The 72089-nt window shown below is 46.6% G+C and overlaps 1 protein-coding gene across 1 annotated transcript; it reads left to right on the plus strand.

Moving 5' to 3' along the window:
* Window positions 1-8223: 8223 nt before the first annotated feature.
* On the plus strand, window positions 8224-51229 carry LOC134984920 (oocyte zinc finger protein XlCOF22-like; the record flags this gene model as incomplete). The annotated part of the gene is made up of 5 exons (XM_063950385.1): window positions 8224-8422; window positions 9274-9352; window positions 9471-9568; window positions 9705-10146; window positions 49812-51229. Coding segments are annotated over exons 2-5 (1992 nt in total), but the record flags the coding sequence as incomplete, so codon positions are not given.
* Between the last annotated feature and the right edge of the window lie 20860 nt (window positions 51230-72089).

A 72089-nucleotide genomic window follows, 5' to 3' on the forward strand; every position in this document is an offset into this window, starting at 1 on the left:
TGCACTCAGCTCAGCCCAGTGTGCTGCACAGTCATCAATGTATAAATTAAAAGCTTATAATTAATTGTGGGGGAGACTGGGGAGCACTGCAGGTTGTTAGCAGGAGCCAGGAGTACAATTATATTAATTAACAGTGCACACTTTTGCTGCAGGAGTGGTGACCAGTGCCTGACCACCAGTATAGTATTGTTGTATACTACTAATATCTCTTTAAATATCAACCAGTCTATATTAGCAGCAGACACAGTACAGTGCGGTAGTTCACGGCTGTGGCTACCTCTGTGTCGGCACACGGCAGGCAGTCCGTCCGACCAGAATTGTATTATTTATTATTATATACCTACCACCTAACCGTGGTTTTTTTTTCATTCTTTATACCGTCATAGTGTCATCCTAATTGTTACGAGTATACTACTATCTCTTTATCAACCAGTGTACAGTGCGGTAGTTCACGGCTGTGGCTACCTCTGTGTCGGCACACGGCAGGCAGTCCGTCCGACCAGAATTGTATTATTTATTATTATATACCTACCACCTAACCGTGGTTTTTTTTTCATTCTTTATACCGTCATAGTGTCATCCTAATTGTTACGAGTATACTACTATCTCTTTATCAACCAGTGTACAGTGCGGTAGTTCACGGCTGTGGCTACCTCTGTGTCGGCACACGGCAGGCAGTCCGTCCGACCAGAATTGTATTATTTATTATTATATACCTACCACCTAACCGTGGTTTTTTTTTCATTCTTTATACCGTCATAGTGTCATCCTAATTGTTACGAGTATACTACTATCTCTTTATCAACCAGTGTACAGTGCGGTAGTTCACGGCTGTGGCTACCTCTGTGTCGGCACACGGCAGGCAGTCCGTCCGACCAGAATTGTATTATTTATTATTATATACCTACCACCTAACCGTGGTTTTTTTTTCATTCTTTATACCGTCATAGTGTCATCCTAATTGTTACGAGTATACTACTATCTCTTTATCAACCAGTGTACAGTGCGGTAGTTCACGGCTGTGGCTACCTCTGTGTCGGCACACGGCAGGCAGTCCGTCCGACCAGAATTGTATTATTTATTATTATATACCTACCACCTAACCGTGGTTTTTTTTTCATTCTTTATACCGTCATAGTGTCATCCTAATTGTTACGAGTATACTACTATCTCTTTATCAACCAGTGTACAGTGCGGTAGTTCACGGCTGTGGCTACCTCTGTGTCGGCACACGGCAGGCAGTCCGTCCGACCAGAATTGTATTATTTATTATTATATACCTACCACCTAACCGTGTTTTTTTTTTCATTCTTTATACCGTCATAGTGTCATCCTAATTGTTACGAGTATACTACTATCTCTTTATCAACCAGTGTACAGTGCGGTAGTTCACGGCTGTGGCTACCTCTGTGTCGGCAGTCGGCAGGCAGTCCGTCCATCCATAATTGTATTATTATTATAATATATACCACCTAACCGTGGTTTTTTTTTCATTCTTTATACCGTCGTCATAGTGTCATACTAGTTGTTACGAGTATACTACTATCTCTTTATCAACCAGTGTACAGTGCGGTAGTTCACGGCTGTGGCTACCTCTGTGTCGGCAGTCGGCAGGCAGTCCGTCCATCCATAATTGTATTATTATTATAATATATACCACCTAACCGTGGTTTTTTTTTCATTCTTTATACCGTCGTCATAGTGTCATACTAGTTGTTACGAGTATACTACTATCTCTTTATCAACCAGTGTACAGTGCGGTAGTTCACGGCTGTGGCTACCTCTGTGTCGGCAGTCGGCAGGCAGTCCGTCCATCCATAATTGTATTATTATTATAATATATACCACCTAACCGTGGTTTTTTTTTCATTCTTTATACCGTCGTCATAGTGTCATACTAGTTGTTACGAGTATACTACTATCTCTTTATCAACCAGTGTACAGTGCGGTAGTTCACGGCTGTGGCTACCTCTGTGTCGGCAGTCGGCAGGCAGTCCGTCCATCCATAATTGTATTATTATTATAATATATACCACCTAACCGTGGTTTTTTTATACCACCTAACCGTGGCAGTCCGTCCATAATTGTATACTAGTATCCAATCCATCCATCTCCATTGTTTACCTGAGGTGCCTTTTAGTTCTGCCTATAAAATATGGAGAACAAAAAAGTTGAGGTTCCAAAATTAGGGAAAGATCAAGATCCACTTCCACCTCGTGCTGAAGCTGCTGCCACTAGTCATGGCCGAGACGATGAAATGCCAGCAACGTCGTCTGCCAAGGCCGATGCCCAATGTCATAGTACAGAGCATGTCAAATCCAAAACACCAAATATCAGAAAAAAAAGGACTCCAAAACCTAAAATAAAATTGTCGGAGGAGAAGCGTAAACTTGCCAATATGCCTTTTACCACACGGAGTGGCAAGGAACGGCTGAGGCCCTGGCCTATGTTCATGGCTAGTGGTTCAGCTTCACATGAGGATGGAAGCACTCAGCCTCTCGCTAGAAAACTGAAAAGACTCAAGCTGGCAAAAGCACCGCAAAGAACTGTGCGTTCTTTGAAATCCCAAATCCACAAGGAGAGTCCAATTGTGTCGTTTGCGATGCCTGACCTTCCCAACACTGGACGTGAAGAGCATGCGCCTTCCACTATTTGCATGCCCCCTGCAAGTGCTGGAAGGAGCACCCGCAGTCCAGTTCCTGATAGTCAGATTGAAGATGTCAGTGTTGAAGTACACCAGGATGAGGAGGATATGGGTGTTGCTGGCGCTGGGGAGGAAATTGACCAGGAGGATTCTGATGGTGAGGTGGTTTGTTTAAGTCAGGCACCCGGGGAGACACCTGTTGTCCGTGGGAGGAATATGGCCGTTGACATGCCAGGTGAAAATACCAAAAAAATCAGCTCTTCGGTGTGGAGGTATTTCACCAGAAATGCGGACAACAGGTGTCAAGCCGTGTGTTCCCTTTGTCAAGCTGTAATAAGTAGGGGTAAGGACGTTAACCACCTCGGAACATCCTCCCTTATACGTCACCTGCAGCGCATTCATAATAAGTCAGTGACAAGTTCAAAAACTTTGGGTGACAGCGGAAGCAGTCCACTGACCAGTAAATCCCTTCCTCTTGTAACCAAGCTCACGCAAACCACCCCACCAACTCCCTCAGTGTCAATTTCCTCCTTCCCCAGGAATGCCAATAGTCCTGCAGGCCATGTCACTGGCAAGTCTGACGAGTCCTCTCCTGCCTGGGATTCCTCCGATGCATCCTTGCGTGTAACGCCTACTGCTGCTGGCGCTGCTGTTGTTGCCGCTGGGAGTCGATGGTCATCCCAGAGGGGAAGTCGTAAGCCCACTTGTACTACTTCCAGTAAGCAATTGACTGTTCAACAGTCCTTTGCGAGGAAGATGAAATATCACAGCAGTCATCCTACTGCAAAGCGGATAACTGAGTCCTTGACAACTATGTTGGTGTTAGACGTGCGTCCGGTATCCGCCGTTAGTTCACAGGGAACTAGACAATTTATTGAGGCAGTGTGCCCCCGTTACCAAATACCATCTAGGTTCCACTTCTCTAGGCAGGCGATACCGAGAATGTACACGGACGTCAGAAAAAGACTCACCAGTGTCCTAAAAAATGCAGTTGTACCCAATGTCCACTTAACCACGGACATGTGGACAAGTGGAGCAGGGCAGGGTCAGGACTATATGACTGTGACAGCCCACTGGGTAGATGTATGGACTCCCGCCGCAAGAACAGCAGCGGCGGCACCAGTAGCAGCATCTCGCAAACGCCAACTCTTTCCTAGGCAGGCTACGCTTTGTATCACCGCTTTCCAGAATACGCACACAGCTGAAAACCTCTTACGGCAACTGAGGAAGATCATCGCGGAATGGCTTACCCCAATTGGACTCTCCTGTGGATTTGTGGCATCGGACAACGCCAGCAATATTGTGTGTGCATTAAATATGGGCAAATTCCAGCACGTCCCATGTTTTGCACATACCTTGAATTTGGTGGTGCAGAATTTTTTAAAAAACGACAGGGGCGTGCAAGAGATGCTGTCGGTGGCCAGAAAAATTGCGGGATACTTTCGGCGTACAGGCACCACGTACAGAAGACTGGAGCACCACCAAAAACTACTGAACCTGCCCTGCCATCATCTGAAGCAAGAAGTGGTAACGAGGTGGAATTCAACCCTCTATATGCTTCAGAGGTTGGAGGAGCAGCAAAAGGCCATTCAAGCCTATACAATTGAGCACGATATAGGAGATGGAATGCACCTGTCTCAAGTGCAGTGGAGAATGATTTCAACGTTGTGCAAGGTTCTGATGCCCTTTGAACTTGCCACACGTGAAGTCAGTTCAGACACTGCCAGCCTGAGTCAGGTCATTCCCCTCATCAGGCTTTTGCAGAAGAAGCTGGAGGCATTGAAGAAGGAGCTAACACGGAGCGATTCCGCTAGGCATGTGGGACTTGTGGATGCAGCCCTTAATTCGCTTAACAAGGATTCACGGGTGGTCAATCTGTTGAAATCAGAGCACTACATTTTGGCCACCGTGCTCGATCCTAGATTTAAAGCCTACCTTGGATCTCTCTTTCCGGCAGACACAGGTCTGCTGGGGTTGAAAGACCTGCTGGTGACAAAATTGTCAAGTCAAGCGGAACGCGACCTGTCAACATCTCCTCCTTCACATTCTCCCGCAACTGGGGGTGCGAGGAAAAGGCTCAGAATTCCGAGCCCACCCGCTGGCGGTGATGCAGGGCAGTCTGGAGCGACTGCTGATGCTGACATCTGGTCCGGACTGAAGGACCTGACAACGATTACGGACATGTCGTCTACTGTCACTGCATATGATTCTCTCAACATTGATAGAATGGTGGAGGATTATATGAGTGACCGCATCCAAGTAGGCACGTCACACAGTCCGTACTTATACTGGCAGGAAAAAGAGGCAATTTGGAGGCCCTTGCACAAACTGGCTTTATTCTACCTAAGTTGCCCTCCCACAAGTGTGTACTCCGAAAGAGTGTTTAGTGCCGCCGCTCACCTTGTCAGCAATCGGCGTACGAGGTTACATCCAGAAAATGTGGAGAAGATGATGTTCATTAAAATGAATTATAATCAATTCCTCCGCGGAGACATTGACCAGCAGCAATTGCCTCCACAAAGTACACAGGGAGCTGAGATGGTGGATTCCAGTGGGGACGAATTGATAATCTGTGAGGAGGGGGATGTACACGGTGATATATCGGAGGGTGAAGATGAGGTGGACATCTTGCCTCTGTAGAGCCAGTTTGTGCAAGGAGAGATTAATTGCTTCTTTTTTGGGGGGGGTCCAAACCAACCCGTCATATCAGTCACAGTCGTGTGGCAGACCCTGTCACTGAAATGATGGGTTGGTTAAAGTGTGCATGTCCTGTTTTGTTTATACAACATAAGGGTGGGTGGGAGGGCCCAAGGATAATTCCATCTTGCACCTCTTTTTTCTTTTCTTTTTCTTTGCATCATGTGCTGATTGGGGAGGGTTTTTTTGGAAGGGACATCCTGCGTGACACTGCAGTGCCACTCCTAGATGGGCCCGGTGTTTGTGTCGGCCACTAGGGTCGCTAATCTTACTCACACAGCTACCTCATTGCGCCTCTTTTTTTCTTTGCGTCATGTGCTGTTTGGGGAGGGTTTTTTGGAAGGGACATCCTGCGTGACACTGCAGTGCCACTCCTAGATGTGCCCGGTGTTTGTGTCGGCCACTAGGGTCGCTAATCTTACTCACACAGTCAGCTACCTCATTGCGCCTCTTTTTTTCTTTGCGTCATGTGCTGTTTGGGGAGGGTTTTTTGGAAGGGCCATCCTGCGTGACACTGCAGTGCCACTCCTAGATGGGCCCGGTGTTTGTGTCGGCCACTAGGGTCGCTTATCTTACTCACACAGCGACCTCGGTGCAAATTTTAGGACTAAAAATAATATTGTGAGGTGTGATGTGTTCAGAATAGGCTGAAAATGAGTGTAAATTATGTTTTTTGAGGTTAATAATACTTTGGGATCAAAATTACCCCCAAATTCTATGATTTAAGCTGTTTTTTAGGGTTTTTTTAAAAAAACACCCGAATCCAAAACACACCCGAATCCGACAAAAAAAATTCGGTGAGGTTTTGCCAAAACGCGGTCGAACCCAAAACACGGCCGCGGAACCGAACCCAAAACCAAAACACAAAACCCGAAAAATTTCCGGCGCTCATCTCTAGTAATAGGGGGAGGAGCCAGTGCACACCACCTGATCCTTAAGCTTTTATTATTGTGCCCTGTCTCCTGCGGAGCCGCTATTCCCCATGGTCCTTACGGAGTCCCAGCATCCCCATGGTCCTTACGGAGTCCCAGCATCCACTACGGACTACGAGAAATAGATTTATCGGTAAGTAAAATCTTATTTTTTAGACAGGGGATCAGCCTGTGGCATCCTGTTGTTGTTGTTGTTGTTGTTGTTGTTGTTGTTGTTGTTGTTGTTGTTGTTGTTGTTGTTATTATTATTATTATACAGGAGGAGCAGCCTATGTTGTCCTATTATTAATATTATAAAGAAGGAGTAGCTAGTGGTGTCCACTTATTATTATTATTATTATTATTATTATTATGCAGGAGCAGCAGCCTGTGGTGTCCTGTCATTATTATTATACAGGGGAAGCAGGCTGTGGTGTCCTGTTGTTGTTATTATTATACAGAAGGTAGTAGCTTGTTGTGTTCTATTATTATTATTTTTTTGCAGAGGGAGCAGCCTGTGGTGTCATTTTATTATAACTATAAATGGAGAGCTGAATGGTGTGTCCTGTTGTTATTATTATAATACGGGGGGAGCAGGTTTTTGTGTATGGTTATTATTATACAGGGACAGCAGTTTGTGGTGTCGTCTTCTTCTTCTTCTTCTTCTTCTTCTTCTTCTTCTTCTTCTTCTTCTTCTTCTTCTTCTTCTTCTTCTTCTTCTTCTTCTTCTTCTTCTTCTTCTTCTTCTTCTTCTTCTTCTTCTGTGATGTCACAGTGATTTCACTTATATCTATAGTAATAATACAGGGACATGACTGGGGAGGTGAGGGGATCTGAGAATGTCACAGTGACATCAATTACATCTATAGTAATAATACAGGGACATGACTGGGGTGAGGGTGATCTGGGAGCATCACATTTACATCACTTTTAACTATAGTGATAATACAGGGATGTGACTGGGGAGGTGAGGGGATCTGGGAGCTTCACAGTGACGCCACTTATATCTATAGTAATAATACAAGGACACGACTGTGGAGGTGAGGAGGTCTGGGAGAGACACAGTGACATCACTTATATCTATAGTGATAATACAGGGACATGAATAATGAGGTGAGGGGGTCTGGGAGCTTCACAGTGACATCACTTATATCTATAGTGATAATACAGGGACATGACTGGGGAGGTGAGGGGGTCTGGGAGCTTCACAGTGATATCACTTATATCTATAGTGATAATACAGGGACATGACTGGGGAGGTGAGGGGGTCTGGGAGCTTCACAGTGATATCACTTATATCTATAGTGATAATACAGGGACATGACTGGGGAGGTGAGGAGATGTGGGAATGTCACAGTGACATCACATATTTATTATAATAATAATAATACAGGGACATGACTGGGAAGGTGAGTACATCTGGGAATGTCACAGTGACATCAATTACATCTATAGTAATACAGGGACATGACTGGGGAGGTGAGGGGATCTGAGAATGTCAGTGTGACATCAATTACATCTATAGTAATAATACAGGGACATGACTGGGGAGGTGAGGGGGATCTGGGAGCATCTCAGTGACATCACTTATATCTATAGTAATAATACAGGGACATGACTGGGAGGTGAGGGGATCTGAGAATGTCACAGTGACATCAATTACATCTATCGTAATAATACAGGGACATGACTGGGGGTGAGGGTGATCTGGGAGCATCACATTTACATCACTTTTAACTATAGTGATAATACAGGGATGTGACTGGGGAGGTGAGGGGATCTGGGAGCTTCACAGGGACGCCACTTATATCTATAGTAATAATACAGGGACATAACTGCGGAGGTGAGGGGATCTGGGAATGTCACTATGACATTACTTATATCTATAATAATAATACAGGGACATGACTGGGGAGGTGAGGAGATCTGGGAGTATTTACAGTGATATTGATGTCTCCCCCATTTAGCAGGATTACACCATAGTGAAGAAGACATTCGGTGAGCATGAGACCCCCAGCAACCATCCTCGTGTTGCAGGTGGACTAAGCAGGACCTAGAGCCCCATCACGGTGCCTCCACCTCACTTACTGACTCACTGATACATAAGAGACACAATGACCAGAAGATCCTGGAACGCACCAACAAGATCATTCAGCTGCTGACTGGAGAGGTGACTGCTGGGTATGGGGCATTATACAGTAACACAAGGGGTTGTGTCTGGGTGATGACTGGAGAGGTGACTGCTGGGAATGGGGCATTATACAGTAACACCAGGGGGACGTGTCTGGGTGATGACTGGAGAGGTGACTGCTGGGAATGGGACATTATACAGTAACACCAGGGGATGTGTCTGGGTGATGATTGGAGAGGTGACTGCTGGGAATGGAGCATTATACAGTAACACCAGGGGATGTGTCTGGGTGATGACTGGAGAGGTGACTGCTGGGAATGGGACATTATACAGTAATACCGGGGGACGTGTCTGGGTGATGACTGGAGAGGTGACTGCTGGGAATGGGGCATTATACAGTAACACCAGGGAATGTGTCTGGGTGATGACTGGAGAGATGACTGCTGGGAATGGGGCTTTATACAGTAACACCAGGGGACGTGTCTGGGTGATGACTGGAGAGGTGACTGCTGGGAATGAGACATTATACAGTAACACCAGGGAATGTGTCTGGGTGATGACCGGAGAGGTGACTGCTGGGAATGGGACATTATACAGTAACACCAGGGGATGTGTCTGGGTGATGACTGGAGAGGTGACTGCTGGGAATGGGGCATTATACAGTAACACCAGGGGATGTGTCTGGGTGATGACTGGAGAGGTGACTGCTGGGAATGGGGCATTATACAGTAACACCAGGGGATGTGTCTGGGTGATGACTGGAGAGGTGACTGCTGGGAATGGGGCATTATACAGTAACACAGGGGGATGTGTCTGGGTGATGACTGTATCACTGTGTGTGTCAGGTTCCTATAAGGTGTCAGGATGCCACTGTCTATGTCTCCATGCAGGAGGGGGAGTATATAGAGGAACACAGGGGTCTGTACAAGGACGTGATGATGGAGAATCACCAGCCCCTCACATCACTGGGTAAGAGGAGACTGTCATGTATTGTACAGGGGAGAGCAGGTATGGGGGCCCCTATATACTCACATCACCTGATAATCACATATATACACTGTACTCAGTCACTGTGTGTCTCCTACAGATGGGCCCAGTAACAGAGATACCCCAGAGAGATGTCCCCGTCCTCTGTATTCCCAGGATTGTACAGAGGAGAATCAAAGGACCCCACAGGAGGATCAGGTAGGTGGGATTTAGGGTCTCACCAATATACCAAAGTCACTGTCACTATATGATCTGTAGTGGAGCTGTGTGTGTCTTATACACTGATATTATACTGTTTCACCTCAGTTTAATCTGTTTGCAAATGTCATTATAGTACATGACTGATATGAAGGCAGAAGATATAGAGGGAGAAGAAGAGACGTATGTGACTGATATGAAGACAGAAGATATAGAGGGAGAAGAAGAGACGTATGTGACTGATATAAAGGCAGAAGATATAAAGGGAGAAGAAGAGACGTATGTGACTGATATGAAGGCAGAAGATACAGAGGGAGAAGAAGAGACGTATGTGACTGATATAAAGGCAGAAGATATAGAGGGAGAAGAAGAGACGTATGTGACTGATATGAAAGCAGAAGATACAGAGGGAGAAGAAGAGACGTATGTGACTGATACAAAGGCAGAAGATACAGAGGGAGAAGAAGAGACGTATGTGACTGATATAAAGGCAGAAGATATAGAGGGAGAAGAAGAGACGTATGTGAGGGGTGATCAGCAGTGTAAGGAGGAGGAGATCCCTACATATATCAGCACAGGTGAGTAATAAACACTTATTACAGAAAAGAGTCACATATTCTCCTTGCTCAGTCACTACAGCAATCTCTTATCCTACAGCCTCCTCTGTCAGTACAAACTAATGAGGAAAATGTATTTTCCCAGTGGTGGAGTCAGGAGGCATCAGCCCCTATTATACTACTGCTCTCCTCTCACATCATGTCACTGTGTGTTACCAGCTCAGAGATCTGACCAGTTTCCTCCCCACACTCTCTGGTGTATCTCGTACATCAGGAGCCATCAGCCCCTATTATACTCCTGCTCTCCCCTCACATCATGTCACTGTGTGTTACCAGCCCAGAGATCTGACCAGTCTCCTCCCCACACTCTCTGGTATATCTCATACATCAGGAGCCATCAGCCCCTATTATACTCCTGCTCTCCCCCTCACATCATGTCACTGTGTGTTACCAGCCCAGAGATCTGACCAGTCTCCTCCCCACACTCTCTGGTGTATCTCATACATCAGGAGCCATCAGCCCCTATTATACTCGTGTTTCCCCTCACATCATGTCACTGTGTGCTACCAGCCCAGATATCTGACCAGTCTCCTCCTCACACTCTCTGGTGTATCTCGTACATTAGGAGCCATCAGCCCCTATTATACTCCTGCTCTCCCCCTCACATCATGTCACTCTGTGTTACCAGCCCAGAGATCTGACCAGTCTCCTCCCCACATTCTTTAGTGTATCTCATACATCAGGAATCATCAGCCTCTATTATACTCCTGCTCTTCCCCTCACATCATGTCACTGTGTGTTACCAGCTCAGAGATCTGACCAGTTTCCTCCCCACACTCTCTGGTGTATCTCGTACATCAGGAGCCATCAGCCCCTATTATACACCTGCTCTCCCCTCACATCATGTCAATTGTGTTACCAGCCCAGAGATCTGACCAGTCTCCTCCCCACACTCTCTGGTGTATCTCATACATCAGGAGCCATCAGCCCCTATTATTCTCCTGCTCTCCCCTCACATCAGGTCACTGTGTGTCACCAGCAGCCATACTGTGTGCTAGCAGTACATCTGTTTATAGTATTACATGCCAGGTATTCAATGAGAGTGTCTCTATTAGCACATGCCGGTCTATATATAAACCACTCCTTTTTCTCTAACATCCATAAGGGATACTGGGGACTTTGTACAATGGGGTATAGATGGTGTCCAAAGGAGCCGGTGCACTTTAAAGTTCTTCCACTGGGTGTGCTGGCTTCTCCCCTCTATGCCCCTTCTACATCCAGTTTAGTAAAATGTGCCCTCAGGAGAGGATGCCACTCTGGAGCTCCAGAGGATTTTTCTTCAGTTTATTTTAAACGTTGTTGTTGTCGGTATACCTGCACTGAGGGAGTTAGTGGGAGACGGTTACTGGTCTCTTCAGACGTCAGAGCCGCTTCCCCGCTGCAGGACCACAGTCCTAAGAGGTTGTTGGTACCGCAGGGCATTGCGCATTAGCAAATGCAATCGCAGCACACCCCTAACAATGCCGGGAGGTGAGAAGAGTGGTGAGTACAAACCGGGGGACCCGCAAGGGGGCGATCGCAGGGGCGGCATACGGACGCTCTATGGAGGGATCCGCTATAGCCCCCCTGTGTACACTGGCAGCAGTGGTGGAAACAGGCATTTATGTTACGTTCTGCACCTGTTATGAGACATTTGCCAGTATAAATGAATGTATAGCTCCGGCGCCATTACAGGGGGTCGGAGCTTCCTTAGAACGGGACCAGCGGCGTTTTGGCGCCTTCCTCTGCTTACAGCTGCTGCAGCAAGTACACACAGCTCCTCCAGACACTCAGGATACACAGGAAACTGGTACAGGGGTGTAAATAAGGAGAAGAACCGCTATTATACACACTATAGTGTCCTAAAAAGGACAAGACTCCGGTGTTATACCGTGATACAGACATCCTGCAGTCTCACTGAGTCTGCTGGGACTGGGTGTGCTGTTCCTCTCTCTATGTCTCCTTCTCACATACAGTCTGGGCAGGCTTGCTATTCAATATACTTGTCTGTGTGTGGGTGTGAATGTTTGTCTACTGTAAACATGGTAAAACACCAGTTATGCAGTGTATGTCACACCAGATTCTCTCCCTCTACGGATGGTTCCCTCTCATTTGAACAATGCAGCCAGTCCTCCCAAGTTAGTGAGGAGACTGGGGGGAGGGTCAGGAGCCATCCTGGCTCAGTGCCATAAAAACAATGATGACAAACATGTCATCCCAGCTCACTGCTAATAAGCAAAAGACACAACAACTGCAGCAGGCTGTAGCAGACCTAGCTGCAAGGGCAGATAATAAACAGCCCCCCCTCCCTAGTTCAGGGCCACATAAGCGTGGGCTGCCTGATTTACTCTCAGAATCTGAGGACGAGGTACAGGAGGAGGGGGAGGAATGGGATCCTATTACAGAGGACTCACCTTCTGCCATACAGCAGTCGTTTTTCTTAGCACAGAAAAAGAAATTAGTGTCACTTTCCCTGATTCTAAGGAACTAGATGACATGTTTAAGTTAACCTGGAAAAATCCTGATAAAAAATACCAGGTGACAAATCGGTTTCTGCACACTTTCCCATTTACTCCAGAAGGCAGGAAACACTGGGAGAGCCCCCGGCAGTAGACGTATCAGTCTCTCGCCTATCAAAGAAAGTGCTATTACCAGTCCCTGGCTCCTCTGCATTAAAGGAAAATAGAGACTACACTAAAGTCTATTTCTCTTACGTCCTAGAGGATGCTGGGGACTCCGTAAGGACCATGGGGTATAGACGGGTCCACTGGGAGCCAAGGGCACTTTAAGAATTTTATAGTGTGGGCTGGCTTTTCCCTCTATGCCCCACCTACCAGACTCAGTTTAGAAAATGTGCTCGGAGGGGAGCTCCTGAGGAGTTTTTCTGTTTGTTATCTTACAGGCAGGCTGGGTGGCACCAGCATGTCTGCTTCGTGGGACTTAGGGGGGAGAACGGCCCAACTTCCTGAAGAGTTAATGGTCCCGTTACTCTGCTGACAGGACACTGAGTCCTTGAGAGTCCTATCCGCAATCCCCACCACGACGAGCGTACAGACACGCAGCACGCCGCCACCCCTAACGAGCCAGAAGTAAGAAGAGTGGTGAGTATATCACTGGAGTCCCAGCTAGTGGGTCGCCAGCGCAGATGGCGGCACATGGGTAGGAGCGCAGCGCTGCAAGGCTGCGGCTCCAGGCTTTCAGTACACACTGAGGTGTGATCGCGCTGCGGGGCGAGCTGATAGTCACAATACCCAGGACACTGGCAGATACAGCCTTACAGGGGTCTTACCCATCGTGTAAGCATAAAAAGTACCTCAGGCCAGTATAAAATGCGGGAAGACCGTGCGCTATTAAGGGGGCGGGGTCTTCACTATGAGCGGATCCAGCAGCTCACCAGCGCCATTTTCTCTCTGCAGCTCACACAGAAAACGCTGCCCCTCCATATCAACTCCAGACTACCTCAGCGGTACCAGGGGGTTATAGAGGGGAGGGGGGGGCAGCAGTTATGTCCTTACTAATACCCTATTAAGGGTATTTAGTCCGCACCTGGTTAAGTTATTTGTTAGCTAATGGGGCGCTGTGTAGAATTGTGCTTACTGCATATTCTCCTGTGTGTGTGTGTGTGTGTGTGTGTGTGCGTGTGTACGTGTGTACGTGTGTGCGTGTGTGTGTGTGTGTGTGTGTGTGTGTGTGTGTGTGTACCTCACATTACAATATCCAAGGAGTGTGTTTCCTGCACAGCAGAATGTTTTTCCTCCGCAGGGGGATCACTACAGTGTACTCAGGATAGTACACATTCTCAGGCTACTGGGTCTGAACCGCCTTGGCTGGACTCCATAAGGGGGATGAATACTAATATTTCTAATAAACTCTCCCATACTGAGAAGGAGACGCAGTATTTGAGAAAGTCTGTGGATGACCTGATGAATAAAGAGTCAGCCCCCACACCTGCACCTCAAACCTCTCCCATTTATCCACAGAAGCGTACACTGGCCCAGATATTGCAGGCTGACACTGATGACGATGCCTCAGATACAGGGGACGGTGAGGTGGATCTGGAGGGGGGGGGGGGTGCAGCTCTTGCTCAAGGGGTGCAGGCTCTGACAGAGGCCATTAGGGATGTATTTCAGCTTTCAGAAAAAGTAACAGTAGAAGAGGAAGAATCTTATTTTTTTTTTTTATATATTCTTTATTTTGGTTTTACAGAGAAAGTTAGGACGTTATCAAGAGTACAACAAGTCGTACAGTATAGAAATACATGGGTTAAAGTAATTGTAAAATATAAAACATCCAACATCTACACATAAAACAAGACAGAGGTTAGAGGGGGGAATGGGAATAGAAACAGGGGAGGGGAATGAGCGAGCTAATCAATCTTACTTAAATATTAGCGCGGGTTCCACATAGCGAGGCGTGTTACACAGATAAGCGGTATCATGTTGAATCTAGTGGGATCTGGTCTTTGTAGGTAGAGGTAAATTTAAACTCTATCCAAGAGAACCACGTGGTAACATAATCGGCATGCGAGTCAAGGACCGAGTGAAAAATATCCTCCATTGATCTATAGAATTCTATACGCTGAAACCATTCCCATATTTGAGGGGGGGCCCGGGACTTCCAATGGACTGGCACTACAGCTCTCGCTGCGTTATTGAGGTGTTTGAGAAGGGAGTGTTTATACTTTGCCAGTGGGATTGTAGTGTGGGAGAGCAGCCAGAAGTCAATTCCAGTAGGCGCCTGAAACCCCAGGATCTTGGAGGATATTTGAATTATTTGGTTCCAAAAGGTAGTAATCAGGGGACAGTCCCACCATATATGAAGAAGGGAGCCGCATTCTTTTCCACATCTCCAGCACAAGGGGGATACTGAGGGATAAAACTTATGGAGAAGGGAAGGGCAGCGATACCATCTTGTGAGCAGTTTATATTGTGTTTCAATAACTTCTAGGCTAGTAGAGCAACAGGACATAGCTTCACAGTGTTTCTGCCAGTTGATGTGTATCCCTCTAGGTATGAGATCTGCATCCCATTTCTCACAGAAAGCGGGGTTACCGGGGTAACGACCATGTAGTAATATCTTATAGATACCTGATATAACATGTGAGGGATCAGAGGATTGGGAGCACATTGCTTCAAAAGGGGTCAGACTACCAGTCAGTGCAGCAGCTGTCCTGTGAGACAAATAAAATGGCGAGTTTGGAGATAGAACCAGAAGTCAGTCGCAGGAATATCAGTTCCCTCTCTAATGTCATTGAAAGCTTTGATCTTCCCTCCAGAGAGCAAATGTGTTATTCTAGTCAAGCCAGCCCTGCTCCACCTAGCGGGCACACCACCACCCATGCCCGATCCAAACAGTGGGTTGTCAAGGAGCGGGAGAAGCAGAGAAGTTGATGAGGAAAGACCCATTTTAAATCTTAGCGTTCTCCATAGAGCCAAGGTGGGCCCAACCGTCAGATGTGAGGAGCAGCCAATGGTTCCAAGCCAGGGTATTGCCTGCAAATGTAAACCTGAAGACCGTTTCTCCAAGTCAACCCACCGCTTAGAGCCGGCATCAGGCCGTGACCAATCCAGGACCCTATTCAAAATTGTAGCTTGATAGTATGCCGTAACCATGGGCAGCTGCTGGCCCCCTTGAGCTTTCCTTAAGAATAGGTAGCAGTGTTTAAACCTGGGTTTTCTGCCGCTCCAAACAAAGTGGCTGATTGCTTTGTGTGCATTTGCCAGAAACTGATGGGGGAGCTTTAAGGGGATAGTTTGGAAAAGGTAAAGTAGCCGTGGCAGGATATTTATTTTTACAATGTTCATACGGCCTAGCCAGGAGAACTTCTGTTGGAGCCACTGCGACATTTCCTTACGCAGTTTTTGCAATAAAGGGATATGGTTCAGAGTGACAGTGGTCGAGAGGGAGGAGGGGATCAGATTGCCTAAGTATTTAATATGGGAGGGGTGCCAGGCAAATGGGAATGCAGTCTTTAGAGACGAAACTAGTTCCGTGGTGAGAGAGATACTAAGAGCCGTTGATTTAGCATAGTTAATTTTGAAATTGGATAATGCTCCAAAGCGTGCAAATTCTTTCATAAGCCCAGACAGGGAAACAGCAGGATTTGTAACGATCGCTAATAGGTCGTCCGCGAATAATGCAAGTTTATGTTCGTTTCCGCCCACCCTCAGGCCAGTGATATCCGGGTTCTGTCTAATGGCTCTAGCCAGAGCTTCCATACAGATAACATATATCAATGGCGACAGCGGGCATCCCTGTCTAGTCCCATTAGAGATGGCTATTGGGTCAGATAGTATTCCGTTTACCCGCACTTGTGCTGAGGGTGTTCGATATAGTGCCAATATTTTTTGCAGGAACACCTCTCCTAAGCCCAGCCGACGCAGCGCGACCTCCATAAAGACCCAGTCAATGCGGTCAAAGGCTTTCTCAGCATCTATGGAGAGAAGCATCATGGGGACCTTAGCGGTGTTCGCATGGGCAATCAAGTCAATCACTCGTATGGTATTGTCCCTCGCTTCTCTGCCACGTACGAAACCAACCTGATCCGGGTGTATTACTGTTGGAAGCAACTGACACAGGCGATTTGCCAAGAGTTTAGCATACAATTTAAGGTCAACGTTAAGGAGGGAGATTGGCCTATAATTAGATGGCAATGAATGGTCCTTTCCGTCTTTAGGGATGACCGTGACATGGGCCTCCAGGGACTGATTTGAGAAGGGGATCTGTGGAGAGACAGTGTTACATGCCTGTAGCAGGAGGGGGAGAAGTTTATCCTGAAATGTTTTGTAATAGGATATGGGAAAGCCGTCAGGACCTGGGCTCTTTCCAGACGGGGAGGACTTCAGAGCGGACAGCAGTTCGTCGGATGTAAAAGGGGCGTCAAGGGCCTCGATTATAGCAGGGGAGAGGGACGGGAATCTAATCTCCTCTAGATACTCCTCTATTGTCTTCCCATGTAATGACTGCTCACATTGGGAACGCTGAGAGGTCAGATTATAGAGTTTCGTATAGCACGTATGAAAAATCTCAGCCATCTTGCCGTCAGAAGCATGGGGGACACCAGAGGAGTCCTTAATCTCTCTGATATAAGTCAGGGATCTTTGGGCGCGGAGGGCACGGGCAAGAAGTTTCCCGGGTTTATTACCCCATCTGTGGAACTTGTGTCGACAGCACCTGAATGCCCTACGAGTGCCTTCGTCTAACAAGCCATTAAGTGAAGATCGAGCGGCTTGCAATTCAGCTAACACGTCTGAAGTTAGTGTGGACTTATGAATGAGTTCCAACCGTTTAATTTTAGCAAGTAGAGCTTCCCGACATTCGTTTTTTTGTTTTTTAAGGAGGGAGCCCAGTTGGATACATTTGCCCCTAATCACACATTTATGGGCTTCCCACAGCGTCACTGGGGAGACTTCATTAGTCGTGTTAAGAGCTATATAGTCCTCAATGGCACTGTCCAGTTGGGCTCGGCAGTCTGGGTCTCTGAGAAAATGCTCGTTAAAGCGCCAACGCCACTGACGCGGGGGAGGGCAGCGCAGGGACAGGGTAACAGTAGTTGGAGCATGGTCAGATCCGACTATTTGACCTATTGTGGCATCTACTAGTAAATCGAGGGAGTTATGGTATACAAATATATAGTCAATACGGGTATAAGAATTATGTGGGTGGGAATAAAACGTGTAGTCCCTATCTTTGGGATGGAGCAGGCGCCAGGTGTCCATTAACTGAAAATCATGCAAAATTGACTTGAAGCATCTAACATCAGTCATAGAGGATCTAAGCGCTCCAGTTGAAGTGTCCAGGAGAGGCTCCAATGTCCAGTTAAGGTCGCCTCCTATCACTAATACCCCTGCTAGAGATTGTTCTATCAACTCCAAAGCCTCCCTCATAAAGCGAATCTGACCCTGATTAGGAAGATAAAGGTTAACAAATGTAAAAATTTGTTCAGCAATGGTAGCCTTCACCATCAGGCCCCTCCCATCTCCGATAGGGATTTCTAACACATCATGTAATCTAATATGTTTGGCAAACAGGATTGTAACTCCCTTAGCCTTAGCCCCAGAGAAATCATTATAATACCCCTGTGGGAAATGACGGGAGTGCAGCTTCGGAGAGGCACCCTTTTTAAAGTGAGTCTCCTGAAGGAACACCACGTCCGCTTTGTCGGTGTGCAGAGAGTGTAGGAGCCGGGATCTCTTCTCAGGGATGTTGAGGCCTTTCACATTAAACGATACCAGCTTTAAGGTAGCCATAGCGATCTAATGATCGTGGGTATCAGCATTGCTAGTTCGCTGTGGTACCCATGTCGCCGTACAAAAAGAGCAGCCGCCCAGATCACCTTATCTGAATAAGGGGAGAGGGGTAGGAAAACACAAGAGGGAGGGAGGGGGGTGACAGAGACTTAAAGAGATAAAAACAACTGCTGTCAATGTGACAGCAATACTCTGCGTCATTAGTCATGGGAAACCAGAATCGGCCCATGATCTACGAATGTATAGCAGAGCAAGGGGGGGGTCTGGGGGGAACCGGGATACACCACCACAGGTAACATTGAGGTATAAACAGTACTGTTCAAAGCTAATCAGTGGATATAACCGTTCTAGTAAGGGAAAAACTAAGTCAGTAAACTACAAGAACTCAGTAGGGCAATAGGTACATGGAGGCAAGACAACGTAACAGAAATCGGTAGTCCAGTATAAAAGTGGCAACCTAGAAACCGGGAAACAAACACAGAAACCAAGGTATATAATGTGGCAGGGGGTATCAGTACGTAGGCATCTATGAGTGGCAATCGAGTACTGGAGTAGTCATCGGAGTAGACTATTCAACCTGTATTGAAAAAACAGCGTAAAAGAGAAAACAATATATCACTACTCAATAAACATGTCTAATAGTCACGGGTCTTTGTGGATCTTAGCCGGGACTCCTGTCCGGTCCTGTCATCCCGTGCCATCTGTGGTACTCGCAGCATCAGGCAAAGGTGGGAGTTCTCCGGACGTGTAATTTCGCCGACGCCTCCGAGGATTACGGACTCTTTGCCATCGCTCCCTTTGGGGTGGAGGAGCCAGTGAAAGTTCAAACGGGTCCAGCCAGTTAGGGAGGCTCGGGGCCGGGATATCTAGAGCTGAGCAGAAGTCCTTGACGCCATCATATTCCTGCAGAACATAAAGGGATCCTTTATAGGTCACTTGGATAGATATTGGAAAACCCCAGCGGAATTTGATGTTACGGCTTTTGAGTTCATCTGTGATGGGGCGAAGTATACGCCTCTGCTGTAAGGTAGACCACGAAATGTCCGGGAAGATTTGTATCCTCTGGCCCTGAAAAGTAATGTCCGGTGCCCGTCTGGCTGCTCTGAGAATCTCGTCCTTCTCTTGATAGTAGTAGAGTCTGCAGATAACGTCTCGGGGTCGTTCCGTCGGCGCTCCTCTAGGGCGTAAAGCCCGATGTGCTCTGTCGAACACCATCTGGTATTCAGAGTCCATCTCCAAAAGTTCATTAAATATTTTGGTTAGGGCAGATTCAAGGTTTTGGGGCGCGACGTCCTCAGATAAACCTCGTATTCTTAGGTTATTCCGGCGACCTCTGTTATCTACGTCATCGAGTCGTCGACCCATGGCTACTAGAGAACACGACTGCCGAGAGATGAGATCGTGGAGGTCTGAAATTTTTGTATCCGTCTTCTCAGCGCAGTCTTCTAGTGTTACTACTCTATCTGCAACTTGCGTGATGTCCGATTGCAAGGAAGAGAGACGGGTCTGGATAGAATCCTGAAGTCGTTGTTCCATGGATTGAAGATCTTGCTGTAGGTCCTGTCGGGTGGGCAGGGACCGCAATGTGGAGAGAATCGTAGATAAGTCTGAGGATTCCACCACAGGAGAAGATGGCGGAGGGAGAGCAGTTTGCTTCCCAACCGTCCTGTCCGCCATGGCTCTAGAGGGCAGGGAGGACGATGACGGGGTGGTTGAAGTTGGAACAGTTATCGGCGGTCGGAATAGCGTCTGAAAGGCCTTGGTTCGGGATGAGTTGGCTGTGGGAGATGATCTTTTCTTGGTTGACCGTCTGCCCGGCATGAGGCACGATACTAGGCGTGATCGGGTGGGGTTATCGTCGAACTGGGTATCCACGTATAGGTATAGGTGTCATATCACGCGTTCCCCCCAGCGTGGCCTGATCAGGTCATTGTAGCTTAAAGTCCAGGTACCATAGTGCGAAGGGTTGTGTATTGTAGTTGGGGAGTGTCAACATATCGTTCATCCATCTTAATGCGTTTCCAGCCTCTCTTCCAGAAATGTGACGTAGTATAAGAAAATCTGAGGAAAGGGGGCGTAATTCCATGGTTCGCCACAAGAGGGAGATCCAGTCCCAGCAATAATATGGAGAGGTGAAGCTGTCTGCTTATCTCACAGCACGTGAGAGTGCTAGGCAATTTTAGTGTGTAGATACAAGGGGGGCTAGGAGATTGGGGTGCTGTACCCACAAATAACCAGTCTCCAGACTATTTTGGTGTGCAGCAGGGTGGTTCAGATGCACCTCAGGGCGTGTAGGGAGCTGAGTGGGCATGCAGCCCATAACAAATATGGCGGCGCCGGCTTCACTTAAGGGGCCTCTGGAATTAACTTATCTTTATTTCCCCTGGATTGATTCACAACATTGGTGGCAGTGTAGGAGCACCCCTCAGATAGCGAGATAGTCAGGAGGCCGAGCGGGCGGCGGGGTCCGGCGCACCGTCATTCGCGATCACGCCAGCTCCTGCGCTCCGCCGTCACCCGGCGCTGATCACTAGGGCCTCACTTCGAGCCGCTCAGTGTAGCAGGAGCACTCCAGTCGGGCCTGCAGTAGAGGCGCGATAAGGATGGGGGAGCCGCCGTTTCACTCCGGTGAGTCTGGCAAAGGAGCACTTCCGGTCCGGGTCAGATAGAAAATCGAGGGCCCGGCTTCAGGTGTGCAGGTAGGCCTCAACCCGCACGGGCGCAGGAGGCACACGCCGGCTCTGCAGACCCCTGCGTCCGGGGGAGAGGAGGGACAGGGGGTATTAAAGGTGAGGGAAGGGGCCCCGGGCTTTCTTATTAGCAACAATATTTGAGCAATTGAGAGCAATTCAGGCAGGAGCTCTGATGGCACACATCTGCCTGAGCCAAGCACCAAGCCACGCCCCCCGGAAGAATCTTATTTTAATGTAAAAAAGATCCTCAGTTACTTTCCCTGCGTCAGAAGAGTTACGTTCTCTTTTTGCAGAAACTTGGGTAAATCCAGAGAAAAAGTTTCAAACCCCTAAAAGATTGCTCACCTCATTTCCTTTCCCTCAAGATGATAGGAAGAAATGGGAAAATCCACAGATAGTGGACGCCTCTGTATCTAGATTGTCACGTAAAATTATTTACCTGTCCCAGGCGCAGCCTCCTTAAAGGATACGACTGACCGCAGAATTGAGACCACACTCAAATCTCTGTACACAGCTGCTGGGGTGGCCCAAAGACCCACTATTGCTTGTGCGTGGATACCTAGGGCCATTGCAAAATGGTCAGGTAACCTAATTGATGATTTAGATTCTCTGCATAGGAGTGAAATTGAATTACTCTTGCATTACATTCAGGACTCTGCAAACTTTATGGTGAAGGCCATGGAGGAAATTGGCCTGCTCAACGCACATGTGTCAGTGTCAGCACGCAGAGGCTTATGGCTACGCTAGTGGACTGCGGTTACGGATTCCAGGAGAAGCATGGAGAGCCTGCCCTTCACAGGTGAGACCTTGTTCGGAGATTAACTGGATACCTGGATATTCAAGGTGACTGCCGTTAAGTCGACATATCTTCCTTCTGCAGCAACCCTGGCTAGAAAATCATATTCTGCCCCTACGTTGCAGTCCTTTCGGGCAGCAAAATTTAAAAACAGATCCAAAGGTTCCTCCACTGCCTTTAGAGGTGGTCGAGGAAAATCCAGAAACCTGCAACTACAGGTTCTCAAGAACAGAGCTCAGGTTCTGCTTCCTGAAAGTCTTCAGCATGACGGTGGACCACACTGCCTGAAGAACAGGCAGGTGGGAGCACGTTTAAAGGATTTCAGTCACGTTTTAAGGTTTTCAGTCATATCTGGGCAACAGCATGCTTAAATCCCTGGGTCAAAGATCTTATTGCCCATGGATACATACTGGAGTTTCAAGAACTCCCACCTCACAGATTATTCAAATCACGCTTACCAGCTTCTCAGGAAGCAAGTACAATCCTGCAACAGGCAATTCAAAAGTTGGTTCATACACAGGTCATTGTCCCAGTTCCACCTCAGCTACAGAACAAGGGTTATTTTTCCAACCTGTTCGTAGTACCGAAGCCGGATTGTTTGGAAGGCCCATCTTGAACCTAAAATCCTGAACCCATACTTATGGATATTCAAATTCAAGATGGAGTCTCTAAAAGCGGTGATCTCAGGTCTGGAGGAAGGGAAATTCCTGGTGTCTCTAAATATCAAGGATGCGTACCTTCATATTCCAATCTGGCCACCTCATCAGGCTTATCTAAGGTTTGCAATACAGGACTGTCACTACCAGTTCCAGGCCCTGCCATCTGGCCTCTCCACAGCACTGAGGGTGTTCACCAAGTCATGGTAGAGATGATGATGCTTCTCCTCTGCAAACAGGAAGTGAACATAATTTCATACCTGGACGATCTACTGATAAAGGCATCCCCCAGGAAGAGGTTATTACAAAGCATTGCCCTCTCAACTCAACTACTCCGGGATCACGTGTGGATTCTAAACCATCCAAATTCACACTTGGAACCGACAAATAGGCTTCCCTTCTTGGGAATGATACTCGATACAGAAGTACAGATGGTGTTCCTTCCACTGGAAAAGGCATTGGTGATCCAGTCAATGGTCCGGGATGTCCTGATGCCAACTTGGATATCGGTACATCAGTGCATTTGCCTACTGTGGAAGATGGTAGCCTCCTACAAGGCACTGCAGTACGGAAGGTTTCACACAAGGCCCTTCCAGCTGGATCTCTTGGACAAGTGGTCCGGATCGCATCTTCACATGCACCAGAAGATACGCCTGTTGCCGAAAGCCAGAATTTCACTCCGGTGGCTACAGACTTCTCATCTGATTGAAGGCCGCAGGTTCGGGATTCAAAATTGGATTCTACTAACCACATATGCAAGCCTCAGAGGTTGGGGAGCAGTCACCTAGAGGGAAAACTTCCAGGGAAAATGGTCAAATCAAAAAGCCATTCTACCAATAAACATTCTGGAACTTAGGGCCATATACAACGCCCTTCAATAAGCGGCACATCTTCTTCAAGATCAAGCCATTCAGGTACAGTCAGACAAATAAACCGGCAGGGTGGAACAAAGAGCAGAGCTGCAATGTTAGAGGTAACAAGAATTCTCCTCTGGGCAGAAAAACACGCTGTGGCGTTGTCGGCAATCTTCATTCTGGGAGTAGACAACTTGGAAGCAGACTTCCTCAGCAGAAGTGACCTCCACCAAGGAGAGTGGGTCCTCCACCCTGAGGTGTTCGGTGACGTGACAAGTCGGTGGGGAGTTCCTCAGATCGACATGATGGCCTCTCGTCTCAGCAAGAAGCTCAGGTGGTATTGTTCCAGGTCGAGAGACCCACAAGCAGTGTCGGTGGACGCGCTGGTGACTCCGTGGGTTTACCAGACAGTGGCTACAGACTTCTCACCTGATTGAAGGCCTCTCCACAGCACTGAGGGTGTTCACCAAGTCATGGTAGAGATGATGATGCTTCTCCTCCGCAAACAGGAAGTGAACATAATTTCATACCTGGACGATCTACTGATAAAGGCATCCCCCTGGAAGAGGTTGTTACAAAGCATTGCCCTCTCAACTCAACTACTCCTGGATCACGTGTGAATTCTGAACCTTCCAAATTCACACTTGGAACCGACAAATAGGCTTCCCTTCACTTCTGCTCTTCCCAAAAATTCTCAAAATAATCAAAAAGACAAGGATTCAGGCAATCCTCATTGATCCAGACTGGCCAAGAAGGGCTTGGTATGCGGATCTACCGGAGTTGCTCCTAGAGGATCCGTGGCCTCTTTGCGAGGACCTTCTGCAACAGGGGCCGTTTATCTATCAAGACTTACCACAGCTACGTTTGACGGCATGGAAGTTGAGTATCAGATTCTATCCCGGAAAAAGGATCCCGTACAAGGTAATTCCAACCCTGATCCAACCCAGGAAGGGATTAATGTCTAAGCATTACCATCATAATTGGAAAAAATGTGTCTTGGATTGAATCCAAGCAGTTTCCTGCGGTGGAGTTTCAACTGAGATGTTTACTTCTCTTTTTGGAAGCAGGTGTGGATGTGGGCCTTTAGATGGGCTCTATAAAAGTCAAGATTTCAGCCTTGTCCATTTTATTCCAGAAACAATTGGCTGCCCTCTCTGACGTTCAGACGTTCTTAAAAGGGGTTCTGCACATCCAACCGCTCTTTGTGCCTCCTACAGCACCTTGGGATCTCAATGTGGTGTTGCAGTTCCTGCAATCAGATTGTTTTGAGCCTTTACAGGCGGTGTTGGCCTTAGTGTCAACAAGACGTGTGTCAGGGTTGGGGGCGTTGTCTCATAATGTGAGGATACAGAGTTCTTCTAATCACTCAGACACAGAGCAGATGAAACCAAAGTGATGGTTTATTTCTCACAGCACACAGGAATAGATAATTCACAGGAAACAGACGTAAATATAGCCCAGAAACAATATACAGGTAGCAGTCCAGATAGTAAGTCCCAGTAGAGGATTTAGGTCCACAGTACTTCCACACAGAAGTTCCAGATAAACAGGTCCACCCAGCAGAACTATCACTGAGCCCCTTAGAATGTAAGCTCTCATGAGTAGGGCCCTCTTCCCTCATGTGCTCACCTTTTTCTTACTTTAATAATTCTCAACTGCCCAAATCACGCAGTTTTTTGGCCACCTGGAACTTATCTCTGTCATTTACTGGTGTAGTTACGCTTGGTTACCCTGTACTTGTCCTAAATTGTTTTCAACTGTAAGTCACTGTTTTCCTGTTTTGATTATGTGCATGTGTACTCTGTAATTGGGTGCTGCGGAACCCTTGTGGCGCCATATAAATAAAGGATAATAATAATAAGAGCCCCTACTTAATATTTCATGAGGATAGAGCTAAACTCAGAACGCGTCAGCAATTTCTTCCTAAGGTTGTATCGGCTTTTCATATCAACCAACCTATTGTCAGTGGCTACTGACACCTCGGCTACTTCAAGGGCCTTGGATGTTGTAAGGGCCTTGTAGGTGTATGTAAAGCGGACAGCTCATCACAGGAAATCGGATGCGCTGTTTGTGCTTTATGATCCCAATAAGATTGGGTGTCTAAGCAGACAATTGCTCGCTGGATCAGGCTTACTATCCAGCATACTTATTCCATGGCAGGATTGCCGGTTCCAAGATCTGTACAGGCCCACTCTACTCGTTCAGTGGGTTCTTCCTGGGCAGCTTCCTGGGGTGTCTTGGCTTTACAACTTTGCCGAGCGGCTACCTGGTCAGGTTCGAACAGGTTTGCCAAGTTCTACAAGTTCGATACTTTGGCCTCTGAGGACCTTCAGTTTGGTCACTGTGTTCTACAGGAACCTCAGCACTCTCCCACCTGGTTTGGGAGCTTTGGTACATCTCCATGGTACTAAATGGACCCCAGTATCCTCTAGGATGTAAGAGAAAATAGGATTTTAATTACCTACCGGTAAATCCTTTTCTCGTAGTCCGTAGAGGATACTAGGCGCCCGCCCAGTGCTTTGTGTTTTCCTGCATATTTACTTGGTTAAGTATTGTTGGTTCAGCTGTTGCTGTTCCTGTTCAAGTTTGCTTAGCATGGCTTTCCTCTTGTTATGTGTGTGCTGGTTCGAATCCCACCACTGTCCTTGTATATCCTTCTCTCGAAGTATGTCCGTCTCCTCAGGCACAGTTTCTAGACTGAGTCTCATTAGAGGGGCATAGAGGGAGGAGCCAGCCCACATTATTCAATTCTTAAAGTGCCCTTGGCTCCTAATGGACCCGTCTTTACCCCATGGTATGAAATGGACCCCAGCATTATCTACAGACTACGAGGAAAGGATTTACCGGTAGGTAATTAAAATCCTATAGCTGGTGTATCACAAAGACCTGTGATAGCGGGTTGCTGGATGACACATGCCATTCACACATGGGAGGGTCAAATTCAAGAGGTCCTTGCAGGAGATATTTCCCTGGTAACTACAGTGACTCTCATAAAGCACAATCAGGACAGTGCACGCGTCTTGTTTGACTCTCTCAAGGAGATAGGTGCTATTAGCGCTAGGACTACTGCCATGGCAGTGTCGACGCGCAGAGCTTTGTGGCTGCATCAGTGGATAGCGGACGCAGATTCCAAGCGCAGAGTGGAGTCTCTTCCTTTTTCAGGGGAGTGGCCAATCGGGGTTGAGTTGGATACGTGAATTTCAAAGGTTACTGCAGGGAAATCCATGTTTCTCCCCTCTGGGGCTCTGCTGGCTAGGCGTTCCTACCCAGGGCCATCTACCCCGTCCTTTCGGACTGCCAGGTTCAGATCAAGAGCCAGATGCACCTGAAACGTGACGAGAGGCTCTGGAGGCAAGACAAAAAAAACAGCTGCCGTAGGTTCTTGGGAACAAAGCACCAGTTCAGTTTCCACTAGGGCCTCAGCATGATGGTGCCCCCCCACCCTGATTGGATCTTGAGGTGGGAGCTCGACTGCGTCACTTCAGCTGCATCTGGGAAAGCTCCTGCCAGGATACCTGGGTACAGGATCTAATTTCTCAGGGCTACAAGCTGGAGTTCAGCAGCGCTCCTCCCCAACAATTTTTCAAGTCAAGCTTACCAGCTTTGGAGGATACACGAGTTACGCTGCAACAGGTCATCCTAAAGTAGGTCCATTCCCAGGTCATTGTTCCAGTGCCAATACAACAACAGGGAAAGGGTTACTACTCCAACCTGTGTATGATACCAAAACCGGACGGTTCGGTAAGGCTAATTCTGAATCTAAAATCCTTGAACCCATACCTAAAGGTTTTCAAGTTCAAGATGGAATCCTTGTGAGCAGTGATTGCAGGTCTGGGAGAACGGGAGTTCATGGATATAGAGGACGCTTATCTCCATATCCCGATTTGGCCGCCTCACCAGGCTTACCTGCAGTTTGCCCTGCTGAACGATCACTACCAGTTCCAGGCGCTACCCTTCAACCTGTCCACAGCTCCGAGGGTCTTCACAAAGGTGATGGCGGAGATGATGTTCCAGCTCCGAGTCTAGGGGATCAGTATTGTCCCTTACCTAGACGAGCTCTTGATGAAGGCTAGATCCAGGGAGCTTCTTTTTCTCAATATAGACTGCACTATTCAGCTTCTGTCACATCATGGATGGATCCTCAATTTACAGAAGTCTCACCTGGAGCCTACTCAGTGGCTCCTGTTCCTGGGAATGTTTCTGGATACAGTGGCTCAAAAAGTGTTCCTCCGAGAGGACAAGGCAAAGACACTCCAGGATGTGGTCCGAGCAGTTCTACGGTCAAATCGGATCTCCATCCATCTTTGCATAAGATTGTTGGTAAAGATCTAAGCCTCATACGAGGCGATCCAGTATGGAAGGTTCCATGCCAGAACATTTTAATTGGATCTCCTGAGCTAGTGGTCCGGTTCACATCTTCAGATACCCCGGATCATACACTACCGTTCAAAAGTTTGGGGTCACTTAGAAATGTCCTTTTTTTTTTAAGGAAAAGCACTGTTTTTTTCAATGTAGATAACATTAAATTAATCAGAAATACACTCTATACATTGTTGATGTGGTAAATGACTGTACTAGCTGCAAACGTCTGGTTTTTAATGGAATATCTACATAGGTGTATAGAGGTCCATTTCCAGCAACCATCACTCCAGTGTTCTAATGGTACATTGTGTTTGCTAATCGTGGTAGAAGACTAATGGATGATTAGAAAACCCTTGTGCAATTATGTTAGCACAGCTGAAAACAGGTTTGCTCTTTAGAGAAGCTATAACACTGGGCTATCTTTGAGTTAGTTGAGTGTCTGGAGCATCACATTTGTGGGTTCGATTATACTCTCAAAATGGCAAGAAAAAGAGAACTTTCATGTGAAACTCGACAGTCTATTCTTGTTCTTAGAAATGAAGGCTATTCCATGCGAGAAATTGCTCAGAAACTGAACATTTCCTACAACGGTGTGTACTACTCCCTTCAGAGAACAGCACAAACAGGCTCTAACCACAGTAGAAATTGATAAAGTCAAATATTTACCTTGAACCCAAGCTATATACTTATTATAGACAATGTACGCAATAGGCGCACGAGGTGCCGTAATGGTACGCACTTAGGCCGTGGTCGAGACGCACGAGCAGCACGTTCGCTCACGGGCTTACGCTTAGTATCGTTCACGCTATAGGCGGCCCGAGTACCGTAATGCTACGCTATTGGCGTAGCGGACGCTGTACCGCGAGAGTGGGATACGAGCTAGCTGTGGACGCTCTGGTAACACCATGGGTGTACCAGTCAGTGTATGTGTTCCCTCCTCTGCCTCTCATACCCAAGGTATTGAGAATCATACGGCAAAGGGGAGTAAGAACGATACTCGTGGCTCCGGATTGGCCAAGAAGGACTTGGTACCCGGAGCTTCAGGAGATGCTCACGGAAGATCCGTGGCCCCTTCCTCTAAGAAGAGACCTGCTACAGCAGGGACCTTGTCTATTCCAAGACTTACCGCGGCTGCGTTTGACGGCATGGCGGTTGAACGCCGGATCCTGAAGGAAAAAGGCATTCCAGAAGAAGTCATCCCTACCCTGATTAAAGCCAGGAAGGAAGTGACCGCACAACATTATCACCGCATTTGGAGAAAATATGTTGCGTGGTGTGAGGCCAGGAGGGCCCCGACGGAGGAATTTCAACTGGGTCGATTCCTACATTTCCTGCAAACAGGATTGTCTATGGGCCTCAAATAAGGTTCAAATTTCGGCTCTGTCGATTTTCTTCCAGAAAGAATTGGCTTCAGTTCCTGAAGTCCAAACTTTTGTTAAAGGAGTACTACATATACAGCCCCCGGTTGTGCCTCCAGTGGCACCGTGGGATCTCAATGTAGTCTTGGGATTTCTCAAATCCCATTGGTTTGAGCCACTCAAATCGGTGGATTTGAAATATCTTACATGGAAAGTAACCATGCTACTGGCCCTGGCTTCGGCCAGGAGAGTGTCAGAATTGGCGGCTTTATCGTACAAAAGCCCATATCTGATTTTCCATTCGGACAGGGCAGAACTGCGGACGCGTCCTCATTTTCTGCCTAAGGTGGTATCAGCGTTTCACCTGAATCAGCCTATTGTGGTGCCTGCGGCTACTAGCGACTTGGAGGACTCCAAGTTGTTGGACGTTGTCAGAGCATTAAAAATATATATTTCAAGGACGGCTGGAGTCAGGAAGTCTGACTCGCTGTTTATACTGTATGCACCCAACAAGCTGGGTGCTCCTGCGTCTAGGCAGACGATTGCTCGTTGGATTTGTAGCACAATTCAACTTGCGCATTCTGTGGCAGGCCTGCCACAGCCTAAATCTGTAAATGCCCACTCCACAAGGAAGGTGGGCTCCTCTTGGGCGGCTGCCCGAGGGGTCTCGGCATTACAACTCTGCCGAGCATCTACGTGGTCAGGGGAGAACACGTTTGTAAAATTTTACAAATTTGATACCCTGGCTAAGGAGGACCTGGAGTTCTCTCATTCGGTGCTGCAGAGTCATCCGCACTCTCCCGCCCGTTTGGGAGCTTTGGTATAATCCCCATGGTCCTGACGGAGTCCCCAGCATCCACTTAGGACGTCAGAGAAAATAAGAATTTACTCACCGGTAATTCTATTTCTCGTAGTCCGTAGTGGATGCTGGGCGCCCATCCCAAGTGCGGATTGTCTGCAATACTTGTACATAGTTATTGTTACAAAAATCGGGTTATTATTGTTGGGAGCCATCGTTTCAGAGGCTCTTTCGGTTTTCATGCTGTTAACTGGGTTCAGATCACAGGTTGTACAGTGTGATTGGTGTGGCTGGTATGAGTCTTACCCGGGATTCAAAATCCTTCCTTATTGTGTACGCTCGTCCGGGCACAGTATCCTAACTGAGGCTTGGAGGAGGGTCATAGGGGGAGGAGCCAGTGCACACCACCTAGTGGTCAAACTTTTAAATTTTGTGCCCTGTCTCCTGCGGAGCCGCTATTCCCCATGGTCCTGACGGAGTCCCCAGCATCCACTACGGACTACGAGAAATAGAATTACCGGTGAGTAAATTCTTATTTTAAACATAACTACACGCAGGAGCGAACAATCTCTTCCTAACCAACACTGAAATGTTACTATTAAAATACTCTTCAGTTAGATACTAAACACCACCGTTCAACCTTTGTCAGACCCTTCGTATCATGCAAAGAGGGATCCCCATGTCCACAAACCACTTACACTAAACATACTTGCTAACATTGTTAAGGGAAATATTATCTACAAAACACACTATTTAAGTTAAATATGTTGCGCTCACAAACTCCGCCGTAAATACACATCTCCATGCGCAGGCGACGTCGTAGCGTCCCTTACGCAACCTGAGGGGATGTGTACGCACGGGGGAGTGGGTGCACGAGCAGCGGGTACGTGCATTCGGGTTAGTACAAGGCATTGTGAATAACAATATTTTCGACTTTGGCAGTCCACCCTTTGGCAGTCACCAATAACTGCCACTTTTTAAACAATACAAGCAGAAAAATATATATGTTATCATGTAAATACCTCATTATGATTGGGAGTAGGGAGGAGAGGAGGAGGTGGGAAATGTATGACCTAGTGAGATAGTAAAAGCATGTGTGTATGAAATCCATGTCTGAGGGGTCATGTATCATCGTGCCGTACGTGTTCTAAATCAAGCTTCGAGGTATTGCGAAGTATACATTGAATCTTTCTCATCCCGTATTAAGGGTCTGTAAATGAACTAACAAACTCTACCGAGCTCTTTTCGGCTTTTAGTTCCAACAAATGGGGTGCACATTAGTTGATGATACATGAAGGGGGAAATATGTGAGTGCTAATATATGTGTCTATACTACCTGTCGACTATGTGTGTCACTACCTGAAGATAGTAGGGATGAAGATAAGAAACAAGCGTTATAAATGCAGTCATATGATTATATATGTGGTCGCCGATTGGAGTCTTGTTGATGTCTTGTCTGGATTGTCGTATATCTTTGCTGTAGCTTTGCTGTATGTGGCAATCAAAGCTCTTCAAGTGTCCATAAAATTACAGTCTCTAAAAGCTCATCAGGTGTTTGTGAAACAGTCTCTAAAAGCTCATCAGGTGTCTGTGACACAGTTCATTAGTGGTCTGTATAAAGAGTCATCAAATTCTTCTTCAGAGTGGAGGTCTTTGTGCCTTGGAGAAAACCAAAGGAGAAACGGGTGAAAGAAACGGACCGTGGAATCACATTTTATCACAACATTGTCTCAATTGACGGGTCATAAATTAAACCAGTTGTTGTTACAATGCCCTCGCTCCTCAAACTCATCAATTTGGTACTACGCTTGCAATTCATTAAAATCCGAACACATCTGAATATCAGACCGATCATTATGACAACTCCTAGGATACACAAGAGAAATTTTCCTACATCCATGATAACTCCTTGAGCCCATTCTCCTAAACCTGAAAACCAATTTCGTGGGTTCAACCATGAAACCCAGCCAGTCAACTCATTACCCACAGCAGCGAGTGTAAGATTGTGCCTCCTTCGAAACTCCCACTTTAATTGCAATATATCGTCCATTTTTCGATCTATGATCTCGATTGGATCCTCAGTGCTGTTAGTGATATATGTACAGCACTTCACACCATACTGAGTTGCTAGGGTGACACAATACCCGCCTGTTACCGCTGTGAGGTCATTGAGAACCATCCTATGCTGGACCAGCTCCGTTTTGTAGGCTTGCAACTCTCTCCCAGTATACCTGAAGGTGTCATCATACATTTCGGTGATATTGTCTATCAGGTTTGCTAGCGCATGAATATACCTAAAATTTATAGCTCCCCTGGCGGTACAGGTGATATCTACCGCGAGACGGAATCGAATCCCGGTGGATTCGTGAATCAAATCAGAGGCCGCATGCTCTGTCCTATCTACAGGGTGTCTTATAACGATGCGTTCGTAATGAGTGTGAGGGTAAGGAGCTTGAGCATTGCGGTGAATGTCTTTCATTTTGTTATGGGTAATGGTCATTACTTCAGGCAACACTTCCAATGTAACACAATCCCTCTGAGTTTGGGGCAAGCCACTTATACGCCTTCCTCCCACATATGAAATATGCGTCATCGGGGAGAACATATGGGACAGAATATGACATCACCATATTACAAACCTTCCAGGGGAAGAATCCTATCCCTAGCTCCCTCATCTGCTTAGTACACGTATCAGGCTGTATGATATGTGCACAGTATCCTGGTGATACTTCTCCAACTCGCATGGTCCTACTTCCTAGAGTGTACCTATACCGGAAATATTTTCCACTGTCGGCTATTTGGCGTATAAGTTCTGAGTCTATGGGCATTCTGTCGGCTCTGTGTGAGAATGTCAATTGTTCCATGACACTTCCCAATGTCCCGGCTTTCGGGGATTGGAAATGTTAAAACATATTAGGGACCTATCTACATGGTATTGGTGGAGCTTCAAACTAGGAGGACTAGAAATATTAAATCTCTTGTCCACCGGTCTCCCACCCCTTAACTCTAGTACCTCATCTATCGTTGAAGGGTATGGCACTAGTCCTGACTTTCTATGACCTTGAGGTACTTGTGAGCACACCCAGCAGTCTGTCTGATTTAACACTTTACCCACTAATGAGTGATAGTCACTCAATGGATGCCGGTCCATGTTGATGTTGAAACTGGACTGACATTTCTTGATGCAACCGTCCTCAACTATATTTTTACAATTTCTACAGATGCAATTCTCCTCAGCTAACAATCCTTCACAATGTCTATTAATGTCATGGCTACTAGATCGTTTTCTGATACTCGCCTTTGCACGGTGATTGCGTTGCTCTTGGAATCCTACGAATCCGTCCTGATCATCAGAACCCATTCCAGATCCCTTCTCGACCTCACTGGTACTCTCACCGAAACAGACTGCTCTGGTCAACAACAGGGTCAACAGGAAAATCCGGAACACAGTCTTTTGGGGCGAGTTCATCTTACAGGAGGGAAAGGAGAAGAATGAGAAGGGGGGAGGAGAAACGGAGGGAGATGGGAAGTGGAGAAAATAATAAAAGGGAAAAAGAAATCTGGCTCGACAACCACCTCCGATCTTATTATTCTCAGTGCTCAGGTGCCGTCTCAACCTTCCTGGAACAGACACTCTAGTGATACAATTTCCTCTACCGTCTGTTCTTTGTCACGAGACCTCTCTGGGTCAGCGACCTTCTTACAGTGGGACGAGTGGACCCAAGTCTCTCTCTCGGCAACCTTCAATGCTGTCGTGCTGGTCAATAAGACTTGGTACGGACCTTCCCACCGGTCAATCAGGCAACCTGAGCGTAGAAAATTGCGAATCATTACATAGTCCCCAGGTTCAATGTCATAACAATTACTGTCCGGCAGATCAGGAACCACCAGCTTTAGATTGCTATTCTGATTCCTCAACTGCTTGCTCATCTTAACCAAATATTTTACGGTTACTTCATTGTTACATTTCAAATCATCCTGGGGTCAATCATAACATGGGGTTGTCGACCAAAAAGAATTTCAAAGGGAGACAGATTAAGAGGGGACCTGGGAGTGGTTCTGATGCTATATAGTACAAGTGGCAAAGCTTCCAGCCACAACAATCCAGTTTCAGCCATCACTTTGCTCAACTTGTTCTTAATAATGCTGTTTACTCTTTCCACTTTCGCACTCGCCTGGGGGCGGTACGGAGTATGCAGCTTACTATTAATTCCCATTAATTTACACATTACCTGAAAGACTTCACCTGTAAAATAGGTACCCCTATCACTTTCAATTATTCTAGGTATACCAAACCTGCACAATCTTCTTTGTGGTAAACGTTGCGGTATTTGTGACAGCGGGGAATGCTTCAACCCAATTTGAAAACGCATCAATACAAACCAATACATACTTTAAATTTCTACAAGGTGGTAATTGTATGAAATCAATTTGTATTACCTGAAAAGGACCATCTGTAGGAGGGATATGGGATGGCTCTGTTGGTATTGTCTTTCCGATATTCTTCCTCAAGCAGGTGAGACATGTCATCGCTCTTTTACCCGCATGGGAAGAAAATCCTGGGGCGCACCAGTAGGCTCTTACCAACTCACACATTCCTTATTTGCCTAGATGAGTCAGCCCATGTGCCGCCTCCACTAAAACTTGGAAGGTATGCTCAGGGTGCCACTGGCTTACCCTGTCCATCTGTCCAGAGTCCTGAGGACTCCTGGCCATATCCTTTTGACCTCCAAACTGCCTTTTCTTGTGGTGAACACAAATTTTGCATTTCATATCATTTCTGTGTGTTTACAGTATTAAATACCATCAGTTGTGTGGTGTCTGTCTGCATGGGGGTGCTGGCTGCTGATTTAGCAGCTTCGTCTGCCCCGGCTGTTACCAAGTGACACTGGGTCTTGGCTGTATGTGTGGGCTTTACACTTGATAACAGCCACTCTGTCAGGTCCCTGTATCGCTGCTAGAAGTCTTTTGATGTGGGTTGCATGCGCCACGGGTGTGCCAGCTGCCATCATGAAATTTCTAAGGTGCCATAGGGCCCCAAAATCATGCACTACTCCAAAGGCATACCTAGAATCCGTGTAGATATTGGCTGACTTGCCTTTAGCCAATTCACACGCTCTGGTTAGGGCAACCAGCTCAGCAACTTGTGCTGAGTGTGGTGGGCCCAGGGGTTCCGCTTCTATGGTACCTTTGTCATCTATGACTGCGTATCCAGTACACAAGTCTCCCAAATCTGTCTGTCTATGGCAACTTCCGTCAGTGTAGAAAGTAAAATCTACACCTTCCAGTGGATTGTCACTGATGTCAGGCCTTGGTGTGAAATTTTGGGTCAAATATTCCATACAATCATGTGTGTCAGTGTCTGTACTAAATCCTCCTTCGCAATCATTCTCATCCCCCACGCTTTGTGCCTGTCCAGGCACACCTGGGAGATACGTTGCTGGATTTAGTGCACTGCATCTCCTTATGGTGATGTTTACACGGGCCATTAGTGCTAATTCCAATCTTGTAAACCGTGCGGATGAGACGTGTCTGGTTTGGGCAGAATTCAGTAAGGCTGACACTGCATGAGGTGTGTGTATGGTCAGGTTGTTTCCTAGCACTACATCTTCGCTTTTACTCACTAGCAATGCTATCACTGCAACACTTCGCAAGCATGTGGGGAGGGATCGCGCTATTGTGTCTAGCTGAGCGCTGTAGTAGGCTACCGGCCTGCTGGCATCACCATGCTTCTGGGTTAAAACACCTGCTGCGCACTCAGCACTTTCCGTACCGTACAGTTCAAAGGGTTTTCCATAATCTGGCATACCTAATGCTGGTGCCTGCGTTAGGCACTGTTTGAGTCTCTCAAATGCCAATTCGTACTCATCTGTGTGCGAAATCTGATCTGGTTTGTAGTATGGAAAATCCTGGGATTCAGTTACGGCAATTCCTAGGAAAGTGCGGATTTGTTGTTGGGTTTGTGGCAGGGTCATGTCGCGAATCGCCTGAATTCTATCAGCGGTGAGGTGTCTCAGTCCTTGTGTCAAACAATGTCCCAAATATTTTACTTTGGTTTGGCATAATTGTAACTTGTCCTTTGAAACCTTGTGTCCTGTATCAGAGAGATGAAACAGAAGCTGTTTTGTGTCTCTCAAGGACGATTCGAGTGAATCCGAACACAGCAGTAAGTCGTCTACATACTGTATTAATACTGATCCGCTCTCAGCCTGCGAGAAAATACTTGGGCTGTCAATGAAACCTTGTGGTAAACGAGTCCAGGTGTACTGTACTCCCCTGTATGTGAATGCAAACAAATATTGGCTGTCAGGGTGCAGAGGTACCGAGAAGAAAGCGGAGCAGAGGTCAATTACAGTGAAAAATTTCGCAGTGGGAGGGATTTGCATAAGGATGACAGCTGGATTTGGCACTACGGGGAATTGGCTCTCAACTATTTTGTTGATCCCCCTTAGATCCTGCACTAGCCTGTAACCCCTCCCCCCACTCTTTTTCACAGAGAAGATGGGACTATTGGCAGTGCTTGTTGTCCTAGCCAGAATGCCCTGTTGTATCAAGCGTTCTATTACTGGGTAAACTCCTAACTCCACCTCTGGCTTCAGAGGATACTGTGGGATTTTTGGAGCTATCCTACCATCTTTTACTTGAACTACTACAGGAGCTACATTTGCCATTAATCCAGTGTCTTGTCCATCCTTGGTCCAAAGTGACTCCGGTATCTGGGAAGTCATTTCTTCTACCTTGGACGGACACCTATCTGTAACAGCAGTATGCGTCATTAACCTTTGTGGGGAATCTAGCATATCCTGCACTTCCTGAGCGTGGTTCTCGGGTATATCCAAGAACACACCTCCAGGAGTACAATATATGACACACCCCATCTTGCACAGTAAATCTCTCCCAAGTAGATTAGTCGGAGCCGATGCAGCTAGCAAAAAGGAGTGCTTGGTCTGCAAAGGCCCTATCGTAATCTCTGCTGGCTTGCTTAAAGGGTAGCGTTATACTACTCCAGTTACTCGCTTGGCTGGAATTGTTCTACCAGTGGTCTTCATACCCACTGTTGAATTTATCACTGACTTGGCCGCCCCCGTATCTACAAGGAAAGGTAGAGATCTACCAGCTACATCAATTGTGACCTCGGGTTCACTGCCAAGGCTCGCAATTAATTTCACTGGTTGCAGACTACAGGTGTGGCCCCACCCCTATTGTGTGTGGTGACCTCCCCGCAGCGCGTTGGCAGCTACAACATGTGGAGGGGGTAACTGGGAATTGTCAGAGACTTGCCAGTCTCTTCTTGGTGGGTACCTTCTTGTTTCCCCTGCATGTGGCTCATAACTCTGTCTCTGCGGTCCCTGATCCCAATTACGTGTGTCTTGTCGTTGTCTAGGGGGTTGATATACTTTATGTGTGTCTTTAAACATACAATTCCATCCAATATGTCCCTCTTTTTGACAATTGTAACATGTTATTACATTTGACTTACCCACAGGGGTCTGGGGCCTTGGCTGAGGTGGCTTTGTGGTAAGGGTTTGTATACTTACTGCCATCAGCTTATCGCCCTGTGACTCCCTGTGTCTCATGATATTCCGATCATGTTCAATATCGGTCTCTCTCAAAGCAGCCATCGACAAACCTCGCCAACTTGGTTGAGTGGTCTGTACCCTTGTTCTCAATACCTTTTTTAAACCATCCATTAACACAGAAACTGCTACTTCCCTTTGATGCACATTAGTCTTAATGTCTTCTAGGTAGAGCACGTTATACATATTGCGCCAGGTACAGCACGTTATACACATTGCACCAGGTATAGCTCATTATACACATTGCACCAGGTAGAGCACATTATACACACAGCGCCAGGTAGAGTGCATTATACACATTGCAGCAGGTAGAGCACGTTATACACATTGCAGCAGGTAGAGCACGTTATACACATTGTGCCAGGTAGAGCACGTTATACCCTTTGTGCCAGGTAGAGCACGTTATACACATTGCAGCAGGTAGAACACGTTATACACATTGCACCAGGTAGAGCACGTTATACACATTGCAGCAGGTAGAGCACGTTATACACATTGCAGCAGGTAGAGCACGTTATACACATTGCTGCAGGTAGAGCACGTTATACACATTGCACCAGGTAGAGCACGTTATACACATTGCAGCAGGTAGAGCACGTTATACACATTGCAGCAGGTAGAGCATGTTATACACATTGCAGCAGGCAGAGCACGTTATACACATTGCAGCAGGTAGAACATGTTATACACATTGCTGCAGGTAGAGCACGTTATACACATTGCAGCAGGTAGAGCACGTTATACACATAGCGCCAGGTAGAGCACGTTATACACATTGCAGCAGGTAGAGCACGTTATACACATTGCAGCAGGTAGATCACGTTATACACATTGCACCAGGTAGAGCACGTTATACATATTGCGCCAGGTACAGCACGTTATACACATTGCACCAGGTATAGCTCATTATACACATTGCACCAGGTAGAGCACATTATACACACAGCGCCAGGTAGAGCACGTTATATACATTGCAGCATGTAGAGCACGTTATACACATTGTGCCAGGTAGAGCACGTTATACCCTTTGTGCCAGGTAGAGCACGTTATACACATTGCACCAGGTAGAACACGTTATACACATTGCACCAGGTAGAGCACGTTATACACATTGCACCAGGTAGAGCACGTTATACACATTGCACCAGGTAGAGCGCGTTATACACATTGCAGCAGGTAGAGCATGTTATACACATTGTGCCAGGTAGAGCACGTTATACACATTGCAGCAGGTAGAGCACGTTATACACATTGCAGCAGGTAGAGCACGTTATACACATTGCAGCAGGCAGAGCACGTTATACACATTGCAGCAGGCAGAGCACGTTATGCACTTTTGCGCCAGGTAAAGCGCGTTATACACATTGCAGCAGGTAGAGCGCGTTATACACATTGCAGCAGGTAGAGCGCGTTATACACATTGCAGCAGGTAGAGCGCGTTATACACATTGCAGGAGGTAGAGCGCGTTATACACATTGCACCAGGTAGAGCACGTTATACACATTGCACCAGGTAGAGCACGTTATACACATTGCACCAGGTAGAGCACGTTATACACATTGCAGCAGGTAGAGCACGTTATACACATTGCACCAGGTAGAGCTCGTTATACACATTGCACCAGGTAGAGCACGTTATACACATTGCACCAGGTAGAGCACGTTATACACATTGCAGCAGGTAGAGCACATTATGCACATTGCAACAGGTAGAGCACGTTATACACATTGCAGCAGGTAGAGCACGTTACACACATTGCAGCAGGTAGAGCTCATTATACACATTGCAGCAGGTAGAGCACGTTATACACATTGTAGCAGGTAGAGCGCGTTATACACATTGCATCAGGCAGAGCACGTTATACACATTGCAGCAGGCAGAGCACGTTATGCACTTTTGCGCCAGGTAGAGCGCGTTATACACATTGCAGCAGGTAGAGCACGTTATACACATTGCACCAGGTAGAGCACGTTATACACATTGCACCAGGTAGAGCACATTATACACATTGCAGCAGGTAGAGCACGTTATACACATTGCAGCAGGTAGAGCACGTTATACACATTGCACCAGGCAGAGCACGTTATACACATTGCACCAGGCAGAGCACGTTATACACATTGCACCAGGCAGAGCACGTTATACACATTGCACCAGGCAGAGCATGTTATACACATTGCACCAGGTAGAGCGCGTTATACACATTGCACCAGGCAGAGCGCGTTATACACATTGCAGCAGGTAGAGCACGTTATACACATTGCACCAGGCAGAGCACGTTATACACATTGCACCAGGTAGAGCACGTTATACACATTGCACCAGGCAGAGCACGTTATACACATTGCACCAGGTAGAGCACGTTACACACACTGCGCCAGGTAGAGCACGTTATACACATTGCAGCAGGTAGAACGCGTTATACACATTGCAGCAGGTAGAGCACATTATACACATTGCACCAGGTAGAGTACGTTATACACATTGCTGCAGGTAGAGCACGTTATACACATTGCAGCAGGTAGAGCACGTTATACACATTGCAGCAGGTAGAGCGCGTTATACACATTGCACCAGGCAGAGCACGTTATACACATTGCAGCAGGCAGAGCACGTTATACACATTGCACCAGGCAGAGCACGTTATACACATTGCACCAGGTAGAGCACGTTATACACATTGCACCAGGCAGAGCACGTTATACACATTGCACCAGGTAGAGCACGTTACACACACTGCGCCAGGTAGAGCACGTTACACACATTGCAGCAGGTAGAGCACGTTATACACATTGCAGCAGGTAGAACGCGTTATACACATTGCAGCAGGTAGAGCACGTTATACACATTGCAGCAGGTAGAGCGCGTTATACACATTGCACCAGGTAGAGCGCGTTATACACATTGCAGCAGGTAGAGCACGTTATACACATTGCAGCAGGTAGAGCACGTTATACACATTGCAGCAGGCAGAGCACGTTATACACATTGCAGCAGGCAGAGCACGTTATACACATTGCAGCAGGTAGAGCACGTTATACACATTGCAGCAGGTAGAGCACGTTATACACATTGCAGCAGGTAGAGCACGTTATAAACATTGCAGCAGGTAGAGCACGTTATACACATTGCAGCAGGTAGAGCACGTTATACACATTGCAGCAGGTAGAGCACGTTATACACATTGCAGCAGGTAGAGCACGTTATACACATTGCAGCAGGTAGAGCACGTTATACACATTGCAGCAGGTAGAACATGTTATACACATTGCAGCAGGTAGAGCGCGTTATACACATTGCGCCAGGTAGAGCGCGTTATACACATTGCAGCAGGTAGAGCGCGTTATACACATTGCAGCAGGTAGAGCGCGTTATACACATTGCAGCAGGTAGAGCACGTTATACACATTGCAGCAGGTAGAACGCGTTATACACATTGCAGCAGGTAGAGAATGTTATACACATTGCAGCAGGTAGAGCACGTTATACACATTGCAGCAGGTAGAGCACGTTATACACATTGCACCAGGTAGAGCACGTTATACACATTGCACCAGGTAGAGCACGTTACACACACTGCGCCAGGTAGAGCACATTACACACATTGCAGCAGGTAGAGCACGTTATACACATTGCAGCAGGTAGAACGCGTTATACACATTGCAGCAGGTAGAGCACGTTATACACATTGCAGCAGGTAGAGCGCGTTATACACATTGCACCAGGTAGAGCACGTTATACACATTGCAGCAGGTAGAGCGCGTTATACACATTGCACCAGGTAGAGCGCGTTATACACATTGCAGCAGGTAGAGCACGTTATACACATTGCAGCAGGTAGAGCACGTTATACACATTGCACCAGGTAGAGCACGTTATACACATTGCAGCAGGTAGAGCACGTTATACACATTGCAGCAGGTAGAGCACGTTATACACATTGCAGCAGGTAGAGCACGTTATACACATTGCAGCAGGTAGAGCACGTTATACACATTGCAGCAGGCAGAGCACGTTATACACATTGCAGCAGGCAGAGCACGTTATACACATTGCAGCAGGTAGAGCACGTTATACACATTGCAGCAGGTAGAGCACGTTATACACATTGCAGCAGGTAGAGCACGTTATGAACATTGCAGCAGGTAGAGCACGTTATACACATTGCAGCAGGTAGAGCACGTTATACACATTGCAGCAGGTAGAGCACGTTATACACATTGCAGCAGGTAGAGCACGTTATACACATTGCAGCAGGTAGAACATGTTATACACATTGCAGCAGGTAGAGCGCGTTATACACATTGCAGCAGGTAGAGCGCGTTATACACATTGCAGCAGGTAGAGCGCGTTATACACATTGCAGCAGGTAGAGCGCGTTATACACATTGCAGCAGGTAGAGCGCGTTATACACATTGCAGCAGGTAGAGCACGTTATACACATTGCAGCAGGTAGAGCACGTTATACACATTGCAGCAGGTAGAGCACGTTATACACATTGCAGCAGGCAGAGCACGTTATACACATTGCACCAGGTAGAGCACGTTACACACACTGCGCCAGGTAGAGCACGTTATACACATTGCAGCAGGTAGAGCGCGTTATACACATTGCAGCAGGTAGAGCGCGTTATACACATTGCAGCAGGTAGAACGCGTTATACACATTGCAGCAGGTAGAGAATGTTATACACATTGCAGCAGGTAGAGCACGTTATACACATTGCAGCAGGTGGAACGCGTTATACACATTGCAGCAGGTAGAGAATGTTATACACATTGCAGCAGGTAGAGCACGTTATACACATTGCAGCAGGTAGAGCACGTTATACACATTGCACCAGGTAGAGCATGTTATACACATTGCAGCAGGTAGAGCACGTTATACACATTGCAGCAGGTAGAGCACGTTATACACATTGCACCAGGTAGAGCACGTTATACACATTGCAGTAGGTAGAGCACGTTACACACATTGCGCCAGGTAGAGCACGTTATACACATTGCACCAGGTAGAGCACGTTATACACATTGCACCAGGTAGAGCACGTTATACACATTACACCAGGTAGAACACGTTATACACATTGCAGCAGGTAGAGCGCGTTATACACATTGCAGCAGGTAGAGCACGTTATACACATTGCAGCAGGTAGAGCACGTTATAAACATTGCAGCAGGTAGAGCACGTTATACACATTGCAGCAGGTAGAGCACGTTATACACATTGCAGCAGGTAGAGCACGTTATACACATTGCAGCAGGTAGAGCACGTTATACACATTGCAGCAGGTAGAACATGTTATACACATTGCAGCAGGTAGAGCGCGTTATACACATTGCGCCAGGTAGAGCGCGTTATACACATTGCAGCAGGTAGAGCGCGTTATACACATTGCAGCAGGTAGAGCGCGTTATACACATTGCAGCAGGTAGAGCACGTTATACACATTGCAGCAGGTAGAGCACGTTATACACATTGCAGCAGGTAGAGCACGTTATACACATTGCACCAGGTAGAGCACGTTACACACACTGCGCCAGGTAGAGCACGTTATACACATTGCAGCATGTAGAGCGCGTTATACACATTGCAGCAGGTAGAGCGCGTTATACACATTGCAGCAGGTAGAACGCGTTATACACATTGCAGCAGGTAGAGAATGTTATACACATTGCAGCAGGTAGAGCACGTTATACACATTGCAGCAGGTAGAGCACGTTATACACATTGCAGCAGGTAGAACGCGTTATACACATTGCAGCAGGTAGAGAATGTTATACACATTGCAGCAGGTAGAGCACGTTATACACATTGCAGCAGGTAGAGCACGTTATACACATTGCAGCAGGTAGAGCACATTATACACATTGCAGCAGGTAGAGCACATTATACACATTGCAGCAGGTAGAGCGCGTTATACACATTGCAGCAGGTAGAGCACATTATACATATTGCACCAGGTAGAGCACGTTATACACATTGCACCAGGTAGAACACGTTATACACATTGCACCAGGTAGAGCACGTTATACACATTGCAGCAGGTAGAGCACATTATACATATTGCACCAGGTAGAGCACGTTATACACATTGCACCAGGTAGAACACGTTATACACATTGCACCAGGTAGAGCACGTTATACACATTGCACCAGGTAGAGCACGTTATACACATTGCAGCAGGTAGAGCACGTTACACACATTGCGCCAGGTAGTGCACGTTATACACATTGCAGCAGGTAGAGCACGTTATACACATTGCAGTAGGTAGAGCACGTTACACACATTGCGCCAGGTACAGCGCGTTATACACATTGCAGCAGGTAGAGCACGTTATACACATTGCACCAGGTAGAGCACGTTATACACATTGCAGCAGGTAGAGCACGTTATACACATTGCAGCAGGTAGAGCACGTTATACACATTGCAGCAGGTAGAGCACGTTATACACATTGCAGCAGGTAGAGCACGTTATACACATTGCAGCAGGTAGAGCACGTTATACACATTGCAGCAGGTAGAGCACGTTATACACATTGCAGCAGGTAGAGCATGTTATACACATTGCAGCAGGTAGAACATTTATATGATTAAAAAACAGGACAATAAATGATTCTAAACACATTAGTACATAATAAATTTTATATATGTAATGGGTTTATGGTGCTGCTATAATAGAAGCCCCAGACTGGATTTACGGGTCATTCCGAGTTGATCGCAACTTGATTGAGTTTTTCACAGCGCAGCAAACAGATTACTACTGTGTATGCACCCCAATGCGCAGGTGGATCGCACGGGTACAAAGCGAATCGTTGCTGAGCGATAGATTTAACGAAGAATCCATTCGCAACGCCGGTCGCAAGGTGAGTGACAGGAAGAGGGCATTTGTGGGTGGCAACTGACCGTTTTCTGGGAGTGTTTGGAAAAAGCAGGCGTGTCCAGGTGTTTCGGCGGCGGGTGTCTGACGTCCATTCCGGCTCCAAAAAGACAGAAATGATCGCAAGGGCTGAGTAAGTCCAGAGCTTCTTAGAAACTGCACAAAATGTTTTGGCAACGCTCCGCCGCACAAGCGATCGCACACTTACACAGCGAATATACACTCCCCTATAGGCGGCGACTATCTGATCGCTGCGCTGCAAAAAATAGCGAGCGATCAACTCGGAATGAGGGCCTTAGATGCTACAAAAGTGTTACGGGGGAGCGAGAGGGTGACAATGCTGCTGGGCTGTTATCATACCGGAGGTATGCATTCAGGATCCCGGCAGCCGCAATACCGACGCAGGAATCCCGACAGCCACCAGAATACCGATGCCGGCATCCCGAGGAGATCAGGATCCCGACTACGATATCTTGACAGTCGGGATCCTGAAGGCAAGTAGGCACTGCCGCCACAGGAGGGGGGTAGGTTTAGGCACACCCAGGGGGAGGTTAGGGTATGGGGTGGGGAGGTTAGGGTTAGGCTGTGGTTAAGGGGGGGGTTAGGTTTAGGCACTGCTGGGGGGATGTTAGGTTTAGGCTGTGGGTAAGGGGGTTAGGTTTAGGCACTGCTGGGGGGAGGTTAGGGTTATGCTGTGGGTAAGGGAGTTAGGTTTTTAGGTTTAGGCACTGCTGAGGAGAGGTTAGGGATAGGCTGTGGGTAAGGGGGCTTAGATTTAGGCACTGCTGGGGGGAGGTTAGGGTTAGGCTGTGGGTAAGGGGGGTTAGGGTTAGGCACTGCTGTGGGGAGGTTAGGGTTAGGCTGTGGGTAAGGGGGGTTAGGTTTAGGAACTGCTGGGGGGAGGTTAGGGTTAGGCTGTGGGTAAGGGGGGTTAGGTTTAGGCACTGCTGGGTGGAGGTTAGGGTTATGCTGTGGGTAAGGGGGTTAGGTTTTTAGGTTTAGGCACTGCTGGGGGGAGGTTAGGGTTAGGCTGTGGGTAAGGGGGGTTAGGTTTAGGCACTGCTGGGGGGAGGTTAGGGTTAGGCTGTGGGTAAGGGGGGTTAGGTTTAGGCACTGCTGGGGGGAGGTTAGGGTTAGGCTGTGGGTAAGGGGGTTAGGTTTTTAGGTTTAGGCACTACTGAGGGGAGGTTAGGGTTAGGCTGTGGGTAAGGGGGGGTTAGGTTTAGGCACTGCTGGGGGGAGGTTAGGGTTAGGCTGTGGGTAAGGGGGGTTAGGTTTAGGCACTGCTGGGGGGAGGTTAGGGTTAGGCTGTGGGTAAGGGGGTTAGGTTTAGGCACTGCTGGGGGGAGGTTAGAGTTAGTCTGTGAGTGGGAGGGTTAGGTGTCGGCAGTGCTGCGATTGGGATGCCGGTGTGGTTTCTCATTTCTAGCCTTATATGATGTAGCCCTGGCTCAGATCACTTGTATAAATGCTTTTGACGGAAGCAGACGTTTTAGGCAGCTTGACAGGATGATCCCAGATGTAGCGGGTGCACCACAGGTAGCAGCAGTGCCTGCACATTAGATTCATGTTATATTCTCATAGATCCTTAGCTTGGTCTAGTTGTGAAAGGCGCTGGGAATATCAGGGAAATTTACTGTAGTGGATGCCATCTCACTCCCAGAAGACACACAAGGCATGCAAGGAAAGCAGCCACCTAAGTTCAGCCACCCGCTCCTAGGCTACTTACCCTACCCCATAGCACTTACGCTGGCACCGACGCTCACCTCCCGCCCGCAGCACAGCGTAGAGCAGCCGTGGAGCCGTCTTCACTCTCTGCCCGGCCCCCGTGTGAATCCGCGGCTGCATGTGACCAGGAGGGGGAGGCACGACCAGAGGACTGGTAGTGGTAAGGATCCACCTCCTCTTTACAGGCAGGAAGTGCAGTCAATTGAGAGCCAGGAATTGGCTGCAGCGGAGCGCGTCCTCGGAGACCCACACGTTTTTGAAAAGTGAGTCCCCGTCCTCTGGTCTGGGTAAAATACGCGCTATAGCACGTATTTGCGTACACTGTGTGTGTATGTATATGCGTGTGTGTGTGTATGTGTTTTTGTATATATATATATATATATATATATATAAAGCAACAATGTGGGTCATTCCGAGTTGTTCGCTGCGCAGCGATCAGGCAAAAAAATCGGCACTTCTGCGCATGCGTATGCGGTGCAATGCGCACGCACGGCGTTCTTTAACAACGATTGATGTAGTTTCACACAAGGTATAGTGACACTTTTCAGTCGCACTGCTGGCCGCAGAGTGATTGACAGGAAGAGGGCATTACTGGGTGTCAACTGACCGTTTTCAGGGAGTGTTCAAAAAAACGCAGCATCCAGGAAAAATGCAGGTGTAGCTGGCCGAACGCAGGGCGTGTTTGTGACATCAAAACAGGAACTGAACAGTCTGAAGTGAGTAGTGTCTGAAGCTACTCTGAAGCTGCACAAAAAATATTGTAGCCGCGCTGCGATCCTTTTCGAACGCACTTCTGCTAAGCTAACATAAACTCCCAGAGAGCGGCGGCTTAGCGTTTGCACGGCTGCTAAAAACAGCTAGCGAATGAACAACTCGGAATGAGGGCCAATGTGTATAGTGTATTTGAATTGTATTTAAGGTGGAATGCACTTGGTTGTGTGTCCCAGGAGGGGGGAATCCATTACTGTGTAGGCCAGGCATGTCCAAACTGCTGCCCTCCAGCTGTTGAGAAACTACACATCCCAGCATGCCCTGACACAGCTTTAGCATTCTCTGACAGCAAAACTGTCAGGGCATGCTGGGATATGTAGTTTCACAACAGCTGGAGGGCCGCAATTTGGACATGCCTGATGTAGGCTGGTGGATTCCCCCAGTACTTTCCCCCAAAATGGAATGCCTTCCTCTCTAGCCTCCCACATGGAAGTATCATGGGGAGAGAGAGGAGCAGCTCAACTTTAAAACAAGCCGAGTGGTTTTCTGGAGCTCCTTAGGGATCACCTTTGGTGGGCAGGAAAACCTGACCTGGGATCTTGGCTGCCCATCTCCGGAGTCCAATTTTAGGCTGGAGATGGTGAGCTGGGTACCTAGGCAGATTCCTGGAAGTAGTTTTGATGGGAAAACCTTCCCCCAGCCTAGACTGAGCGTCACCAGGGTGGATACCAACCCTCCAGGATGGGATGGTCAAAGGAGAGCGACTACTCCCCACCGTCCGTAGAGGACAATGATAGCTGTGCATGTGGCCAAGGCATGCACATCACATGGGTAAACAATGATTGGTTGAGAACAGCACGGTGGACTTACCCCCTGTGGTATGTGTATTGGAGTAAGATAAAAAGAGGAGGCCTGTGAGCCTCCAGAGGTATTATACCATTTTCACTCTGCGGTAAACATCTTGCTGTATTGCTGTTGCCACTAGCAATAGAGAAACAGACTTTTTTAAGACTGGGTGAATAAACATCTGCCTCAAGATGACCGCTTCATGTTGTGATCTGCAGAGCTATGCCAAACATAGTTCCATTTTCCGGCTGTCCAGGGTGCACTCAGCGTCTCCAAGCATCGCCTCCCACCAGCTACCGTGTGGAGGCCTAGTCCAGCGACTAGTGGTTAGACAGCGTGTTGACGCAGACAGAGCAGTACCATGGTTCCAGACTCCATAGCGACAAGGAGTCTGGTGGTGGCAGTGTAGTACCCGCCCACTACGCAGTGGGTGGAGTCAGTAATAGGCGGTTACTGATGGTAATTGGGAATCCCCTAATTGACCAGATCCCGTGTGACCTAAACATCCATTCTGTGACTGGGGCGGGACGCAAGGCAGGGTGAGGGCTTTTGTACAGAACCATCCAGTCACAGAAATTCCTGGCATAGCGGTGGGATAATCTTAGGTGGCTTTTCGGTCACCTGATTGGAGAAGCCGAGTTAGGAGAGGAGCAACTGCAGTGCAGGAGAACGCACAAGATGGCGGTCTTCAGTGGAATGTCAAAGGACGATCTGGAGATCGTGTATCAGGAGAAGGGTGTGGATATCCCTTTCAACATGTCCAGAAGCGTCATGAGGGCGGCAGTCGTGAGCTTGGAGGAGTCCCGCCGGGCGGAGGTAGAGAGTGCTAAGGGCGTTGGCATTGAAGAGGGCAGCCTACCAGTGGACCTTTGTACAGAACCGGTGAGACCCACAAGCCCCACCCTCTCTATTAGCAGCAGCCATGTTTCATACCTAGCAGGGCCGGAGGTCCAACGTCCCAGGTGGGGCCACACGGATACCTTAGCAGATCGGCTAGTGGAATTCGGAGAAAGGGAAACGGAGCAAGAGTGCTTGATCATCACCTCACTTTCCAATATCACTGCCGGGCTCCGGTGACTTTGCGCAGCCCATTCTGCCCCCAGCAGTAGCGGAAGAGCCAGTGCTCCCACCTAAGGTAAAAGTGCCTCCAAGTCAGGTATTCGGAGCGTGCAGGAAAGACTGGGCACACTTAGCTCCAGAATACAGCCCGTGGCTTCAGCTGCGTCACTAGGCTGCAGCCGTGAACGGTGCACGGAATGAGCGGCTTTAGGGCAGGAGAAGTGGGGGACTTAATAGATTGGGTCTTGGTTCCAGTGGTGGCTGACAGCTATCAGGTAGGGTAGATAAGAAGCCATGTAGTAATGAAAGCTCCAGAAAGCATGTCTGGATGGACTCAGGCCCTTCTTATTTATTATTTTATATACTAACAGGGGTGACAGGTGTGGTACAGCCCTGCAAAGGCAGATCCAATCTCTTTCTCATAAGACTCTGCTGTCTTCCCTGCACTCTCACTCAGATGTTCACTGCTGCCAGTAGCACACGTATGAGAAGCGGAAGTATGGCGGCAGCTGTATAGATCCTGATATGTAGTTCTCTATATCGTACTTACCGTACACACATCATCCTTATTACTAGTGAGAGAATAGAGGTAAGACACTGATGATGGGGGTGTAAAAGTGGATTATAACCTAGCAGATGATGATGATTGCAGGGTATTATATGGTGTATTGCATGTAAAGTACCTTGTTCCACACCTACTCTGCTGTAGCAATATACCTTATATAAGTGTGAGTAACACATGTACAGGCTTACCAGCGTATGAGCACACACATAAAGGAATGCTACCTTACCAATGCTTCCAGGAGTAACGTTAGGAGACATTTCTCTGATCCATCAGCTCATTTGACTGATGATATTGTTCATCTAGAATCTCCAATTCATACGATATGTTCCCCATCCATTGTTTTACATTGGTGCTGACATAGGACTTGGCGAGTGACTACATCTCCATTTATACTTCATGGTTAGTTACCAGGGCAAGAGAGAGATATATCTAAGTCTTATTATAATATTACATTTGTTATTGTGTGTTCTCATTTTTGTATTTCCATAATGTATTTTATTTCCAGCAGGTGGACACACAAGCAGGAATATCTCAGAAGGACATCTAATGTTATCCCCGGATTGTGACATAAAAGATAATGACAGTAGACAGAATTCTCCAGGAGATAATCCCATTACCCCAATTATACATCCAGCTCTATCAGCTGGTCCACCTGATCCTGGGAAATGTTCTCCTGATCACTCTGATATTGGTGCATCTGTTACAGCTCTGAGAGTAGATACAGTGTTTCCCTGTTCTATAGATGCCAAATGTTTTACACAGAACACAAAGCCTATTACCCATCAGCCAGCTAAAGCAGCTGAGATGCCATTTCCATGCTCTGAGTGTGGGAAATGTTTTACATACAAATCAGCTGTTGTTATACATCAGAGAAGACACACAGGTGAGAGGCCATTTTCTTGCTCTGTGTGCGGGAAATGTTTTACCCGGAACTCACAACTTGTTACACATCAGCGAAGTCACACAGGTGAGAATCCATTTCCATGTTCTGAGTGCGGGAACTGTTTTACATACAAATCACTTCTAATACATAAGAGAATACATACAAGTGAGAAACCATATTCCTGTTCTGAGTGTTGGAAATGTTTTACATACAAATCAACTCTTGATGCACATAAGAGAAGTCACACAGGTACATCACCATTTCCATGTTCTAAGTGTGGGAAACATTTTGCACAGAAATCACAACTTGCTAGACATCAGAGAAGTCACACAGGTGAGAGGCCATTTCCATGTTCTGACTGTGGAAAATGTTTTATCTGGAAATCACAACTTGTTAGACATCAGCTAAGTCACACAGGTGAGAAGCCATTTCCATGTTCTGAGTGTGGGAAATGTTTTGCCCGGAAATCACAATTTGTTAGACATCAGCTAAGTCACACAGGTGAGAGGCCATTTTCTTGCTCTGAGTGTGGGAAATGTTTTACACAGAAATCATATCTTGTTATACATCACAGAAGTCACACAGGTGAGAAGCCATTTCCATGTTCTGAGTGTGGGAAATGTTTTGCAGACAAAATAGAGCTTGTTAGACATCAGAGAAGTCACACAGGTGAGAAGCCATTTTCTTGCTCTGAGTGTGAGAAATGTTTTTCACGGAAATCACAACTTGTTAGACATCAACTAAGTCACACAGGTGAGAGGCCATTTCCATGTTCTGAGTGTGGGAAATGTTTTGACCGGAAATCAGATCTTGTTAAACATCAGAGAAGTCACACAGGTGAGAAGCCATTTTCTTGCTCTGAGTGTGGGAAATGTTTTACACAGAAATCACATCTTGTTATACATCAGAGAAGTCACACAGGTGAGAAGCCATTTCCATGTTCTGAGTGTGGGAAATGTTTTGCAGACAAACCAGATCTTGTTAGACATCAGAGAAGTCACACAGGTGAGAAGCCATTTTCTTGCTCTGAGTGTGGGAAATGTTTTGCCCGGAAGTCACAACTTGTTAGACATCAGCTAAGTCACACAGGTGAGAAACCATTTCTATGTTCTGAGTGTGGGAAATGTTTTGCACACAAATCAGATCTTGTTATACATCACAGAAGTCACACAGGTGAGAAGCCATTTCCATGTTCTGAGTGTGGGAAATGTTTTAGACAGAAATCACATCTTGTTACACACCAGAGAAGTCATATAGGTGAGAAGCCATTTTAATCTTCTGGAGTATACTTATTATTGCCATGCGTTGTTCTTCAAGGTTCTTATCCTATGTCCTGTGCTTTTTGCAATATACATGCTACCACTGGGTGAAATAATCAGATGTCATGCCCTCATCTACCACTGCTATGCAGATGACCTGTCTTGTTCTGGGTACTGAGAACCCAGTACCAATCATAAATGTCTAGCTGAGCTCCAGGTGTGGGTGATGCCAGTTGGCTGTGACTCAATCCTGGTAAAACATGTCCTTATGATAGAAGCTCACCAACAAAGGGCAGGGCTACAGCTCAACTTTGTTACCAACCAGACTTACGCGTGGGGGTTCAGGTTTACAAAATGCTGATCCTGTGCAGAATCTTGGTGTCCTGGATGGTGGAGTGACACTTAGACATCAGGTATCAGCCACAATCAGATCCTCATCTGAGGAACATAGCCAGACTCCTGCACTTATTTCCCTCAGAAGATCTACCTACAGTCATACATGTACTTGTATCATCACACATAGACTACTGCAATGTCCTCTACCTGGGTCTCCCAGCAATAGAATTGCACCGGTTGTAGCTTGTACAGAATGCAGCAGCCAGGCTGTTACCTAACCAGCCCGTTCCTGCCACATAACACCCATTCTCTGCTCCCTTCACCGGCTCCCTGTAAGATGGTGACTCTGGGCCTAATTCAGGTTGGACTACAGTGTGTGATCCAAATGGAATTATTGAGAAAAAGTTGCGGACGTATGCGCAGCGCCCGTCCTGCGTATGTACCTGCATTCTCTACAGGGGGCTGTAGGAAATGTGATTGCTTCTTATTAATCAGGCAGAGGTGGTCATGGGGTGGGGGGTAAAGCTCCGTTTCCAGTGAGAAGATGGAGCGTTACAAGTGCGGTGTTGCGAGAAAGGGAGATGGATAGACGGGTGTGATCACTGTGGCTGCATGACATCACACGCAGCCATCGCAATCTAGAAGAACGCGGTGGGGATCCTGTAGGCACAGCTAAGCTGGCAGGATGCTTCACTTGTTTCTAAGATGAAGCAGAAATTTTGGAGCGATCGCAATTTCTGCTTCATCAAGGGGGGAGGCGCCAGTCAGCATGTTAGGCGGTCTCGCCCTGCGATGGGCGGCCCCCAGCACGCTAGAAAAAGGATTGCTAATTAGCAACATCTGCTATCCTTACTGACTTACTGTAGGCCCCTATTACATAATCTTACTGACTCTCCCAGCCCTACATGACCAGGGTCCATGTACCAGAAGCAGCTTCTGCCTCCTTACTGACTTACTGTAGGCCCCTATTACATAATCTTACTGACTCTCCCAGCCCTACATGACCAGGGTCCATGTACCAGAAGCAGCTTCTGCCTCCTTACTGACTTACTGTAGGCACCTATTACATAATCTTACTGACTCTCCCAGCCCTACATGACCAGAGTCCATGTACCAGAAGCAGCTTCTGCCTCCTTACTGACTTACTGTAGGCCCCTATTACATAATCTTACTGACTCTCCCAGCCCTACATGTCCAGGGTCCATGTACCAGAAGCAGCATCTGCCTCCTTACTGACTTACTGTAGGCATCCTATTACATAATCTTACTGACTCTCCCAGCCCTACATGACCAGGGTCCATGTACCAGAAGCAGCTTCTGCCTCCTTACTGACTTACTGTAGGAACCCTATTACATAATGTTACTGACTCTCCCAGCCCTACATGACCAGGGTCCATGTACCAGAAGCAGCTTCTGCCTCCTTACTGACTTACTGTAGGCACCTATTACATAATCTTACTGACTCTCCCAGCCCTACATGTCCAGGGTCCATGTACCAGAAGCAGCATCTGCCTCCTTACTGACTTACTGTAGGCATCCTATTACATAATCTTACTGACTCTCCCAGCCCTACATGACCAGGGTCCATGTACCAGAAGCAGCTTCTGCCTCCTTCCTGACTTACTGTAGTCACCTATTACATAATCTTACTGACTCTCCCAGCCCTACATGACCAGGGTCCATGTACCAGAAGCAGCTTCTGCCTTCTTACTGACTTACTGTAGGCCCCTATTACATGATCTTATTGACTCTCCCAGCCCTACATGACCAGGGTCCATGTACCAGAAGCAGCTTCTGCCTCCTTACTGACTTACTGTAGGCCCCTATTACATAATCTTACCGACTCTCCCAGCCCTACATGACCAGGGTCCATGTACCAGAAGCAGCTTCTTCCTCCTTACTGACTTACTGTAGGCCCCTATTACATAATCTTACTGACTCTCCCAGCCCTACATGACCAGGGTCCATGTACCAGAAGCAGCTTCTGCCTCCTTACTGACTTACTGTAGGAACCCTATTACATAATCTTACTGACTCTCCCAGCCCTACATGACCAGGGTCCATGTACCAGAAGCAGCTTCTGCCTCCGTACTGACTTACTGTAGGCCCCTATTACATAATGTTACTGACTCTCCCAGCCCTACATGACCAGGGTCCATGTACCAGAAGCAGCTTCTGCCTCCTTACTGACTTACTGTAGGCACCTATTACATAATCTTACTGACTCTCCCAGCCCTACATGACCAGAGTCCATGTACCAGAAGCAGCTTCTGCCTCCTTACTGACTTACTGTAGGCCCCTATTACATAATCTTACTGACTCTCCCAGCCCTACATGACCAGGGTCCATGTACCAGAAGCAGCTTCTGCCTCCTTCCTGACTTACTGTAGTCACCTATTACATAATCTTACTGACTCTCCCAGCCCTACATGACCAGGGTCCATGTACCAGAAGCAGCTTCTGCCTCCTTACTGACTTACTGTAGGCCCCTATTAAATAATCTTATTGACTCTCCCAGCCCTACATGACCAGGGTCCATGTACCAGAAGCAGCTTCTGCCTCCGTACTGATTTACTGTAGGCCCCTATTACATAATGTTACTGACTCTCCCAGCCCTACATGACCAGGGTCAATGTACCAGAAGCAGCTTCTGCTTCCTTACTGTCCTGGTTACTTCCATCTGTTGATGAACGACTGTTAGTACCATAAATCCCCAACTAGTGCTTGGATGTCAGGGAGACAGGTGGGTGGTAGTGGGGAGAGTCAGGGCGGTGGCAATAGTGAGGAAGAGATGGTGGGTGGCAGTAGTGGAATGCGACTGGGTGGTGGCAGTAGTGTAAGGAGACAGGGTGGGTGGCAGTAGTGGAAGGAGATGGTGGGTGGAAGCAGGGGGGGGCAGGTTGTTGAAGGAGACGGGGTGGGTGGCAGTAGTGGGGGGGTGACAGCACGGTGGCAGTAGTGGGAGGAGACAGAGTGTGTGACAGTAGTGGGGGGAGACAGGCCGAGTGGCAGTAGTGGGAGACAGGGTGGGTGGCAGCAGTGGGGGGGAGACAAGGCAGGTGACAGTAGTGGGGGGAGACAGGGTGTGTGGCAACAATGGAGGGAGATGGGGCAGGTGGCAGTAGGGGAGGAAGACTGGGCAGGTGGTAGTAGTGGAGGGAGACAGGGTGAGTGGCAGTAGGGGGGGAGATGGTGGTGGCAGTAGTGGTTGGAGACGGGGCGGGTGGCAGTTGTGTGGGGAGACAGGGCAGTGGGGGAAGACAGGGCAGATGGCAGTAGTGGGGGGAGACAGGGCGGGTGGCAGTAGTGGGGGGAGACAGGGCGGGTGGCAGTAGTGGGGGGAGACAGGGCAGATGGCAGTAGTGGGGGGAGACAGGGTGGGTGGCAGTAGTGGGGGGAGACAGGGCAGATGGCAGTAGTGGGGGGAGACAGGGCGTTGGCCGTAGTGGGGGAAGACAGGACGTTGGCCGTAGTTAGGGAAGACAGGGCAGATGGCAGTAGTGGGGGGAGACATTGTGGGTGGCAGTAGTGGGGGGAGACAGGGCGGATGGCCACAGTGCAGTACCAGGGGCTGCTGGAGACAGTAAAGAGGTGTATGGGTCCCGCACAGAACCAGTTGATAATTAGACCTAATTATGATTATGCTTCCTTATTTCTAATTAATCCCTTGTATGTGTTACTGTTATTTGCTGTGTCAGCCTTTATGTGTGTTCTGTGTAATAATCCTGAAAGTAGTGCTGCTGCCGATCTCATATCATTTGTAGTAACTTGGAAAAGATGAGATATGAGGTGCACTCTGGAAGCTTATAGGGGGTTAATCAGAGATGAACGCAGATGTGACATCACGCAGCCTCTGGAAAATGGCCCCGGCCCGCCCGCTTTCGCCCCTCAGGGATGCTGCCACAATGTGTGTGTCCACGCGGCCGCTGCACATGTGCATTTTGCCACCACCAGCAAACTGCTGAGTGAAGTATTTTTTAAGTTTCAAATATAGATAGACAAAAATATGTGAATTAAAGATATGAAATAAAGTAGTTTAAAAGCAAAAGATTTCTGGTGTGATTTTGGCTGTGTCCCATCTTGACAAATCATTTGAATAGTGGGATGATATTACGGGAGGGAAGGGGGGGTCTCTTTCTGTGTAAAGAAATAGTTTTATTTGTTAGTTTTAAATAAATGATGTCTGTTCAAATGTTGTTTTTTTACTTGTAGGGGAATTAGAGTTGTTGTATTTGGAAAAATAAACTTACCTGACCCTTGCCTGGAAATGTCCATGTATGAAGGTATGGGAGATACCTGCTGCAGTCCCTTCTACTTACATTTGGGAGGTCCGGTTGTTTTGAGGGAATTAGTAGCAAATATTAAATAATACATTGGCTCCATAACGTCTCGCTGACCCTCTGATTTTTACAAACATGTTACACAAAATTACTTTTGCATTATCAACCATTAATTAAACAAGAAAAACATTTTTTTTTTTACAAAAAACTATATATTAAAAAATATAAGAAAATGTCCAATTCTGGTCTAGACTCATTGACTCTATCACGAGAACAAGAGCCTTTTCAGCAGATAAAGTGCAGATTTCTGAACAGTGCTTTTAGAAGGAACTTAAGTGCATAGATCACAATGATCAGAAGTCCAGGACAATGAGGTCAAGAAACCAACACCGTTGTACTAATGACATATTTACATATTCATCACAGATAACGAAATACATACCAACACGTTCAACAAACCAGTGGACGTCAATAGCTTCATACTAAACTCCAGCTACCACCACCCAAACTGGTTGAACAGTGTCCCAGTAGGCCAATTCAAAAGACTCAGGAGGAACTGCTCCCGAATCAGCGATTTGAGACACAAGCACAAGAACTAAGTTTAAAATTTAGAGAGAAACAGTACGATACAGAAAAGGTACAGACAGCATATACCATGGTTAAGGGAAATGATAGGCCTCCCCTCCTACAATACAAAAAGAGACCACAACAGAAAACAGACAAAGAAGAGATCCTTTTCATAACACTACACAAAACAAGCAAATCAGATTAAAAAGATCATAAACAAACATTGGCCGATACTTCAAGATGACACACTAGCAGATATCATACCTCCAAAACCAAAAGTAGTGTTCCTGAAAGCACCAGACATTAAGAAGAAGCTGGTACACAGCCACGTACCACCAAAAAACAACACAAACTACTATAGATGGAACACATAAGAAGGGACTTCTACCACTATGGGACCTGCATGGACTGCAAGACAACAAAAGCTAGAAGCACCACACCTACCCAAACAGTAATGTCTGTTTCACATTCCCAAAAAAAAGGGGGCAGACTAGATGGGCCAAGTGGTTCTTATCTGCCGACAAATTCTATGTTTCTATGTAACTTACCATGCCACAGCAAGGGCATCATATATATGTTAGAATGTCCCTGCCAGCAACAATAAATAGGAAGGACTATATGACCACTCAAAATGAGAATAAACAAACAGATACAGAATATAAAAAAAGGTTCAGAAGAACATCCACTTTCCTTACATTACAAAGAACATCACGAATCAGATCCCACACTACTCAAGGTCACAGGGCTGAAGGAGGGTAAGAAAACCTGGAGGGAGGTGACTACATACACACCATCAACAGGGAGGAACTGCGTATGATAATCCACATGGTGACCCGAACACCCAAAGGCCTAAACCAGGACAATGAAGTACAATCCATAATTTGTATATGAAGATAATATCTTTACATCCTGGGATCAAACACTCTCTCTAAGCCCAATAGTATCCAAGTAACTATATTTATAACAACTAGGTAACACCTTTCTGATAGGAATAATACATTTATACAGAATACAGGCACAAGATGAGACTATTTTATTCTATTCACACTTATTGGAGAAACATAATATAGTCTTCTGTTACATAGTCACATGCAATGTTCAACCCAGACTGCAAGAACAATGGGAATTTATGTGTAACATGTGACATCTAGTAGCAAACAGTTTAAGCCATTTACTTGTATCAAGAAATGTAACTTTTATCAAGAAATCTGCAACACTAAACTAACTGAACAACCAATCCACAGAAGGACCATTGATTGACATCTAGAAAAACCAATCACAATCCAAGTATGAATAACCAATCCACAGAAGAACCATTGATTGACATCTAGAAAACCCAATCACAATCCAAGTATGAATAACCAATCCACAGAAGAACCATTGATTGACATGTAGAAAAAACAATCACAATCCAAGTGTGAATAACCAATCCACAAAAGAACCATTCATTGACATCTAGAAAAACCAATCACAATCAAAGTATGAATAACCAATCCACTAAAGAACTATTGATTAACATCTAGAAAAACCAATCACAATCTAAGAATGAACTACCGACAGTAAATGCTCCCACACACAAGATTGCTACTTAACCTCACTTATGCCAGAGAACAGTGAATCACACAGACCCCCAAGGAAGGCCAGCAAGCTGAAACATGTTGGAGATACAGACACAAAGTCACCCAGAAGAACAGATATTAAGGACACTGATACTCCTAAGGAGTCCCGGTGCTGGGTGCATAAAAATGGAACCAGGACAGCAAGGATAATTGCAAGCAGAAAGGACAGATGGATGGCATCCAAAGGAGAACAAAAGGTGAGTCTCTGCATTGAGGGGAGGGGGGTGTCCGGCAAAAGGTTCTGCAGAGCCCGAGCCAGCACAATCCCTCCCCATGCAGCAACGAGCCAGGTGCAGACACAAGCTCCCGGGGGAGTCTGGAACAAGACCAACCGAGGATGCGGGCACGGAAGCCAGAGCGGAGTCAGCCCGGAGCCTCTGTGTTCATCCTGAACAATGTCCGAGTCCCACCGTCTGAGACGAATGGCCACAATGGGAGCGCTCAAGGTTACACAGACTTGTAGCCACTGTAGAGATACGGGACGCCGGTCTCTACCACCGATAGTGATCATTGGATATCTCATTCATCTCCGCATTAGATGCTGAGTGCACGGAACTTTCACATGAACTGAATGATTTTTGCACCACGGTACTTTATATATGTGATTCATACAATATTGATTTCTGCATTAATGCACTGTATGTGTATGCCTACTCCATTTCATATAATCATAAGGAAAGGTTCAGAACCGGTTCAGGATATTGCATTTCATTGGCAGATGTCAATCATTACACAACAAAGGCTTTAACAAGCCAGACTACCGGCATCAGACACCGAGGGGCGATAGCACAGCGAGGATAATAAACCAACCTCATCCCAAGTGTTATCTCACACGCCTCAACAAGAGAGTCGTCATTTGTGAATGAGGTAGCATCAAGAACCAGACGCTTGTAGATCTTCTGATCCTCCTTCATCAGTCGCATTTCCGCCATGATGTAATTGCCAAACGATTGCTCCAAGTCTGGGGGCCTATTAAGAACCTCCTCAGTGAGAGTGAAAAACTGTTGTGAGATGGGCGGGGCAGACGTGGGTTTCCGGATGACCTCCACTGTTTCGGGGGTCATGGCTGTGGGGTTGGGTCATCCACTTCAGTTGCATCGCTCATGGAAGGCTCCACTTCCAGCTCCGGTGTAATATCCTGCAGTATAAAACAAAAATGAACTCCATGTAAAAATGTGTGTGTACAATACAATACAATACAAATGTGTGTGTACTTACCAGATCCAGACTCTCCGGTGTCCACAAGAGTGGGAGAATCCAGATCCAGATTACACTGTGACCTTATCCTTGGCTCTTGTTCCAAAGTTATTTTCATGAGGTCATAATATCACAGTGTTGGCTTGTAAACCTCATCCGTCCCGGCTCCTGAACATTGTGATTCCATGTACTTCTTGTGCTCCTACAAAAACACTGTTCGCTGTTCCGGGCTCTACTGTATCTGATCAGCTGGTCATATGCCCGATTCTTCTGTGTCCTGTTGGCATAGTCCACACTTATTACACACCACAGGCACTCGTTCTCGTGATACAATTCAATGAATCCAGACCAGAATTTGTGATTTTCCTCTGCTGACACATCTGTGGGAAAAATATTATACACAATTTAACTACAAAGTACAAGTGTAATGTACACACCTATGTCATACAACCTGTATAGTAACATACAAACAGCAACTTCATTTATGAGCACCCAGCTGAAAATTAAAACAAATCTGCAGGGCCGTTACACATTATTACACACCGTTATGCTCATTACACATAATTACACACCATAATGCCCGTTACACATTATTACATATCCGTAATGCCCATTCTACATTATTACACACTGTAATTCCCATTATACATTATTACACACCGTAATGCCCATTACACATTATTACACACTGTTATGCCCATTACACATTATTACACACGTTATGCCCATTACACATTATTACACACCGCAATGCCCATTACACATTATTATTAGATATGAGCGGGTTGGGTTTCCTGAGAACTGAACCCCCAGAACTTCACGCTCTGAGTCCTGATCTGAGTCTGGCTCGGGACTTCCAGCCAGACTCTGAAACCAGAATGAGGCAAAACATCATCATCCCGCTGTCAGATTCTCGCGGGATTTGGATTCCATATAAACATCCACATGTCTGCCATTTTCACTCCAGACTTGGAGAGTGAGGGAGACAGACCTCTGTCTCCCTCTGTGGGTGGTGGCATCGGGTGCAGTTAGTGTGTGCTCTGTAGGGGTGCTGCTGCAGTCATGTGGTGTACCTGTGCAGTGCTAGGAGTGCTGTCCTGGCTGTCACTGGTGTTTCATGTGCTGCAGCTGTACATGGGGCAGGGGCACTGTCCAAATGTATGCTGGAAAATATAGGGGTGCTGCTGCTCAAATAACATTACACTGGCCCTGTATGTTGTAAAAATTCAGAGGTGTAGTTGTTAAAAATTAAAAGCACACTGCTGTATGCTGTAAAATATAGGGGTGCTGCTGTTAAAATAACTTTACACTGGCCCTGTATACTGTAGACTATAGGGGTGTTGCTGTTCAAAAAACATTACACTGGTCCTGTATTTCATAAAAATTCAGGGGTGTAGTTGTTAAAAATTAAAAGCACACTCCTGTATGCTGTAAACTATAGGGGTGTTGCTGTTCAAATAACATTACACTGGCCCTGTATGCTGTAAGTATACAGGGGTGCTGTGAAAATAAAAGGGCACTGCTCTGTGCGCTGTAATAATAAAGGGGTGCTGTCCTGTGAAATGGAGAACAATTTTGAGGACAAAATAGTGGCAGATCAGGAACCACTTCCAGTTCCTAGTACTAGAGCTGAAGCTGCTGCTGCCACCAGTCATGACATTGACTATTTAATTCCATCAACTTCTTCTGCTAAGGCCGATGCCCAATGTCATAGAGGGCGTGTAAAATCTAAGAAGCAAAAATAAATAATCAGAAAAAAAAATACATTATCTGACGAGAAACGTAAAATTGGCAAAATTGGCAATATGCCATTCACGGCACGAAGTGGCAAGGTAAGGCTAAGGCCTTGGCCTATGTTCATGACTGGTGGCTCAGCTTCTCAAGAGAATGGAAGCCCTCCAGCCTCTTGAATAAAATTAAGCTTGTTAAAGCACAGGAAAAAACATCTGTGCTTACAGAGATATCGCAAATCCCCAAGGAGAGTCCAAGTGTGTCCGCGGTTGCAATTTCTAGGCCTGACCTTCCCAAGACTGTATGGAAAGAGGAGGCTCCTACCACCATTTGCACGCCCCCTGCAGGTGCTGGGAGTAGCACCACCAGTCCAGTTGCTGATATTGAGATTGAGGATGTCACTGTAGATGTACACCAGGATGAGGAGGATATTGGTGTAGCTGGCACTGAGAAGAAAGTTTATGATGAGGATTCTGATGGAGATGTGGTTGGTTTGAATAAGGCTCCCATGTAGACAGTTGTCCATTTGATGAGAAAGCACATTGGCATGCCTGGGCAAAATACAAGAAAGCCACCTCTTCGGTGTGGAATTATTTCTCCACAAATGTGGACAACAGGTGTCAAGGCGTGTGTTGCCTTTGTCAATCTGTAATAAGTAGGGGTAAGCACATTAACCACCTAGGAACATCCTCCCATATACGTCACCTGCAGCGCATTCATCCGAAGTCATTGTCAAGTTCAGAAACTTTGGGTGAGAGCGTAAGCAGTCCACTGACACCTAAATCCCTTCTTCCTCTTGTACCCAAGCTCCTGCAAGCCACACCACCAACTCCCTCAACGTCAATTTCCTACTCAGTCAGGAGCTTCAGTAGTCCAGCAGGCCATGTCACTGGCATGACTGACGAGTACTCTCCAAACCGGGATTCCTCTGGAGGATCCTTCAGTGGTATGCCTACTGCTGCTGCTGCCACTGCTGGGAGTGGATCGTCATCCCAGGGGGAAAGTCAGAAGAAAACTTGTACTACTTCAACTAAGCAAATGACTGTCCACAGTCCTTTGTGAGGAAAATGAAATATGACAGCAGTCACCCTGTTGTAAAGCGGATAACTGAGGCCATAACAACTACGCTGGTGGTAGACGTGCGTCCAGTATCCGCCATTAGTGCAGTGGGATTTAGACAGCTGATGACATTCTGTGTTCCCTGTACCAAATCCCGTCTAGATTCCACTTCACTGAGCAAGCGATTCCCAGACTGTACAGGGACATTAAGAAAAGTGTCCTCCGTGTCCTTAAAAATGTGGTTGTACCCAGTGTCCACTTAACCACAGACATGTGGACAAGTGGAGCAGAGCAGACTAAGGAATACATGACTGTGACAGCCCACTGAGTAGATGAATTGCCTCCTGCAGCAACAACAGCAGCGGCACCAGTAGCAGCATCTCACAAATGCCAACTCGTTCCTAGGCAGGCTACGCTGTGTATCACCGGTTTCCATAAGACGCACACAGCTGACAACCTCTTACGGAAGCCGAGGGACATCATCGCACAATGGCTTACCCCACTTAGACTCTCCTGGGGATTTGTGATATCTGACAACGCCGCCAATATTGTGCATGCATTACATCTGGGCAAATACCAGCACGTCCCATGTTTTGCACATACAATTAATTTGGTGGTGCAGAATTTTTTTAAAAACGACAGGGGCAAGTAAGCGATGCTGTCAGTAGCCCGAAAAATTGCAGGACACTTTCGACATTCAGCCACTGCATGCTGAAGACTGGAGCGCCAGCAAACACTCCTGATCCTGCCCTGTCATCACCTGAAGCAAGAGGTGGTAACGAGGCGGAATTCAACACTTTATATGCTTCAGAGGATGGAGGAGCAGCAAAAGGCCATTCAAGCCTATACATCCACCTATGATACAGGCAAAGGAGGGGGAATACACCTGACTCAAGCGCAATGGAGAATGATTTCCGTGTTTTGCAAGTTTCTCAAACCCTTCAAACTTGCCACACGTGAAGTCAGTTCAGACCCTGCCAGCTTGAGTCAGGTCATTCCCCTCATCAAGCTTTTGCAGAAGCAGCTGGAGAAATTGAAGGAGGAGCAAAGACAGAGAAATTCCATTAAGTACGTAGGAATTGTGGATGAAGGGTTATATCTGAAGAAGCCTTAATGTGTGGCGCACTCTTTTATGTTTATGTTTCATGAGTAAATTAAAACAAAACTTTTATTATATTTATTTAAGATAAATTTTTCAATAGGCATGACATAAGCCAATTGATTGTCAGCCTGGAGAGACAAAAAAATGAATGAAAGATATAAAATAATTTATATACCAGCACTACCTATGTATGGGTATATGGGTAGAGCAATAATTGATATAAGCAAGTGAAATATAAAAGGAATTTAAACACAGGTTTTATTGGTCAAATTTATGAGATCCTTTCACAATGGGATTGTGATCTCAGAAAAATCCTGTTTTACAGCTGCTCCCTGCAGAGCGTTACTACTGCATACAACCTAAGTGCTCCCTGCAGAACGATACTACTACATACAACCTAAGTGCTCCCTGCAGAGCGTCACTACTGCATACAACCTAAGTGCTCCCTGCAGAGCGTTACTACTGCATACAACCTAAGTGCTCCCTGCAGAGCATTACTACTGCATATAACCTTCGTGTTCCCTGCAGAGCGTTACTACTGCATACAACCTAAGTGCTCCCTGCAGAGCATTACTACTGCATACAACCTAAGTGCTTCCTGCAGAGTGTTACTACTGCATACAACCTAAGTGCCCCCTGCAGAGCGTTACTACTGCATACAACCCAAGTGCTCCCTGTAGAGCGATACTACTGCATACAACCTAAGTGCTCCCTGCAGAGCGTTACTACTGCATACAACCTAAGTGCTTCCTGCAGAGTGTTACTACTGCATACAACCTAAGTGCCCCCTGCAGAGCGTTACTACTGCATACAACCCAAGTGCTCCCTGTAGAGCGATACTACTGCATACAACCTAAGTGCTCCCTGCAGAGCATTACTACTGCATACAACCTAAGTGCTTCCTGCAGAGCGTTACTACTGCATACAACCTAAGTCCTCCCTGCAGAGCGTTACTACTGCATACAACCTAAGTGCTCCCTGCAGAGCGTTACTACTGCATACAACCTAAGTGCTCCCTGCAGGGCGTTACTACTGCATACAACCTAAGTGATCCCTGCAGAGCGTTACTACTGCATACAACCTTAGTGCTCCCTGCAGGGCGTTACTACTGCATACAACCTAAGTGCTCCCTGCAGAGCGTTGCTACTGCATACAACCTAAGTGCTCCCTGCAGAGGGTTACTACTGCATACAAACTAAGTGCTCCCTGCAGAGCGTTACTACTGCATACAACCTAAGTGCTCCCTGCAGAGCGCTACTACTGCATACAACCTAAGTGCTCCCTGCAGAGCGTTACTACTGCATACAACCTAAGTGGCCTTTTTTGGTAACCACTATGTCTTACAATGACCACTACCTGTAGTGTATCACACGTTAAAACAGTGTAACTACCTATAATGTATCAATAACAATATTGTCACAGAAGTGATACAAATGTGTAGAATTGGATATGCATGCCTTAGAGAACTGTGCTCTGTTACAGGGTTACACATGATATGCTCAGTCACAGGAGAACATCTTTTATTACCAACAATATTGTTTTATTCCATGTGCAGATCTTTGTGATGTGGTCAGTTATCAATTTATATATGTACTGAATGGGTAACACATGTGATTGAGGATTCTGCTCTGGTACAGGGTTTTACAATGATATACTTGTTATAGGAAAACATTTCCTCTCAATACCAATATTATTACATATGTGCTGAATTGTACATATATGTTTCTTTGTGCCTGTGTGAGAATGATCCCACTGTTATACATTATAGGTAGTAACACTGTCTTATCGTGTGATACGCTACGGGTAGTAACAAAGTGGTCATTGTAAGACATAGTGGTTACCAGAAAAGGCCACTTAGGTTGTATGCAGTGGTAACGCTCTGCAGGGAGCACTTAGGTTGTATGCAGTAGTAACGCTCTGCAGGGAGGACTTACGTTGTATGCAGTAGTAATGCTCTGCAGGGAGGACTTAGGTTGTATGCAGTAGTAACGCTCTGCAGGGAGCACTTAGGTTGTATGCAGTAGTAATGCTCTGCAGGGAGCACTTAGGTTGTATGCAGTAGTAACGCTCTGCAGGAAGCACTTAGGTTGTATGCAGTAACGCTCTGCAGGGAGCACTAAGGTTGTATGCAGTAGTAACGCTCTGCAGGGAGCACTTAGATTGTATGCAGTAGTAACGCTCTGCAGGGAGCACTTAGGTTGTATGCAGTAGTAATGCTCTGCAGGGAGCACTTAGGTTGTATGCAGTAGTAACGCTCTGCAGGAAGCACTTAGGTTGTATGCAGTAACGCTCTGCAGGGAGCACTTAGGTTGTATGCAGTAGTAACGCTCTGCAGGGAGCACTTAGATTGTATGCAGTAGTAACGCTCTGCAGGGAGCACTTGGGTTGTATGCAGTAGTAATGCTCTGCAGGGAGCACTTAGGTTGTATGCAGTAGTGACGCTCTGCAGGGAGCACTTAGTTTGTATGCACTAGTAAGGCTCTGCAGGGAGCACTTAGGTTGTATGCAGTAGTAATGCTCTGCAGGGCTCTGCATTAAAACAGTTTTTTTTTAGATCACAATCCCATTGTGAACGGATCTCATAAATGTAATTTAAAAAAAGTGTGTTTTATATTTCACTTGCTTATATCAATTATTGCTCTACCCATATACCCATACATAGGTAGTGCTGGTATATAAATTATTTTGTATCCTTCATTCATTTTTTTGTCTCTCCAGGCTGACAATCAATTGCCTTATGTCATGCCTATTGACAAATCTATCTTAAATAAAAATAATAAAAGTTATGTTTTCATTTATTCATGAAACATAAAGAAAAAAAGAGTGCACCACACATTAAGGCTTCTTTAGATATAAGCCCACTAGCTGTTTCTTCTAAACCCCCTAACCAGTCATTGCAATTTGCTTAATGGCGCACCTCCAAGCAGATTAGCTAATCTTTGGTATTAACACTTTCGGATTATTCCCTCTATCGGTTGGTTGGTTCATACATAGAAGGATCATAAAATAATTATCATTTGGGCCTGTGCATAGTCCCTCAGACTTAACGTCTTCCCTGGAAATACTTGTGGATGGAGCCCTTCATCCGCTTTGCCAGGATTCAAGGGTGGTCAATCTGTTGAAATCAGAGCACTACATTTTGGCCACCGTGCTCGATCCTAGGTTTAAAGCCTACGTTGTATCTCTCTTTCCGGACACAAGTCTGCAGAGGTGGAAAGACCTGCTGGTGAGAAAATTGTCAACTCAAGCGGAACGTGACCCGTCAACAGCTCCTCCTTCATTTTCTCCAGCAACTGGGGCTGCGAGGAAAAGGATAACATTTCCGAGCCCACTCGCTGGACACAAAAGTAATAATGCAAGTGACACATTAACAGGAAATTGTTTCTGTCACCATAGCGACAATTATCTGGAAATAAGATAATACACAGACACATAAAAAGACTCAACGGAAATCTTTTGTTTTTAAACAACTTTATTTCATATCTTTAATACACAGATTTTTCTCTATATTTTAAACTTAACAAATACTTTACTCTGCACAACATGGATAAAATATCCTTTAAAGCACAGAAACAATTCAAGTTACATTATAGCATTGCAGGTAAGTATAACAGATAGATATCAGGAGAGCCAAAACCCTATGGGGGTCATTCAGACCCAGCCGCAATAGCGGCCCGCAGCAGTTTGCAGGTGGTGACAAAATGCACGTGCGCAGTGGCCGCACAGACACACACATTGCGGCCGCATCCCTGAGGGGTGAATGTGGGTGGGCCAGGACCATTTTCCAGGGGCTACGTGATGTCACATCTGTGTTCATCTCTGATTAACCCCCTATAAGCTTCCAGAGTGCACCTCATATCTCATCTTTTCCAAGTTACTACAAATGATATGAGATCGGTAGCAGCACTACTTTCAGGATTATTACACAGAACACACATAAAGGCAGACACAGCAAATAACAGTAACACACACAAGGGATTAATTAGAAATAAGGAAGTATAATCATCATTAAGTCTAATTATCAACTGGTTCTGTGCGGGACCCATACACCTTTTTACTGCCCCCAGCAGCCCCTGGTACTGCACTGTGGCCATACGCCCTGTCTCCTCCCCACTACTGTCACCCACCCTGTCTCCCCCCACTACTGCCACCGCCCCCTCTCCAACTAGCCCCCTGCCCTCTCCCACTACTGCCACCCACCCCGCCTCCCCCAATACTGCCACCGCCGAGTCTCCCCCAATACTGCCACGTCTCTCCCCAAAACAGCATCTGCCCTGTCTCCCCCCACTACTGCAACCACCCACCCTGCCTCCACCCACTACTGCCCTGTCTCCCCTCTGACACCTTAGCGCTGCTTGAGGACAAGATTCTCAGACAGTGCCTCCGGCAGCCCCTACTACAGCACTAGTGCCACCACCCTGCCTCCCCCTCTGACATCTCAGCACTGCTTGGGGATTCTTAGTACTGCTGGTAACAGTCCTTCATCTGTAGGTGGAAGTTAGAAAGCGGGGCAGTAAGGAGGCAGAAGCTGCTTCTGGTGCCATGGACCTTGGTGGTAAGTAAGATTATGTAAAAGTCCCCATCTTACAGGCAGCCAGTGAAGGGAGTAGAGAATGGGTGTTATGTGGCAGGAACGGGCTGGTTAGGTAACAGCCTGGCTGCTGCATTCTGCACAAGCTACAAGCGGTGCAATTCTATTGCTGGGAGACCCAGGTAGAGGACATTGCAGTAGTCTATGTGTGATGATACAAGTGCATGTATGACTGTAGGTAGATCTTCTGAGGGAATAAAGTGCTGGAGTCTGGCTATGTTCCTCAGATGAGGATCTGATTGTGGCAGATACTGATGTCTAAGTGTCACTCCACCATCCAGGACACCAAGATTCCGCACATGATCAGCATTTTGTAACTCTGAACCCCCAAGCGTAAGTCTGGTTGGTAGCAAAGCTGAACTGTAGCCCTGCTCTTTGTTGGTGAGCTTTTACCATATAGACCTGTTTCACCAGGACTGAGTCACAGCCAACTGGCATCACCCACACCTGGAGCTCGGCTAGACAACCATTTAGGATTGGCACTGGGTTCTCAGTACCTGGAGCAAAAGGCAGGTCATCTGCATAGCAGTGGTAGATGAGGACATGACATCTGATTATTTCACCCAGTGGTAACATGTATATTGCAAAAAGCATAGGAGATAGGATAAGAACCTTGAAGAACAACGCATGGTAATGATGAGTATACTCCAGAAGATTAAAATGGTTCCTCACTTGAGTGCTGTCTTTTGTGTGCAACAAGAGCTGATTTATTTCTCAGAGTATAGAAATGGCCTCTCACCTGTGTGAGTTCGCTGATGTCTAACAAGATGTGAGTTTTGTGTAAAACATTTTCCGCACTCAGAACATGGAAATGCCTTCTCACCTGTGTGACTTCTGTGATGTCTAGCAAGATCTGAGTTCTGTGTAAAACATTTCCCGCACTCAGAACATGGAAATGCCTTCTCACCCGTGTGACTTCTGTGATGTCCAACAAGATGTGATTTACGTGTAAAACATTTCCCGCACTCAGAGCAAGAAAATAGCTTCTCACCTGTGTGACTTCTGTGATGTCTAACAAGATATAATTTCCGTGTAAAACATTTCCCACACTCAGAACATGGAAATGGTTTCTCACCTGTGTGACTTCTGTGATGTCTAACAAGATCTGATTTCCATGTAAAACATTTCCCACACTCAGAACATGGAAATGCCTTCTCACCCGTGTGACTTCTGTAATGTCCAACAAGATGTGATTTCCGTGTAAAACATTTCCCGCACTCAGAGCAAGAAAATAGCTTCTCACCTGTGTGACTTCTGTGATGTATAACAAGATCTGATTTGTGTGCAAAACATTTCCCACACTCAGAACATGGAAATGCCTTCTCACCTGTGTGACTTATGTGATGTCTAACAAGATCTGATTTCCGTGTAAAACATTTCCCACACTCAGAACATGGAAATGCCTTCTCACCCGTGTGACTTCTGTGATGTATAACAAGATCTGATTTGTGTGCAAAACATTTCCCATACTCAGAACATGGAAATGGCCTCTCACCTGTGTGACTTCGCTGATGTGTAACAAGTTGTGATTTCTGTGTAAAACATTTCCCACACTCGGAGCAAGAAAATGGCTTCTCACCTGTGTGACTTCTCTGATGTCTAACAAATTGCGATTTGTATGTAAAACATTTCCCACACTCAGAACAGATCAGTGGCCTTTCACCTGCCTTACCTGTGTGTGGGTTAATAGGCTTTGTGTTCTGTGTAAAACATTTGGCATCTATAGAACAGGGAAACACTGTATTTACTGTCAGAGCTGTAACAGATGCACCAATATCAGAGTGATCAGGAGAACATTTCCCAGGATCAGAGGGATCAGCTGATAGAGCTGGATGTATAATTGGGGTAATGGGATTATCTCCTGGAGAATCCTGTATACTGTCATTATCTTTTATGTCACAATCCGGGGATAACATTAGATGTCCTTCTGAGATATTCCTGCTTGTGTGTCCATCTGCTGGAAATAAAATACATTATGGAAATGTGACATTTTCTGTAACAATATTAATCTTGTAAACAATAGGAGAAGACGAGTCTCTGGGACACTTAATTGTAAATGTGTGTGTATAATAAAACATAACTTTTAATGAAGGCTTTATAATATTGTGTCTCAGACTATCATTGTGTCTACCCTCCTGAGAACACTCACAATAACAAATGTAATATTATAATAAGACTTAGATATATCTCTCTCTTGTACTGGTAACTAACCATGAAGTATAAATGGAGATGTAGTCACTCGCCATGTCCTATGTCAGCACCAATGTAAAACAATGGATGGGGAACATATCGTATGAATTGGAGATTCTAGATGAACAATAACATCAGTCATATGAGCTGATGGATTAGAGAAATGTCTCCTAACGTTACTCCTGGAAGCATTGGTAAGGTAGCATTCCTTTATGTGTGTGCTCATACGCTGGTAAGCCTGTACATGTGTTACTCACCCTTATATAAGGTATATTGCTACAGCAGAGTAGGTGTGGAACAAGGTACTTTACATGCAATACACCATATGATACCCTGCAATCATCATCATCTGCTAGGTTATAATCTACTTTCTCTTACATCCTAGAGGATGCTGGGGTCCATTTAGTACCATGGGGTAAAGACGGGTCCTTTGGGAGCTACTGGCACTTTAAGAGTTTAATAGTGTGGGCTGCCCCTCTCTCTATGCCCCTCCTACACGAGCAGAACACCTTGGGAGAGAAAAGTACTCCTGCAGCATAGTTTGAAAGCCGGCCGGCCCACATTCACTTTAACACCCCAGTGCTAAGGGGGAACAGAACGGACTCCACACAGCAGCCTTGGAGCACAGGTAAGGCTCCAAGGGAGAGGAGTAGCTGTGAGAGGTAACTGGTGCTTTGCATGGTGCACCTAAAAGAACTGCTACACACCAACCACCAGTTAAATTGGTGCATGGCTTAAATGTGCTGGAAAAATCTGCCTTCTACTAACACGCTATAACATCTTGCTATTGCTTTGTCATGCTTACAGGACTGCCTAATACCATTTGAATTGATTGGTACACTTGCATGTTGTACCTAAAAGAACTGTGCTGGAAATAATTACAGTGGGATTCTAACCTGTACATTATACCTGTAAATTTGTCTCCATAGAGGATAGATGAATATTAATGCAAGTTAGAACTATAGCTGTATTGTAGCCAATAGAGAATTGAGATTGGCAGTTCCGTAAAATATTAAGTGGTTTTGGTTGTTTTAGATTGTGTAATATAAAAACATAATTGTTTTTTAAATAATACTGGCCGGTATTCATATGTGATATTATTGTGTTTTATATATATATAAAAAATCTTTCAAAGTAAGAAGCGCTGTCTCATTTTTTCTTTTTTTCCTACCAGACTCAGTTTAGAAAATGTGCCCGGAGGAGCCGGTCACAGCTAGGGGAGCTCCTAGAAGTTTTCTTAGTTTTTTATTTTCTATAGTTAGTTAGGTTACAGGAAGGCTGCTGGCAACAGTCTCCCTGCTTCATGGGACTTAGGGGGGGGGAGAAGGAACCAACTTCCTGAAGAGTTAATGGTTCTCTACTCTGATGACAGGACACTGATCACAAGCCCATGAGGCGACTGCTCACTCCCGCAACACGGCCGCCACCCCCTTACAAAGCCTGAAGAAAGTAAAGTGGTGAGTACAGCGCCGGTGTCCCGGTTAGTGGGTCGCCGGCGGGTAAGGCAGCACAAGGGTGGGAGCGCAGCTCTGACAGGCTGCGCTCCAGGAAGGCTCAGCAACACACAGTGTAGGCACTTTAAGGGGCGTCCTGAGCCAGAGCGGATAAACCCTACACTGGTCACACAGCTAACAGGGGCTAATTCCCCTGTTATCACTAAAATCTTTGTCACGGCTGGCACGGTTTGAGGATCCAGCAGCTGAGACTTGCCCAAGGAGGTAGCTGTCTGTGGGTGAACAAGACGTGGGGATTGGATATAGTTCCTTCTCATAGGCCTTGGGGCAATGAAGAGCATAGGTGGGGATAAGAGTTAGTGGGTTGTAGTTCTTGTGGACAGGGCTGAGGTTGAGAACTGTGGCTGGTGAACAATGACTTAAAGATGTAGTTGTAGACATGGAACTGCGGGTTGTGGCTTGAAAGACGAGGTTGTAATTAATGAACTGCGGAACTGTGAATGGTGGTTAAAGACGTG

Source organism: Pseudophryne corroboree, assembly GCF_028390025.1.
Source record: "Pseudophryne corroboree isolate aPseCor3 chromosome 3 unlocalized genomic scaffold, aPseCor3.hap2 SUPER_3_unloc_94, whole genome shotgun sequence".
In the NCBI taxonomy this organism is placed as follows: Eukaryota; Metazoa; Chordata; class Amphibia; order Anura; family Myobatrachidae; genus Pseudophryne; species Pseudophryne corroboree.